The following is a 60948-nucleotide window of genomic DNA, read 5'->3' as shown; positions in this document are numbered from 1 at the left end:
GTTCTTTTTTCATTACTTATGCAGCAGGTCAACAAGACAAGTTAAAAGCCAGCTAAACAAGCGGTGAATACATGGACTTCAAGGGAGAAAATCCACAAACTCAACAAAGTCCAAACTGTAAACATGTTCTTGAAGTGTGAAACAGATGTTAAAAAAGAAATCACTTCAAATATTTATCACATCAACCACACAAGTAATAATTACTTTTTTATAATGCCTTATTAGTGAATTGTTTCAAGGAATATAGAACATCTCATTCTCTGTAACTTGGCGGGACAATCTTTTTTAAAGCATTCACTGGGATGTCAGCCTAATACACCGTCATTACCGTAACATGCCAAACCTTCTAGTTACCTTACTGCTCATTTTCCTTCTGTGTTTTACCCAACATGATGGGAAAGTGACGACTTCTGCAATGTTTCTACTTACAACTTCAAAGCACATCAGACACTGTATACAAGCAAAAATTTAAGATGAATCTTCTGAAAGGCAAAAATCTGTCAAACCACTGAGCAAACACACACATGGCTTTAATTCAGACCAATTACCCTGGCTCAGCTTTCACCACAGCACAACACCTCAAGTTTTATAAATCCAAAGAAGCTGAATTCCACAACACAGCTCAATTGAACAAAGTTAAAAAATATCAAAGGCCTGCCCTGAACTTCAGCACGCCGATTTCTAAAACACAAACACAAAGCAGTGATGTGACGGCCTCGAGATATGGCTGGTGTCAGAGGATAAGACCTTTCGCCAGGCTTAAGACTTGCAGTCCGTCTGAAGATGCATTAGATCACTCACACATGCTTCAGGTCTGTTAAATTTGTTCAGGTTTCTTCTTTAGATTAATTTAAGGAGGACAATGGTTAATTCTATATTACTTAAATAGATCAGTTTCCTAAAACATGAAAGGATAGCACAAGCCTATTTTGTAAATAGGGAAAAACTTAACATAGATGTTAATAGAATAACACTCATCAGTAACACTTACCGCCCAGCTAAGAAAATACACACCTGTGTATCTGTAAAAGAAATCTGAGAAACCCATGTAACTATTTACCATGACAAAACCTTGTTGTACAGAGAACTGTATTGGGGATCAAGTACTAGAAGGATCATCCACCAGGAATAATTATTTCCACATAATTAACAGGCATCTGAACTGTGACTGCTACAACGTGTACAGACAGTACATCTGAACTGTGACTTCTGTGCCCAGACAATCTAATCTGCACTAACAGAGATGTCCTACTTAATGCCCGCTGTGAAATTATCCCTGCCTTTGCCCTTGCCTTTTTTTTCCTTTTTTTTTTTAAATTTTATGGTATTAAAAGTGAGACTCTGCTAAGAATGTTCCCGAAAGACACATTTAAAGTCATCTAAAGAGTTGCTTCATAAAGCAAGCCTGCTATTTAGAAGTCCTAAGCAACTTAATTTTAAAATGCACTGCTTTCTCAACAGAGGGGTCAGCAAAAAAAATATGGCGAGATATATTTAAAAACAGACTGTAGGGGCTTCTGATCCGAATTCTTCAATACAGAGTGGTGAGGACAGTGTAATTCTCTCAAATTCTCTTGACAAAACATAAAATACTCAATATTTTATTGAAGTCTTTCCAGCTCTCTATGTTCCTGACACAGATTCTCAGCCAAAAGGCAGCACAGGAGAAGAGTTCTTCATGATTAACTGATGCTCCATGTATCACATCTTCTGCATATACATTTCCACCAAGTGGGAGAGCATTTCTTACACCCAAGGTGAGTGTTCTGTGCCATGCAGCACAGGATTTTGTGAGATGAGGCCTATCACTGCTCTCCACAAAGCTGTGTACGCCTAGAGACATCCCAGCCACCACCACAAGAGATGGATAAAAGCTGCCACTAGCTGGGCCCCCTGTTTACCAGGGTACCTGCTATTTATACGCTAAATGACACATATTCTTGCCATTACCAGGAAAACGTAAGGATTTCCCACCACTAAGTATTTCTGACAGGTGTCTGTATCCGGACTGCTCTGTGACCAGGGATTTCAAGATATAAACTACAATTGCTTTGTCAGCTCAGGAGCCTGCATCCTAAAGAGGAGGTACAGTATGAGAAGTAAGGACACAATTAAGATTTTAAGTATTTATTTATATTCAAAATTTTTTACCTAATAATACACAACTTTACCCAATAATATACTGTTTACTCTTTACCATAGGTATACAGCAAGCTCATAAAAAATGCAACTAGCAAAACTTTTGCAAATATAGTTACAATTTATTCTTGTTTCCAGTGATAATTAAAATAGGTTTCTTACAATTCCATTCAGCTGTTTCAGCTCTTGAATCAGCTGGTGCTCATTAGGCCACCTCTTCTGCTTTATTCAATTCTTCTTTAGCTTCCACATCTGCCTCCTCAGGGTGACTGCAAGCAGCATCCCTAGCTGAGAGCTTTTTCATTTTGATGTTTGGCAGTTTCCTCAGATCACCATCCCATTCTCTTAAATAAAAAAAAAAAAAAAAAATAATGAAAAACAATTACCAATAGAAATAGAAAGAAGGAATGGCAGAGTTAATTCAGTTTTCCTCAGAAGATGCTAACTCAAGTGAGGCTGCTTTTCTAAATTATACTATCAATCCCACTGGAGTATGAATAAGCACCAACATTTTCACCTGATCTTGTACACTACAGCAACTATAATTTTTCTGTGAAGAATTAAGTACTTTCAGATTTGACATTCTGAACAAAAAATATGTGATTCACTTTATTCCCACAGACTGTTTGTACCCTCGGTTACTACTTTAGGCCACCTGCTTTTAGGTTTGACACACTAAACTCCCAGTCTTGTAAGCAATGGAAAAGCAGTTTGGAAGATTTTTTTCATCTGGATGCTCAATTTGCAGAGCTGATGTACATAAAGTCCTTCATTATGATTTACGGTAACTGTTAACATCTTGTACGACTGACTTCAAGGGGACACAAAATGTTAGTAAACATTAATTCACATGATAAGTATATTATTTCAAAAGGCTCCATGAAGGAGGAAGGGTTCATTTAAATATCACAAGTCAAATCCAGTACTCAATTAATAGAATGCTTGCTTGATTATAGTAAGTGCACTTCATGGATAATTTTTTCTCAAGGGCAAAGACAGTATTTGCCAATTATAAGACAGATGTGTTTTTGGTCTACCAAGGTAATAAAACAACACTTCCATCAGATGTCCCAGTACAAGAAGTCAATTATGTATTTATAAACACAGCAGCCAGAGGCCTGTCTCTTCTCCGAGATTTCTGGCTTTACTCCAACATCCTATAACTACGACTTCTGGCTACACACCACCCCTAGGAGCTAGCGGTATATCATTCCTGGCAACATAAGCATTTTTAAGTCTTTTTTTTTTTTTTTTTTTCCTTTAAAGTATCTCATTTGATAGAGCTGTCAGCAAGAGCATTCATTCAATCCATTACCAAAGCATATGGCTTGCTGCCCCAGATGAGCTAGCAGCAAGTTTCACGGCTCCCAGATCTTTCAACTGCATGCAAGTCACCAATTCGCTTCAGATTTTCAACTAGTATTACACACAAACTCTGCGGCAGACTGTATTACGCCTAGAGTTGGATCTTAGAAAACATAACTAAAACTTAGTGTTGTTTTAGTTACTTAATGATAAGTTCTGACTATAAATAACTTAGGTCACTATGTTATACAACTGCAATTACCATCTGAAATCTCATTTCAGCTAAGAAAACAGTATAATTCCATTTATCAATAAATCTATGTCTTGATCCTTAAACACTAACAGTAAATGCTAATCCTTTTTGTGTAAATCAGTGAATAGCTGAGGTGAGAATTTTAGGTAAAGAGAAAATATTCTCCAAGAATATCAAAAAAAAGATACTTAAGTTACAGAAATGGAATTCTAACTGTTGAAGATTTCCAACTCTTCCAATGTTTTAATGATTAACTGTCACCTGCGTTTAGCTTGTAACAGCTAAGAAATGCCGAAATAGCAACACCATACCTAGTCTGCTTTTTCAAATGACAAATTCTTTGACAGTTTTGCATAAATTCTTCTTTAAGAAAAAAGACATACAACCTGTCAAATTCAGAAACGCTGTTTTGCATAAACAGATTAGTAGTGATAATAAAAAGAACTTACCTGAAAAATTTAAGATGCTTTCTGTTCATAATGTCTGGGATTTCTAATTAGAATGAAATTAAATTCTGTTAGATGTGTTACATTATTCAAGTGAGTCTCATTTCAAAGAAAGACGTGAGCTAAAGGGCTGAACATATTATTTCAGAGATTAAAAGACCAAGAAAATGAGAATGAGGATTCATTTTAGAAAGTTTCTAGAGCAATATATAAACAGGAAGATCTCTCACTGCTAAAGAAAAGGAAGTGACCTTACACCTATGAACTGTTCCAGAATTCAAATGTGCCAGTTACTTAAAATCTAATCCTGACAAATAATACAAAGAGGGTGCTTCATTTTCACTAAGCTGACACATCCGAGAAATAGCAAAATTTTAAGCACTTAAAGTTTCCCTTTAAAAAAAAACCCAGTGAAGAAACTAGGAAAATAATTTATTATTTGTTTTAAAAGCATAACTAACATCCTCAGCCAAGATCAAGATGCTAGTTTTTAACAGACATCCACTCACAATTCTGCTCTTGCAGAACTTACTATAAATATGCACAACAGATAAAAGGTAAAATAAGAAAACTTAGTTTCAAAGCTGGTGTAAATATACAAGCCTCACTCTAAATTAATGAGTACTAAGTGGTCCATAAGTATTTTGCAATGTTTTTGGAAAAAAGTTTCAAAGCACTTAAGTCACCACTGCAAGCAAGTCAGATCAGCAGTAGAGTTAGGAAAGTAACTCTGGTAATTCAAGTAAGAAAATGTAACAGTTAAATACACTTTGTAAAATTTACCATGCAGTACAAGAATATATACATGCATGTGTGTTTTTAAAATACAAACACCGGGAAGAGTACAGTAAGATGTCAGGTGTTTAAAGAGAACACATTCTTGGATTTTGGAATATAATGCTACTTCCTTCCACCTGCAATGAGACAGCCCCAGAGCAAAGAATGGCTATTTGATAACAATTAGTCTCACACCAATGCAAGTATAGTTTCCATTGTTAAATACCTGTTCTATAAACCACTCGATACTGGGAAACTAGCATTCCGTGGTTGCTGAAATGCCTGTTACATACTGCAGTAAATGCAACATGATATTTATATAGATTGTTGGCACCTGCCTCCTCTGATGAGCTGATGTTCCTCTCAGCTGAACAAACATCAATGGTTTTAAGGACTAAGTTTTCAGTCTTCCCCACTAACAGAAATAAGTGACATATACTCACTACAGATCTTTATTACTTTTGGTAGTAAAAAAGAAGACAAACATCTTGTAGAGACCTATGGGACAGACCTTTTCTTTTTTTTTTTTTTTTTTTTTCCTCCTCGAGTAGTCAAAACATTCCTAGGAACGTAGGAACTAGTTCGTAGGAACTAGTTCATAGGAACTAGATGCAGAATTTCACCTAGGATGCCTAAGCTGCTTTGCGTTGATTCAGTGTCATTCTTTTCTTAGTCAGTCCTGAAGTATTGCAAGTGACCTGTGTTTAACACCTTCACTAACTTGTAGAGGTTTATACCTTAGGAGCCTTGAATTTTTTGCACAGTATAAAATACCTTATTGCTGTCTATGAAGTGTACAGATTTCACAGCAACAGGTCACTCAACAAAGACGACTGGTTGCTACCTCTGTAATGTTAAATTCACTTTACTATTTCAGCTCTTAAAAACATGACACTTCAGGAACTTCTGATACTGTCCTTGAGCAAACTCTGAACATACAGTTCTGTCTTTGTTCATCTATCAATTTTCTTGACTCTTAAAGTAATAAATCAGATGATGCTATCAGTGCAGGATTATAGATGATTTTGCTGCTACAGAATGTAGGATGATGGTACCTGTCAGATAGTCTTTATTATTCAGAAATTATTTCTTTCCCTTGCATTGGGTTACAAAGTTACCAACTGAATAACAATAATACATGCAACAGTTTTTGATACCAATTACATTGATTTCTGCAGCCTGCTTCTTGGTAAATAGATACAGTGATACCGCTCGCAGTCCATCAAGGCAAGGCAAAGAAACATGTATCTCATCCTTTTTTTGTCTGCTGATTCCTGGGTTCCGATAAACACCAATGCCACATTAGGTCCATCCTTCCCAGCTAAGCACTGAAACAAAGCCATGGTCCCTCTTGCTTTCTTTGTAATCACTTGAATTGCACTCTTGGCAGCACAGTGCCAAATGCTGAACTGTCCCAGCCTCCACATGAGAGAGAGAAGTTCTCCCCTTCTCTCAGAGATTGTACAAGGAGCAATGCCTACTCAGTTGTCTCCTAGGACAGAGCTTCGTGATGTAAACAGTGAGCGTGGGGCAGAAGTGCTGCCATGCTAGTTTGGGCCCAGAAATGTGCTGCGATTTCTATTTGTTCCTTCTATCAAAGCACTGACCCAACATTCAGTTCAGTGTTATTCTCAGACAAACCAGGACTAAGTGACAAGACTTTCAAATTAAGCCCTTTCAATTGCTTTGTTTTGGCTAAAAAAAAAAAAAAAAAAAAAAAAAAAAAAAAAAAAAAACACCTTGGAAAGTATTTAATGGCTTTTATTAACTTACATAGGACATTTTCCAAACAGAATATTCTAATAGTTTTCTCTAGCTTGTCATCCAGGGCTCTCCCCAGCGCCACAAGAAAGCAGGGACTCTGAGGCAGGGAGATTCTGTGACAAAGCAATATTTGGAACTGAATTGATCTTTAGTGCTTTGGCAGTGGCAACATTTTTAAGTTCTGCTTACATGTGCTCGCAGTATGTTACACAATACAAACCCCAGGGGTGCCAGATTAGGAACAGAACTAGAAACTCTAGTCCTGTTCTATTTTGTGTGTAGAAATAAAGTAATTATATACCATGCAGTAACTGTTTTTTTAAATTATGGTGGAAAGCTGCAGTAGCGCTGTATTTTCAGATTAATAACACTTGTCTTACTGAGAAGTGTCTCTTTAGCATGCACCAGTGTCATGTTTTTTGCTACTACTTCTGAACTTCTTAGTTTGCTTTAAAAATGTTAAGTCACAGGAGATTGTTTTCTGAACTAAAGATGAAAAAATGGAAGATGGAGAAATATGGTACAGGGTTAGTGGAGAAGAAACGAAGACAGTATTTTGGGGAGCAGGTACTGTCTGGTATTTCTAGGATGAAGTATTCAGTAACCTATGCGTTATAATAAAACAGCAGTGAAAAATTTCAGTAAGCATTTTTTTTCATGTTTCTGACCCTTTCAGATAATGTTTTATTTTCCTATCTTTCTTCTGAGGAAGAACAAAGAGCATGTTAGCCCTCAAACTTTGTCATAAAGATGTTACTGCTTAACACCGTTTCATGACAAGGCAAAAGACAAAGTGACTGAGCTTAACTTGTAACACAGAACTTGCATAAAATACTGTAAAGTCAGCACGTCTCTAACTGTTTGGATGGAGAAACACTGGACCAGATTACTTCAAAGTTCTGATGGGCTTCAGAAGTAAAAAGCTTCTGTCAGCTGTAGGTCTAACCGATCCTGCCTCTGTGCACAGGCTTGGGCTGGAAGGCTTCTAAAGCATAACCAGAGAAAAAGGGGGTAGAGGAGCCCATCCCGGTGTCGGGGTGCCCTTCCAGAGCTGTGTTCCACAGCACTACTTTTTAACCAAGTGCTCTGTGACAGTCTGCTGAGATGTTTTATTTCCTTCCAGAAGTATGCTGTTATTAAGGACGAGAAGAAATGGGCTCAAGTTGTGCCAGGGGAGATTTAGATTAGATATTAGGAAAAATTTCTTCACGGAGAGAGTGGTTAGGCATTGGAACAGTCTGCCCAGGGAAGTGGTGCAATCACAGTCCCTGGAAGTATTCAAAAAAACGTGTGGATGTGGTGCTTAGGAACATGGCTTAGAGGTGGACCAGGCAGTTAGGTTAACGGTTGGACTTGACCTCAGAGGTCCTTTCCAACCTTAATGAGTCCGTGATTCTAAAGACATCATTGTTCTTCATAGCAGTAACCATTTATCACTCCCAAAGCAAAGATTTGTACAAGAGATTTACCTAAATCTCACAAGGACTGAAATGTGACTGCTCTGACAGTGCTCTGCACAGAATATAGGAAGCATATCTCTCTCTCTCTATATATATATCTCTCGCATCCATTAGAACTGTCATACAGAGAAACACCCAAGTCAGGTCAAAGGATGATATTGCAGCCTGAAGTTAAAAAAGGAAAAAGATGTTAGAAACTCTAGATGCTCTTTAGATAAAGAACCACTCAGTTACACAATAATGATCGTTACAGAAAACAGCAGCTAATAAACAGTACAGTAGTTACACTATCAGATACATGTAAATGACACAACTTTCATCTGAATTAAATCAATTTCCTTATATATCGAAGTTTCAAGAATTAACTAATAAAACTGGTGCGTTCAGCTTTAAAGGCCATTTTTCCCCAAGATTAACATTATGCTTCTGAGAGAACATGCAAGGTAATTAGAAGCAAATTATCAAAAATGTATGATGTTCAGATGAAATAATTATGATGCTTTTCAACTGAAAGCATGCCAACTCTGAGTTCCAAGGGCATATCCTGTAAGTATCTAGGATTCCCTTTCAATAGCTTTGCTATAAACGTGTAAGACAAGATTAAAAAAAACGAACACAAACACACACACGCACGCGCGACAATATCAGGAAGAAAACTGCATAAAAATTAATGTAGATATATTTCAGGAGTAAGGAAGTGACAAGTAGCTGCTAAAAAACTCAACAACCTCACAGATAGACTACATGTTCCCTGTATAGGTACTATTTAAAAAAAAAAAAAAAAAAAAAAAAAAGACTAACATTTACTATGCTTTTGTATATCTACCACTTTTGTAAACAGCCAGTAAAGAAGAACTATTTTTTTGTTTACATATATCTGATATATATACACACAGAGCATCAAATTTTAGGGGACCTTCCTAAATGTAAACAATTCATATCATGTAGTCTCTTCATAGCAAATGCACATGCATGCAAGACATAACTAAGTTCAAGAATGGGGGGGGGCGGACAACAACAAATACCAAGCCAGTTATAAAAACTCCCTTCACTACAGCTTCCAGAGATAATAATGAGCTAGAGTGTAAAAGCACAGTTTCCAGCTGATTTCCATTTATCCCCAATCTCTAATTACAGTATTTAGCAGCAACTGTTTTCTCTGAATGAATACTGTCCTAGACAGAGAGCAAAACCTGCAGCAGCTGTGGTAACAAATAATGAATGATTTGAGAGTGTATTTAATATGTGAAGTTGCACCATGCTCTCTGAATGCTTTACTTACTAATACTATAATAACCTCAAATTTTGCTTACAATATTTCTGGATTCTTCTTTATTTTTATGTTGTGCTTGTGCATTTGACATCTTTCTATCTAGTCTTACTGCTTTTTTCTGTCAGCTTTCCACAAAGCAGTAAGGAAAAAAGGAAGAACTAAAATTGAAAAGCAAAACCAAAAAGGAGATTTTCTACATCTGTGCTATTTGATGACATTCATAGTATCTATCTTGCTATGACTTCCCCTCCCTTTTAAGAAATCAAAGATTACACATGAAGTCACACAGCTATTCCTGAATTCCTCTGCCACTGCAGGATGTGGAAGTACTAAGCAACACTAGCAAAATCTTTAGAACCATTCATTTCCTTTACTGGTAAAAGACAAATTGGGGGTAAAGGGAATATGACACACAACCCAAACCTTGCTGTGCTTTGTATCCTAACCACAGAGCAATGTAGATTTTTCATGTCTTCCACGACATACTTTCACTGTTAGAAGGACTGACTGCCTTTGAATAATACGTTAGCACTAAAGCCAAGTTCTTCACTCAACTCCAACATGCTTATTTGCTAAAGAAAAATACATAAATTTCACTACTATTTTGTACTTGACTCTCCTCAAAACAACTCTTTGCTTTTTGCACTTTCATTATCCCTTTGTCTTTCTCCCTTATTTCACCAGATTACTGCTGCTTCCCTTCAGCTTAGTTCCAGCTATCAAATTTTCAGTCTTTTATTTCTTTCTCACATGTAGCTTGCATCTGTGTGCTACCTCCAAAACCAAAAAATACTTTCAAAAAGAGTTTAAGTGTTTCTTCTTAAAGAAGACTATGGAACTTAAGAGGAAATTTTCAGCTCTAATGCTTATGTTGTGGTTTTCACACATGATGCTCCTCAAAAGATTGTTAGATAACCTGCCGGCACAGATGGCTACCCCAAAGGTAGATAAATGGTAATAAAAAAGTCAACGAGAATATCTGGCATTATGATTTTATGATTTATTCAATAAATAATGCCCAAGGTAAATGTTTAAAAACTCAAAGTGCTTTCAACTAGGCTCTTACCTACAAAATTTTTAGTTTTACATCTTCGGAGTTTTTGTGGGGTTTTGATTATTAAGAGGTTAAGTGTTAGGGCCTTCACACACACAGAGCACTTTCACTCCCTCCACCACCATCTCCAGTAAGTCAAAGAAAGGAGCATACCTCCTCTGCCTGAGAAGAACAAGAGGAAAAATGTGGTTTTCTACTTCTGGGTTATCACCTATGCCTGTAGAATAGAGCCTGTAGAGCAGATGTGTCAAAACAGCCCAGGATTTCTTCCTGGACTACCTGAATTTTAATAGGAAAACTCCAGAAATATTCAACTTTTGGAAATACATCTGTACTACAATTTCTGCTGCAATCATTCTCCCACATGAAACACATCTCAACCTTAGTGGAATGAATGGTCTCTTTCTGAAGATGGTTTTAGGCCCACGAGTTCAGAGGCTTTGGTTCTCTGCAAGTTCATGAAACCTAAAGCCCACTCTCTCATGACACAAAACTTGCTGAAGTTCCTCATGCCACTGGTCCACCTCAGCAGAAAGGGCCAAGTCAGGCCACAGGTTTATCCCTAACAGTAAGTATATATATTATCAAAACAATGTTAGAGGAAGCTGTGTATAAAGACTTCATTAGCACAAAGCCAGATAACAAAGCCCACCTAAGAAAAGTACATAATTTGTAGAGAAAGTGATGTTGGTTGTTCTCCGCATGAGCAAATAAAGTCTTCATGCTAATGTGCGTTAAAACATGCACACCCACTGAAGTGCATTTTTAAGATAAAAAATACTTCATACATAATGAAGATCCAAGCAAGCTGCTGAACAGAATTTGTATTTGAGACAGGTGCATTAAATCTCACTTTAGTTTCAAAAATGTTACATATGCCTGCACTAAAGAGGCAGTACTAATAAAGATGCACAAAAGCAAAGCAGTAAAGCAGAAATGTATGAGCCAGATCTCCACCATCTTTTTTTCTTTTCCTTTTCTTCACCCTGCCCTTCCTCCCAAACTCATCTATGAGGCATGGATGCCCAGCAGTTAGTTAATTCCTTTAAAGAGAAATATAAAGATTATGCCTAGAAATTTCACTTCAATTCTAGCCTTGTGAGCAGGAGGAGGAGATGTGACCACAGGATTATTTCTAATGTTTTTACATACCTATTCCATAGCCTTCATAGAGTTGTCTTTCACGTTCTATGGTCTGCTTGATGACAGTTTCCCGTGAACCGTGCTGTCTTCCTTGTCTACCTTTAATACTGTTTTGTAATTCAATCTGCTCCAATTCAGCATTGAATCGACACATATAACTGAAAGAAATAAAATGCATTTATGCTAGATGCAATCATGCAAAACTTTTGCTAAACAGAATTACTTTGATAATCTAAGAAGTTATTTTACTAATTGTATTTATTTTCTACATTAGTCAGAGACATTTCTTAGATTTGAACTATTACTTTAATATTCAAAGTGGAAGCTCCACTTAGAACTTAATTTGAATCATCTGTGGCTTACAGAAGGACTTTTTTTTTTAGTTGTTTTTTTTTTAATCTATGTTTGCATAAAACAAACAAAACAAAAAACCCAAACATTATTATAATTCTCCCGCTCTGGAAGACCAGTGTTAAATTTAAGTATTCCTAACTTAATTGTTGAATTTCACCACCTCAGTAATAATTTTTGAAGTAAAGTTCTTTTTTGGCATGTGTTCTACATCACCTCGCAAACACCTAACCCAAATCCAAAAAGTAAGCCTTTATTGCCATTGCAGTATCACTAGCATTGATTAGCTGTTTACAGGTTTCATGAACAGTGTAGGAAATATGTCAGAGCTTCTGAAAGGAAACTGATATAGTACACCTGTGTAACAATACATATACAGTATGTTATTTAGCTAGCAGGTGAAAAATGGTGAGGAGCTACAGGGACATACATCCAGCAGCACAGAAACAACTGAGTTCCTTCTTAGCAAATTCAATTTTGATACTTCCTGCCCTAAAAACTGACCCGAGTAATGTTTAATCCCAGCAAAGAAACTTAAAGAATAAAGGAGTAAGTAGAATGAAGTCTGAGCATTTGTCACTGAATAACCTGACTAGCAAATTCATGCAATTGCTACTGTCCAAATCATTTAGAGTCCTCCACACACTACAAAAGCAGAGATATACTTAAATAATAAAAAAACCCCCAAACAACACGACTTACTTCACTAATTCTACTGTGAATATATACATCTTTCAGTATATAATTAACCTCAGTTGCAACAAAATCAACTTTGATATTATTAACAGTAATATATAAAAAGTCCTTTTCTGAGTCATCATCACTTTACAGATCTTATTTAAAAACTTTCTTTTAAAAGACAAATCAAACTTTTTAATCCTGTTTTTAACACCAGTCTTACTTTTCAATTAGTTCACCAGCTTCCTTCTTTGTGTACTCAATTTTATCGGGGTCAAGGTGACTTTGAAACCATTGCAATTTTTCTCCTGCAAGAATAAACTTAACATTAATGATCACATCATCACTGTAGCATCAACACTGATCTAAGTTCTTCAAAGTTTTTGAAATAACCACCCATTTTTCAACATTTTGAATGGCACCATAGACTCACTGATATTGTGTGTACCAGGTGTGAAAGTACCTGGAATAGAAACATTCTCACATCATTTCAGACGTATTTTATGTCTTCCTTACGGAAAAAAGAAGCTACACTTTGCTTTACTGGAAATTAGTGTTTAAAATATCGCTGGATCAGTTGCTTAAGATGGAAACTTAGGAAGATCTCAAGTGGGAAAAAAAACCCAACACAATCTCTGAGCAAGAGTTCTGGTCACCACAATTTTCGAACAAATTAAATTGATGAGGTGCAGTGTTAATCATATGAAAGAGAAAAATATTCCAGGTTGTGTCTCAAAGTTTTGAATTTACTTGCTAGCACAATGTGTCTGTTCACACACATATGTCATCCTCTTTTACAAGCGATTAAAAAAAGCATGGAAACAAGTACAATAAATACATATGCAGATGTAAAAAACAGACGTTTGGTCTATATTGCCCTGTTGTCATGTAGACTGACTAAAGATTAGGCTATACTCTGCCCCAAATTCAACCCTGTATATACTACTTGAATGAATATGTCAGGTATTTCAGCATTTCAACACAGTCTATTTTAAGATTAGAGAGTCAGATTATAGAGAAAGAAACTCTAATTGGACTGTCTATAAAGCTGGTAAAACTTAAAATCTATGCTAAAAAGTTGAGTACTGTATTCAGTAATAGAAGTTTCTGCTCACCAATGATACTCAAACGCAAAGCTTTGTCAGTCTTCAACCTAGCAAAGAAAAAACAGATACGTTAGCCAGGAATAAGCACCATACAAATAATTATCTTCCTTTTCTTTCTCAAAAAAAATCTTCCTTTTTGGAGTCACAATGCAAGTCAAGGTAAAATTTCAAGTAGAAATATTTGCCAAATTCAGAACAATGTAAAACTAATTCTGCTTCATCTAAAAATTCTGCTTTTTGGTAAAACTACTATCTGAAATTTGTCCAGTTTACCTATTAAGTTAAACAGTTTCTTGGAAGAAATTAAATGACAAAACCAGGATGAAAATAGGACACAACACTTTTCTTAGAGCACAGCAAAAGGAATTTCATGGATGACTTGCATTGTAATAATTTCATTAAGTATTTCTATATTCTGCTGGTATGTTTAATGAGTTTGGAGATCCAGAACAAAAGATTTCACTGCACTGCATCCTTGCAAATCAAGCATACAATGTGAAAAATACCATTCTAATATCTAATAAATTTGTAATCCTTAAGTTTGTGCTTAGTGTACAGTAAAAGTTAATATGTTAAGAAACCAAAATTAACAACTTCATAGAAAAATTTTTTTAAATCCATCTCAAAGTATTTTTCAGTCCAATCTCTGGCAAGATACTTGAAGCCTTCTGTACTCTACAGGATGTGTGTACACATCCAGTTTGGGATTAATTCCCGTCCTATTAAGCAGTTCCTAGAGAACACAAGTTTTCTAACAGGTAATACAGTGCCTCATGTGGTTTTGTCCTGAAGCTTTCAGATTCAGTCTGCAGCAATAAATGTTGCTGAATGTCACTTTATTTCCAGAAAGGAAAATAATACATTGTTGGGATAAGTATGAAATCTGTCACTGGAAAAAATATCTTAGCCGTGCATGGTCAGTGTACGTATCCAAGGACCTCTGATAAATTTGACTTTTTTTTCCCCTATTATTTAATAAGTAAATTTATAAAGGATAAAGAAAATCATAAAGCATATCATTGACAAAGAACAAATAATGCCAAAATTCAACAGTTCAAAGCTAATGCGCTCCTTCATTAAATTCCTTGTACTCTACAGAATTTAATGAGCATTTTAGACTTAACTGAAGTAACTCAGAGCACAGAAGTCTGTCACCCATCACAAAAATTCAGATCAAAAGAGACAGCCTACTTTCCAGAGACAAACATACTTGTGTCACTTGGCCACAAACCTACATTATTAAAATAAAAGATTAGCTTTTTCAAGAAGTATTTCATCCGCTGAAGACCATCTAAAAGCCGCATAAAAGCAAATGCACAGCATGTGTGGGCTGCTAAGAATTCCACTAACGCATTCAAGAAAAGCCTTTTTACTTCTGTAGATATCCCAGCATCTGGGATAAGCATTTTTAATGCAAAAGTCTATAGAGGTCAAGCATGAGGTTTGAGTTATCTCATACCTGCCAAAAAAAAACCAAAAACAAAAACAAAAAAACCCCAAACAAACCCAAAAACACAAGCTGGTTGGTTAATTAAAAGATTTTAATGTTTATACAAAAATTACTCTGTTCCTGTGGGTTAAAGGACAGACCTGGATGACACTATGTAAAACAGAAAGGAAAAATGAGTTAGATTAGAAGTCAGCTTTAAAACTCATATGTAGATGTTTTCAATAAAAACTGTGGTAGGTAGCCTACAGAAGGCTTACAGCAGGGAGTTTTGAAGGGTAATAGCAACCAAGAAAAGGACACATATTCCACACAGCGGAACTCCACACCAGCAGTCCCTGCTGTGAACCTTGCATGGCAACAAAGCCAGGCGAGCACACCTGCAAAGCGTTGCCATGGAGAAAACTACGATGCCATCTAGAAAAGCTGCCTGATTAGAATTGTAAATTACGTCATGTATCTCTGCTTTAAAACACTACAAACTACCATTTGCACTTGCAAGGGTCACTGGATCGTTTATTTATCTAGGCAATGAAGTATATAACCAGGATTTTCTTCCGGAAGAAAAACCTTCAGTACCTAGGTGTACACAGTTTATTTCGATATGAGACATAACAAATGATAGGATCAGATGTTGCCTTTTTGTAGCTTTCATAAAAGCCTCACCTCAATGACTGCTAGAAGACAGTATTAGTAGGGAGGCTAATCAAATAAGGTAAGTCAAAGAAAGTTCCTCTCATCTCCTTCCACACAGTAAATAACATCTTTTGCTCAATGGAAAGAGAGGACGAGGACAGGGATACAATCTTGTGGCAGGCTGTTGCTTCTTAATGATTTCTCCTCCACCTGCCTCCCAAAAATCATCTGCTTAGGCACTGATTATTGATAAGGAAGATTAGTCATTTTCTTGATGTTTACTAGGTACTTAAAAGGTTAAAGCCTTCATGCTCCATCAGCACCTCTATCTCAGGTATTGTATTCTACTGTTCTACTGTAAATACTAACAATGAATAAATATTTGCCAAATCAGTTTACCAATTCAGTATTTTTCTCTATAATATCCACACATACAAATGCCATCTATGTCTCTGAGAACTAAGACAGGCTCTTCCACTAAGAAAAGTGACTAAGAAAAGTGGTCAACGTGGTTGACAGGACATATTTCCTCATTTCAGGTTGCTAAATACCTTCCATATTTCTCCCTATACATATCCATTTTTGTTAGCTTATGCACCAATTAGTGGCTTGGTGAAGCATTTTAGGATACTTCCATATGAAAATCCCTCTATAAGAATTAAATTCTCATTTTTTTTGCAGTTCATTTTTTTATTTCTGTAAGCAAAACAAGTAATCTTAAGAACTAACATTTTTTCAGTTCCGCATAAGGAATCTGCAAGAGTACATCTCAAAGCATCACTGCTGCAAACAGCACAACTAGAAGCACGGTGGCTCAAGGGAGATTAAGAGGTTAGACAACAGAAAAGCTAAGGAGGAACAAACAAACAAAGAGCTCCACAAAGAGACATTTTAAGGTTACTGCTTACTCCTAAGTGGTCGCTTCATGACAGATCAAGAAATACTGTAAAAACTCCTTAGCTCTCATATCTCAGAGCATGACAGTATTAGACTAGTATAGTTGTAATGAAAATGCACAGACTCCTAGAAAAGTTACAATATACGCAGAATAGAAAGGGTATATTTTGACTCAGGAGGGAAAAAGACAGAAAAAAAAGAAATCCAGTGCTAGATCAGCTTTAGCTGCCAAAACCAGAGAGAGATTTCAGCAGTTGCAAACAAAACATGATTGGTGTTGGGACATCGCTACTAACAGAAGTTCCAGGAATATCCCATTAGGGTCTGGTTTCCTAAAGTGTAGAAAAAGCAGTGTTCTACTGGCACCAGTGAACTAGCTATTGCTGTCTCATAAAAACATCTTTGTAATTATTTAACAGAGCAAAGAAGTTGCCTATAGGGATAAAGATTCACATGTAGATTGAGAGAATAAATTGGCAGTAATACACTGGAATTTGTTGCTGCTCGTTAGACCTTGAGGAGAACAGAGAAGAGGGATGCAGGCAAGAAAAAGGTGTGATTCAAGTGAACAACATAACTTAAGATTGGAGTCAATTTTCTAAAACCAACTGGTCTGGCTCCTCTTATTATGGTCAAGATTGGTCTTTTGTAGTGCAGCCACAGTTTCTGGACAATAAGCTTATTATTAGTGTCATATTTCATTGAGAATGCTTGCATTGAAGAGTATCTGGACAACAGAGGTTTTAAAAGACTTCTGCAACTTAGAGCAGAATTTCTCCCTCCTTCTTCCCAGTGCTGCACTAAGTATTGAAATTCCTTGTGGGTAATGTCTTCCCTTTTTTATTATCTTGTTTGGGCAAAAGATAATTGAATATGCTTCTCATAACTAAATGCCATTATCTTTCCTGTTAAACATAAACAGGAATGTCCACAGTAGTTATTTCTCCTCTTCCATGATACAGAAAAGTTAGAAAGTAAATAGAAGCTTAAACTGCCTCTAGTCCTGAATCCTGTCTCCAGCCAAGCACCAAAGGAAAAAAAAAAACAAAAACAAAAGAAACAAACCACACAAAACCAAAGCAGACATTTACTGATCTTCTACAGAAGACATTCTCACCTTCCAGTAACATGCCATTCAAGTGCTTCCTACACCCAAAGTAACAGCTTTGTATTGAATACTAATCAACAGATAAAATGTACGTATATTCAAAAAGTATTATTGCACAAATTTAGCCAACCACAATTACAGCATCTTCTGGCAAGCAAATCCACAGCTTAATTAAAATAATGCAGATGAACTGTATGAACTTCCTAGGTTCATTGACTGTCTCTGATCCAGTTTTTCCATGCTGCAGAAGTGCATTAGCCTGTACAGAGAAATTATCCCCTTTACTCAGGGCTGGTGAGATCATACTGAGAATACTGCCTCCAGTTTTGGGCCCTCCCCACATTTAAGACGACTTATTTCTATATGACAAGAAGCACAGTCAAAAAAGTACCAGATTTGTACACAGGATTAAGGAAGAAAATACTGTAGAGATTATGAGGCAGCTTCTCCTATTTACCACCAAAGGACATAATAACCTTCCAACCAGAGAACAGGGCTGTCATTAAATAGGAGTAATTTGGAAAATTGTTTCTGCAAATATTTCAACTTCAATAAGTCATTTTCCAGTGAAAAAGTCTTCAGTAAACTTATTGCAGTTAAGTCACAAATTTGGAAGCAACAATGCCAGAGCATTTATTTAGTATTATCAGCTGCCACTAAAAAAAGACATTTAATAGACCTGCAAAAGCAATAAGGAAGAACAAAATTGGTGCGGGCTACTTCTTTTTCCTGAGCGCAGGAATGGAAAGCTTTCCTCCATCCACAGCATCAGAAATTTACCTTGTCTTTTCCAGAGCTCGGCAAAATGAACCCAAACTCCACCATTATATTAAAGAAACTGAAAGCTAAGTAGTAACACTAAAAAGACCGGTTAGTGGTTAAACTGACTGTTTTTAAACACATGCTTAACTTCCAATATTTAAAAAAAAAAAGATCTTAAGATCTAACAAGCTCATCATTAAGATAACAGAGATCCAAAAGAAACTGGAACTCTCAGCAAGACTTTTAAAGACACTAGGGAAGAAAAGAAATCAACATTATTCATGCCTTTCCAGTTAAATTGCTCTTCAAGCCAAGACAGTACAGAAAATAGAATATAGACAATTGGAGGATGTTTTTAATGCAAATTATTTCTAGAACACCACAACAAAAGAGATCTACAAAATGCAGATCTGTGAACAATGCTAGTTAATTGTTTAGGATCCAGAACTGGAAGATGTAGAAATCTTATTTATAGATAAATCATTTTGCTATCAAAATATGCTTTGGATGGTCCAGACTGACACACTACTTTTGGTGGAACAGTTTCCCTATGCAAAATGAAGGGTTACATCTTTTACCATCAGCCTAGAGGCCTCACACTTGAAATAGTAAGGGAGCTTGGAAAAGGCAGAAATCAAGAAACAGAACCTAAAGAAATGGATAGTAATCGACATCCTCTAATCTTAAACTGAGTTTCTCTCTGTTAAGCACTTTTGCCCTGTGAAGGCATTAGGCTTCTCTGATCCCCACAAGAATTCAGAATAAACCATCTGCTCTTTCATTGGCCTGCTTGAAGCTCACCTTTTATTAGTTTGCTTGGCTGCCAATATTTAATCGTTTTTCATAAAATGGTGCTTTTTCCTCAGGTAATCCATGACAAATACCAAAAGGTGGTCTGCTTGTTTCACTTGGAAGGATTCTGCTCTCATGACTAGCTCCTTTTGCCACATTTCAGAGGAAAGGAACAGGAGGGCTAACCACACTGCTGTAAAGACCACTGTCTCTTAAACAGGTAAAAAAACTCATTTATAAATAAGTTTGTTTCTTTTATTTAAAATTCCTTTTCAAAAAGCAAATAACTTTATAAAGAAAGGCTGAAATAACATGGTAGACTTAGATGTGTTAGCAAAAGCATCTGAACTAAACTTAAAGCCTCCAAAAAAAGGTTTCATAGAGGATTAACCTGTTATTGTGCACAGGAGAAACTACTGGAGCCCAAATGAAGGGCAAGGAGCATGTAGCTGTTTTTAACAGCCAGTGGCAATGGGTGCTAGCAGATAGAAGGAAGACGCTGTAGCAACTGTTCTACATGTACTGCTAGTCGAGATAAGGTGCTACTTGCAAGGCATAGTAAGTAAACTCCCTAAACATATACTCTCAATTCATCCTTGCATAACCTGGTTCTCCAGCACTGAGAAGCTAACTGCTGTTCAATCCAACAAATCCATTTTTTTAGTATTGCAATTATTGGTGCAGTATAAAAAAAAAAAAAAAAATATCAAAAATTAACATGGTTGTACTGAAGGCTACATTCCAGGATGTATTAACTGGAACATCTTCTGTAAAACTACAACCATGGGAGCCCGTGCAGTTAAAAGACTGGTATTGTCACGTGCTGAGCTATGAGACAATCTACTTTGGCAAGCACAGACAGAAATCTACACAGTAAAGACTAGGCACTAGAACCAACTCTCATATGAGCAAGTCTCGAAATTAATACATTTGGTGACCACTGCTGAAAGAAAGGAAACTTCCAATAAATTAAAAATTTTTTTTTTCTGTCATTGAGGGACCTAGAACTTTTTTTTAAACCAAACTTAAGGGTTAAGACCATCTAGATCATCATACGAGAAAGGATAAGGTGTGTTACAATTGCTTACTACAAGTGTATGTGTCTAGATCAGTTAGAAAGTCAGTAACATTTCCAGTTTACTGAACCCTTTGTGCTCAAAACTACTAAGTGGCCTTTAGCTCCTAAACCAATTTTGATTCTATAGTTTGCTCTGTTGACTTCATGTGGCAATGTTAGCAGTAGACTAAGAGTCTACTGCTGCAAATGTGGCTCCAGTAGCTCAAGACACCCTGACACTGCTCTGAATATCCTTAAAGCAGTAAACTTTTCAGCTGTTCAGCAGAAAAATCACCTGTGTTAGAATTAAGCCACACTACTTACATACTATGACTTGCCAAATCTAGCTGCCTCAGTAACAAAGCCAAGTCAGTACAAAGCCAGCCTCTTCTCATTACTTTTCATGGAAAGGATGACCTAACTGCTGCAATATTAATGCATTAAGCAGAGAAATGAATGATGCATTTGGTACTCTCTTACACGCAAGAAAATAGATCGCCCTGTGCAATCTCTAACACATACCTTAAAACTTTCTCCATGAAGAAAAGTAATTAAAAAGCAAGTTAAATGGGAGAATACTATTCCAGTGGGAGTTCTTTACTTCAACTTCTTGCTGTTGCAAGAGGAACCAAAAGTAGCGCTCTAACAAGAAACATCAGCACAGGTCTATCAGTATAATTCTACCCACAATCACTAAAAGATTTGATTGAGCGTGCCATGTCATAACGAATAATCAGTACATTATTCCTTCATTCAGTAAGTTTTCTTGTGTATGTTTTTCTTCAGAGCAAAGTCACAGATGTAAGCACTAAGACTCGAGTATGGTTCAGTTATATTTTGTGATCAAGTGCTCTGAGTGGCAGTTATGAGGCAAGATGAGAGTTAAGGGACGAAGTAGTCAATTTAGCACTAGGAAAATAATCTACAATAAAAACTTACTTACAGTCAGTAGTCAGAGTGCACAGACAAAACGTGAAGCAGCAGGTAAAACCTCTTGCACATTAGGAAACTGCCTGATCCTCAACATGTGCTACTTGTAAATTCCTGCAGCAGCTCTGCTTGAGGCTACATCACACAGCTATACTAGTAAAGGGCTCCTTTCTAGTTAGAGCAACCTTACAATTTTGCTGTGGGTAAGGTTGTACACCCATCCCCAACCATAAATTGCACAGTCTCTGAGGAACATTTCAACCATACCAGGAGTTCCCAATTTAACACCTTCACACATATGAGTATTTGGGCTCAGCTCACACGGTCCATCCATATACTAGTATACTTTGACAGAAAAAGCTTTAAGTTCGCTTTAAGAACCTTCTAAAGAAACAATCACAGCATATCAACTACCAAGCTGAGACAGAATGGAAACTAAAGGCCAGACTTTTCCAGCTATCTTCCCTCTGTGGAAGGGTGAAATAAAACTTAAAAGCAGAAAATCAAACTTGCCATGGAACAGCAGGAAGTCACCAAAGCGGAGTTAACTGTTCAGTTTTATTCAGAAGTCTCTTGCAGGACAATTTCTGGGCTTTCTTTTCTATGAACTCAAAACTTCAGCACAAGAAGCTAGACCCTAAGCAGGATTCATATTAAATCTTGGAGTAAAGTCAAACTAGGTGACTAGGCTTCATGCAAAATCACTAGCATCATGCCATTCAGATTATAAAAAGCAAAATGCTGCAATAAGAAGAAACCTAACTTGTAAGGACAATACCAAAACTCAAGTAGCAAAACTATATACTTTGTATAAGCTGATTTCATCAATGTAAACCTGTCAGTTCACATGGCTCAGCAGTACTAAGCTATATACGTCTTTCTTTTATCTTAACGTTATATCAGCGTAACAGTCCCCTTCCACCATCACCTTCCTCCCCGCAGACCAAAAATATCTACTGCAATGCTATCCTTTAAGTCTGTACACAGATTTTGCACAGTCAACTTACTTTTCTTTCTTTTCCTGTTTGTGTGCTTCCCTTGCAAGCTGCGCAGCTTTTCTGCTGTAAGGATGGATAACTTTTTTCTCTTGCTTCCCTCCTTGGGTTTTTCGTAACTTTGGCTGAAAAGACATCAAAGATACTATACACTACTAAAGTTATGTAAAACATTAAAGGGAAGATAGGAGCACTCACCATAGTAAAGACTTAAAAGGTCATGCATCAATGTATCAGAAAGCCCTTAACTTATAGTAGCAGCTTATCAGTTCCACAAGTTAGATTTTATCCTCCTCAGTAACAAACAAAATTGAACGTGGTACATGCTGTAACAAAACTACTAGAGCACAGAAAATGCTGTAAGAAATCTTTCATAGTGACTACTCTCAAAATACCTGTTTTGTAGAACCCTGCAGCTAGGAAACTAAGATTACCTCTCTGCACCTTTGCAGTAAATGTCCCCATTCAAGTTTCTATCCGATTGTTGCAGCTGGGTTTGTCACAAAGGCCATATATAATTTGTACAACATAACAAAAAGGATTTTCTTGTCCCTCCCCACAGACCATGAGAATGCCTTGCACCAGGGAGCAGACAGAGGCTTTCCTTCCCTAGCCCTTCGTGCAGCACAGAGAGGGAACACTGCTCACAAATTTAAAAAATACTGTAACACTAGTTTAAGTGATGTTACATTTTGGTGAAACAGTGTTTGAACAAAACTGAAAAGCTTTATCAAACAATACGCAATTTAAATTCTTTAAAGTCTTTAACTGTGTGCAAAAGAAACACCTGAAAGCAGGAAGGCTAAATGTGCAAATGTGATGCAAGAAACAGCAACCAATAAACGCAGACTTCAGTGCATCATATCTGCGTTAGCACCAGTGGTTAGGATTGTGAAAAAAACAAAAGTTGAAGTCAAAGATAAATTATCCCGAACACCTACAGAAATCTTAAGAGGCTCCTTGCACTAGTGTCACACGTGAACCCCGCTCCTCCCTCCCGTCACTCCGGAGGTGCTCGCTGGCGGGGACAGGCACAAAACCAGCCCCGCTGCCCTGGCCCACCGGCCACCCCGCCGGGAAGGCCTACAAGGACGCAAACCTCGCCGGGAGGCAGCGGGCAGGGTCGCTCGGGGCTCCCCACTCGCCCCGGGGCCACCGAGCGGGGGGGAGGGAGCAGCTTTTAAAGGCAAGGTCGGTTTACCGCCCCGAGCGGCCCACACGGCCGCCTGCCGCGGCTCAGGGGCCCCGCCGCAGACTCCCAAGGCCTCTTCAGGAACGCCGCTGGGGCCGCTCCCGGCGGGAAGGAAAGGGCTGGGAGCGCTGCGTGAGGAAGCCCCCGCTGCCCCCAGAAGCGGAGGCCGAGGCCGAGGCAGCCGCATCCCTATCCCTATCCCTACCCCTATCCCTGCCCCTACGCCCCATCGCCACCCCGCCTCACGCACCATGGCGAGTGCCCTCCTTCCGCCGCCGCGGTGCACCAGCCAAAGGGGTCCGGGCGCGCGGCGCGGGCTGCGCGGCGGGCGTTCCGCGGCGCGGCGGTGCCAGTTTCCCTGCCTCCAGCCGCTTCACTTGTCCTGAGCGTGGCTTTTTTTCCCCCCGAAAACACGGCGGGCAAGAGCACAAAGGTGCGGGTTGGCCCGGGCTGCAGAGCTGCTCCAGTGCCCTCCTAAAGCAGGCTTGTGTTAAGCAGTCACCACCCAGACCGTGGGCTTATGGAAAATCTGTTGTGACTATTAAGCTCCGAGCATCACGGACTCAATAGAGACACTGTCTTTAGGCCTTATTACATCTTGCTTTTCAATCACTGATAACTTTTTTTCTGTCAAGTGTTTTAATTCATTTCTATGGTATTAAATGAGAAGTGCTGGAGATCAGTCCTCCCTTGGTTTGGACTGTGTGACTTCTCACCAGGCTTTAGAAAGGACGTTGTGCCCCAAAACTTCCCTGTTCTTGCCAACTTCATCACTGAGGCTGACAGACTTTATCCCTCCCTGTAAACCTTACCTCTCTGGGATACTGTAGAAGCACAAGATGAAGATTTTATTGAAGGCAGGACCGGGCAGGCGGGGGCGGCCGCCCTCCCCAGCCGCCCGCGGTGAAGCGGTCCTGACGCGGGTCCGCGGGCCGCGTTTCTTCCAGCCCCGCGTCAGTAGGTCCCCTCCTTACACCTGCAAAAGGACAGTAAAAATTATTTTCCAAACTGAAGGTTTATATTAAGACAGGACGGTTTCTTTTACTGTGCTGACCTACCAAACCTCTACCTTTGGTACAAAAGATCTGCTTCTAAGTGATAATTAAAAATTCACTGGCACCTGCCTATGCCATTATTTTTGCATAGTAATGCTTAATACTGAGGTATTAAGTAGTAATTTCATACTACTTCTTTATTTCACTTTCCCTGTGAAGATCTGTGAATGCAGAAGTGCAGAATAAAAATCCTTTTTACAATATAGTAATGCCTCAAGATTATGATATTTCTTATTGAGATACAGCTTTCCATACACAAAATTCATAATTTCTCTAACATCTCAGTGGCACTTGTCAAAGACTCTCAGTGGACTAAGGTCACTGCTATTATGTTAAAACATACTCACTTTTTGAATTCATCGGTGAATTGTTCAGCTTAATGATGTTTTACTTTGATCTCTGATAGTATGACAGGTCAGAGAACATAGTTTGCAGCTCTGAGTATTGCCAGGTAATGTGCCACCGTTGGAGACCTGCTATTCTTCAAGCTACCAGAAGCAGTCAAACATAGTTGTAATATGAAAATGTGTAACAGCTCCAGTATTAGAAACCTAAAAAATCTAAATGGTGAGGTCTCAGCTAAAGCTTTCTTATTACTTACTTGCTTAATTGCTAAAAACTGCAGTCATGATCTCATAGCAGGGTGTGCTACTAATATTGTAAAGCCTGTTCCTGCACTAGAAGTGTTTTTTTGAAACATAGACCAAAGGTCTCCATAGACCTTTTCCAGGATGTCATTTCTCTTATGCTTAAACACTTTCTAATGTTCATCACAAATGTATCTGTCACTGATTTATGCCCACATGCATTGTGTGTTCCTGTGTCAGCATCATCCTTTTAGCTTAAATAGCACTTCTTTCATCTCTATCTGTGAAAGACAGTAGAAAAGACAGTCATTTTTTTGTAAAAACTAAAACTTCAAGTTCTTCCAGCTTCTTAACTGTCTTGGCAGAAAAAATGGTGGAATAGTAACTCACTGATAGAGAAGGTGTCTCACAGGAGCACACATGCTTTTTAGTGGAATATGTTCTGCTTTCAGGAGACAGGGTCCCATCAGACGTGGCTCCTACTAACATCTTCCTGCTGGTAGTTCTTCTTGCTATATATGACCAGTTCTCTTTCACTTGTCTAAAATTGGGAAGGCAGTACTTTGCTATCTTTTACTAATGCTATGTGAAAATTTGATTTGTTCCAAGTCGGGGACCAAATATTTAAAAACATATATTCATTGTAAAGATTGTCCCTAAACAGTATTGCCCCAAGTTTTTTACTAAAAAAAAAAAAGGGAAAGCATGATTAGCTAGAGCAAAGTCTTCATTCAGCTTGTATTGGAACACTACTTATTTGTGCACTTGCAATAAAACTGTTTCACAGATTTACAGAACTGCTACAGAGGGCAGTGATGGTGGCAATTTTTTTTTTAATGTAATAATTTAGGATGTAGCAGTCATAACAGGAAACTGAACACTGAATTTTAAATCCTCCATTCAAGTAAATAAATTTAGAGTTATACTGTCAAATAGCATGGGAATCATAGTAGCAATCTAGAGAATAGCTCTGTTTTAATGCTGTTCAAATCTACAGGGGACCAGCAACTCATATTTAACTGAGGGATGCAGAAGGAAGTATATTTTGAAAAGGAGTTAATGGTGAATCAAATATAAGTCAGCCAATACAGTAAAATGACAGTGAAAACATTTTGAATGTGGGATCCCACTCACAAATGCAAACCAAAGCTGAAAAAAGTAATTTTTAATTCTTTATTCGAATGAACAAAAATGTGGCTATTTTTTTGTCTGCTGAGAAAAAACAGTGATGAAGAAACAGCGTTGACTTCAGCTTTTGCTTTTAGACAAACAGTTTCCAAACTTGCATCATGACCATGTAGTGTCTGCAGTCGTTGCCTTCCTTCAGGCTCCCAAATGCAAACACAAGTACGAGCACCCGCTTTCCTGTTGGCCTGGTGGCTCCGCTCACAGCCATTACAGCCTCATGCAGATTAATGTCCTTAGCTTGGAGACTTTAGAGCACACATGTCTGGAAATGTCAATAGCTATGCTATTCCTGGCAGAATACCGCAGAAAAACTACTGTGGTCTCCATCTAGTTTTCATTTCACAGAGATATGCTGGGTGGGAAGCAGGGAGAGGCTTTACTTCTGAGCTGGAGGATGTGGTTGGGACACACGTTGGAGCTGAAAGGTACGCACAGTGCAGGATTACCAAGACTCATTATACCTACCCTTAAATTTTTAATTGGGACATTAAGAAAGAAACGTAGGCTCTGTAGATACTTGTACTTAATGGGCAGCTCCAAGAGGCTATTCAGCTAGTCTTTTGCCATTGACTATAATGAGACCCTTGGGTGATGATGCATCTAATTTGATGACCTAGTTACAAACCAAAAACTATTCACTATAAATGTGCACCAATTTCTAGTCCAATCTTGTTCCTTAAATAGTTTGTAATCTGGAAAAAAAAAATTGTTGCTTTTTCATACTTCACTCTCCCCATCTACAAAGGATCTTTGTAAAATGTCTTGACAGCTCTGTAGAATAATTGCTGTGTAAGTTCTCCTAAGTCATATCTTTTCCTAGGGGGCCGAAAACACAAGAATCCAAATTTGGCATGTTGATATCTGGATCTTAATTTGCATTTTTTGCATTAATTTTACCAATACTATTGCAAATGCATAAACTAAAATAAAGGAATACCTGGCTGTGATAGTCTTTCCTACAGTGTTCCGTATCAATGAGGCAAGATAAAATACGTTAAGTAAGTATAGATTAAATATTCTTATATCCAAAACCAGATTTGATACTAAATTCTAGTTACTATGGAATATCATGTTAAATAATATAAAGCGGTAACTACAATATGGTACTTCGGAGATGGTAGCCATGCAATTCTGAGAAGGAGACCCCATTATAATGACAATACCATGTACCTGATTTTCAGAAATTCTGACATGTAAGAATTAGACCAATTTACATGTAAGAGTTAGACCGATTTCTGAATATTCTTGAAAATCTCATTTACAGTGTTATAACTGCATTAATTAGAATGGAGGTTAAAATTGTGGTTAGCTTAGTTTTAATAAAATGCAAATTTCCTGAGTTCAAGGGAATCAACTAAAGGTTAAAGCAATTAACAGCTGGGTTTAGAAACGAGAAAAAAAGTAATGAGCAGGGGAAACTACATCAGTGAGGGAACAGCGAGCAGTCAGACATAGCTTTGGCAGGGTCTGCCTTAGTCTGAAATGCATCTGTAGTAGAGCTTTAGTGAAAAGACACATGTAGAGTTTCTTGATTATATTCCACATTATCAATAAGGTCAAGCAATACAACAGAAGCAGAAAATTGCAAAGTTATGCTTACAGTTATTTTGTGGGTTTTTTTAAGCTAATCTGTCTTATATTTGTGATTTCCGTATGTGCTGTTACCTTAATGAATGAAAGGTATAGCCACATGATGGTAGACATAATAGAAAATATACCACTAGCTTAAAATTGTGCTGGGTCTTTTTTTTTGTTTCACTTAATGTAAATTAATTGCAAAGTTCCTGCTGAATGATATGCTCTTAGGAATGCCAGTTTCTTTCTACATATGCGGAGTTCGGATCTGCTCACAGCAGTGAGGGTATGAATGAAACTAGTATGGTAGTGTTCCTGGGATTGTTTAAATATAAATAAATCAGGTAAGACTGATGAAGTTATCTTTACATCAATAAATCAGGTAACACTGAGCTCAGCATTGTCACAGTTAGTTCACTGACTGAGCTTTAGCCAATCTGAAGATGCATTCACTGGGTTAAAGACATACCCTACTATTTGCTGTATCCTGATTTCATAAATACAGGGCCATTTGCTTTTAATTTAGCCAGGTTTGTGCTTTGAAATTAAATTCCTCTCAATTCCATGCCATTTTTTAAGTCTACAGTTTACAGATTGGAAACATGTTTATCTGTGTAGCTGAGGCAGTATTTCTAGAAATTTGACTTTAATGACTAAACAGAGCTTTAAATGAAGGCAAGACGGCCTTGTTTTGAAACTTGTGTTTTTCATGTGGATTATAGCAGATTTTCCAGCATTTGTCTGAAATTTTCTTTAAATTGCTCATATTCAGCAAATTTGGTTTTACTTCTGTCATTGATTCTGGTGTATTTTGCACTGATATCTTAATTTCTCTGCTAATAAACTGAGAAAAGGTAAGAGAGGAGTACCTATTTATATAATTTACTCTTTTCTTCCTGGTTTACAGCTATTTCTAAACTATACCGCACAAGAAACTACTAAGAACACCTAATATGCGCCTTTGATTATGTTTCATGCTACCTATTTCTGCATTTCCTGATTTTTCTAAATGCTAGGGGTTTTTTTTGTTGTTTTTAATCTCTCCTTTCTAATTACACTCAAGCTCTTCTTAATGGATTCCTGTCACTAATCAGAGCAGCAGAAGACCATTTATTCCTTTTGACAGAGCCTCCTGGGCTAATGCAATTACCTGGCATAGCCAAGCATTTTATCAATCCCTTTAACCTTTTAAAATTAGTGCTCTTGCCACTTTATTTGTTTAGATTTTTAAGAGGCTCTCTGGTGCACTATATGCTTACAGATATTTTAAAATTTTAAATAGGATTTAGTGTATTAAAAATACTAAAAATTATGTAGCAAAAATCATCATCTATGCAAATAACCTACAGTGTCTTGGAAAATCACCCTCTTCTATCCCATCTGTTTCCTCTTTTCCTTTCCCATCCCCTGTACTTCCACCACAGTCCAAATTAATTCACACATGGTAAAATAGAAATGTTTCAAATAAACCAATTCTTCTACATATTTTGAAAGTCCCTGGTAACACAGCAGCCATGTAGCATATGCTGAAAGTTCCCCGTTTCAAGATACTGGACATAGAATTGAAAGTTTAAAACTTTCCTAGAAGAAAGAACCTGAAATGAGACTACAGAGTAGTAGTATAACATGCTGCCACCGTATAGCATTGCAGCTTCAGCAAAGAAAATAATATATTATATATTAGATCCTTTAGATACTCTGTTTTGCAGGCTCTCTTCAGGACCAAACTCCAGTCAGGGTGCAAGTGAGTGTGTAAATATGCACAGATTCAACTCTCTGGAACCCACAGTTTTCTTTGGGCCCTAGGTGTGCCCAGTGGCTTAAAGCTCGGCTAAAATGATCGGCAGTTCAGTATGTGTGCAGATATATCTGGGCAACATGCCTGTAGCTTAGAGAATGAACTGCTTCTGCCTCTGCTTAAACTTCCGTCCCTGCTTAAACTTCCGTCCCTGCTTAAACTTCTGTCCCTGCTTAAACTTCTGTCCAGCCTATCTGGGCACCCATCTGAAGAATTCCTGCTTATCCCCATTAAAATGTACCAATTTGTGAAGTTGCAACCGGAAATGACTTTATTTTATTCTTGTGAGACTTAGGCTATTGTAACTTTTTTCTTTGATAGCGAATTGAATCTACTGCCCAATAAATTTATCAGACCTGTCCTAGATATATCATGGTATTTTCACTATACATACACTAGGAATGGAAACATAAGGAAAAAAAATCTTTGACAATATAGAGGATGGTTACTGAGTTAGCCTAAAAAATTCATATTTCTGTGGGACACAGAAAAACCTGAAATGATTGAAATCTCAATGTTTTGTGTACCATTAAAGTTTGAGTGACAGTAGATAATTTCTTAGTCCTATCTGTTGTCTCGTTTGAGTGGTCTCTTTCTTCTTGTCCTTTTCAATCTCCTTCACTCCAGGTCCTGTAGCTGCAGAGTTGAGGCTATTATATGAACATATTGTATAATATTTTAGATGAGGTGACTCTGGAAATTCAATTTTGTCTGAGATTCATGGAAACAAGTGTCATCCATCAGGTCTCAGGAGGTTTTCACCAGCTCCTCTAGCACACTTATTGGGGGTGTCAGGGGACTGTGAGGCTAAATAATTTCTGATTTTGTTGTTCATACTGATTTTTTTCCTCTTTTTTTAAACTTGGAATAGACTTTCTCATTACTGCAGTCAAAGGACATTACAGTACTATGCACAGCTAAAATATACAGGTATACGACCCTCTGATATTTTCAGTTTAAAATCATGTAATCCCCGTAACTTCTGTAGCGTTATACCACGATACAGTAAGCGAGTACCTCTTCTACAATGGTTATTTTTCATTAGATAATCCGCATACTGTTGAGTTTCAAACTGGGTCTGCAAGAGTGATTTGGGGATAGTCTAGATAAACATGTTCAGGCTCATTGCTATATACCTGTAGCACAAACTACATCCTTTTAAATTTTATTTGACTGCTTTACCTGATTGCCTAGCTTTCCTCATTAGACATAACTTCTCCTTGTAAACCTCCCACCATCCTAATAATTCTTCTGGTTATCTCTGCAGTCCCTTTAATGTTTTCTGTATTTTCCATGGTTTCATTAGTGTCTGTTTAAAGGAATTAACTTTTTAAAAGAAGAGGAAGATAATGATGGGCTTGGATTGTTTTCAGCTTTTGAAGTGTGTAATTTCTAGACACTGGATCATTTCATCCTCTGCAAAGTGTAAAAAAATAGTCTCTAAAATCTCTTCGACTGAGCAGTACCATGACCCATATCCAACAGGGTCATTTTTTTTTTTTTTAAATATCTTACCCTGCTTAATAGTAATACTTGTTTTGACAGAGGATCTTCAACCAAGAAAATGGCTAATTAGTTTTATAGGTCCTTATTAATTATATAAATCTAGAAAAAGTAATTAAAATGTGACATGGTTCATCAAGCATAATTTTGCTGGACTCATCTTTGTGCATATGTTCAGCATCAGGACCATGCTATGTGCATAACATTGTACAGAAGAAAATATAGATGGGGTTTCCGATGGATAGGATGTCATTTGCTGAACTACACAAGATAAATTTAGAAATTGAGGTATTAGAGGAGGCAAGTTGTGTTTCATTTCAGATTATAGTAACTGGATTGGTCATCATGAAAAATTTGCTAATTTTACCCTGGGTAAATATATAGAGAGATATACCAGTCTGTGAATTAAATGCACTTCTGCACCTATTGTAGGAAACACTGGGAGCGCAGACTTAATGGTTACTGTGATCTAAATGATTATTGCATGCAATTAGTGTAGGAGTGATCATTGTATAACATAGTGACTGCTGTGTAATGCACTTCTGTTGTATGAAACTAAAATTGCCTAAAGGCAAAGATCTTCAGTGAGCTCTATGTAGGTTAACGGCACTGAATGAAGGTAATGAAACCCTGGAAAACTCTGCCTCCATATTCAGAGCTCTTGAAACGTAGCTCTGCAGTGGTATAACTGCACCCATCCACCAAAGGCAATTATCCCGCCAGCTATGACCTGGCACATAGAGCAAATTTGATGACATTCTCTGTGCTGTGGCTACCGTACTCTTTGTTAAGAATGTCTTTGGAGAAGGAAACTCACTGGAGTTAAACTTGTTGTGTAGCTGCTGGTGTTTAAAACAGGGTAAAAATAAATTATATTTAGAGTATAAACATTTTCACAATATTACAAGACAGCTGTACTAGCTGATATTCCTGATAAGCTGTGGCTCTGATCCATGGCGTTGTTATTTATCATTAGTTCCCTGCCCTGTGAAATTCTGAATTCCAAACCAAAACAAAAACGTCTGGATTAAGAAGTAGAAAAAATACTTCTTTCCCAAATAAAAGACATTCTTTGTAAAAATTCTTTTGAAAAAAATTTTAGCCACTTTCCGTAGAAGATCTTTACATTAAATAACATTAAATTCTAGAAAAGCAGGCTCTGGTGCTTATCACTCAACTCAGGACTCTTGAGTCTTGAAAAAGTGTGTCCCCTGCCCCAGACTCTCTGTTAAAGGGTTCGAGAGCAATCTTGCCTGCAGCATTCATTTACTGCCATGCTAAGGTAAAGGTTGCATATTGTATGTTTTCTGGCTAAATGGCCCTCAAAGTTACAATCTATCTCAGGCAAACACCTTCACATCAGTATTGACTTCTGCTTCTTCTGATTGTAATCTGCATGACTAAGCAAGGAACCTGAAAGTTCTTGGTTTGACATTGGTGACAAAAAGGCAAAACAGAAAGTCCCTGTCTCTATAAACTCCCCAGCCAGCCCCTCAGCTTTTATAAACTGGCACTGCTGTGAAGCTGAAATATGATTTAACATTACTTTTCTTTCTTTAGGGACAATAGTCATTGAAGCCAGTATTTCAAGTAACAGCTCCTGAGGATTCAGGTCTTTATTACTTATCTTGTAATATGGCATGCATAGGAAACATAATTCTACTGCTTTGGTTAAAGCAAAGTGAAAAAGCCCTATTATTTTTAAAATTCAGTACCGCTACATAAAACTGTACAGAAATAACCAAATAACGTCTGCATTTTCTAGTAGTTCAAAATGGCTTGAGATCTAAACAACCTAAAAGATAGCTACCAGCAACAGTATTTCCTGAGGGAATATAATTACAGTTTCATGTTGCTAGTTCCTCTACCTTGTCTTTTGTTCTTGGATGGCAGGAGAGGGAAAGATAATTAAAACCAAGGAGAAGAAACAACTAAATCCACAGTGACATTAACTGAAATAGCACAATAGGCACTTACATGTCTAGAAATACAAACCCATTTTTGCATGTCATTGTTTCCAGCTGTAAATGTGAATTTGTAGAACTAAATGGTGTCTTTTGGGGCTGTGTAAAATGCTACTAACAATTGCTGCATTATAGCAGCGAGTATATCAAGGTGTGATACAATTGGAGGTTACAAGCCCTTATGTAGCACTGAATCTTGAGCCACCATTCAGCAAAATTCTTATACCTCCCCGTACAAGCATCACACTCCCCTCCATATTTACCTCGTATCATTTAAGACCTGCTCACACATAGTAGCTTCTGAGCGATTGGATCACAGAGAGTTCGTTAGTATGGCTAACAAAATGCTGTCCAGTAGCAACATAGGTGGAAATAGAGGGCTATGGAGAACTGAAAGGGTTAAGTTCATCCCATTAGGAAATCTTAACGTCCTATAAGGTGATAACTTGTAATCTGTTTTAAATACAACCATGTGTCTTCATGAAGTTGAAATGTATCCCACAAGAAAGGATCCATAGGCACCATCCCTTGTTCTCCGTAGGCCTCCTTACATCTGGAAGCTGTGGGAGACTCTACTAGATCCAGAGGTGCCAGCAGTTTACCCGAGGTTTCAAGGGTCTGCTGCTAGCAGGTACAAACAATCCACCGAAAAGCCCTATGGTAATTTTGCCATGAGATTTGCAAAGACATAGACTAGTAATTCCCTGCAAATAAGGTTTGAGCCTTGCAGTTACATTCATGCCTAGAAACTTGTAACTGAAATTTGTTATTTGTTTACAGTAAACACTTATTTGAAACCACATTGTCTATATGCTTCCTGATGTGTCAAGAGCACTGAAAACCACAGAACTCCGAACAACACTTACTTTCGTATCAGCTTTATTAAATAATAAACAAATTGGTAGCATATTTTTGCTGTATCAGGAAGAAATACAGCCCTGACTCCCATAAATCTAGCTGAACTATTATGCATCAAAATTACCTAAGTTCAAGACGTAGCACAAGTCTGGCTTGAAACTTTGTCACCTTTAAAATTCAGCACGAAGTTGTGAACAACGTACCCATTTTGGGGTGTCCACCATTCAATGATTGAGTTGTATAGTCACTTAGCTCTCCTGTTGTCCTCCAGAAATCCTGAAGTACTTCATGATGTTGGGCATCATTTTCTCTGCTTTACTAAGAACTGAACAGACACAGAAGTCTTCGATGAAGTATTCATGCAATCAGTTTATACTATCTTCAGAATAAAATTCAGAGCTCCTGAGAAAGAGAAGCATTTATTGTGAAATCTGCCTTGTGTGTCTGAATGTCTCCCAGACATGAAGTTTGTCATGAAACATGTTAATTGTACAGGTCTTGGTGGTTTTTCATGAAAACAACCAGATCTAGTAGCTTGACAGTACAATCAGCATTCCATGTCTACGTAGGTACATGAAGTGTACAATCTGCTCAGTTCACACTAATTGTTAAGTGTTGTTATTAAATTGTGAATTGTGTGGACAAGTGTGGATCTACATAGATGAAATTGAATTTCACACTTTTTTTTCCTGCTGGGTAAGGCTAGTCACCTTGGCTGACTCTTCCCTCCTTTGGTTTATAGGCAGCTGCTATTCCTCCTAACGAGCTTCTGGAAACAACTTCATTTAGAATCATAGAATCATAGAATCTTTAAGGCTGGAAAAGACCCTTAAGATCATCGAGTCCAACCATCAACCTAGCACTGCCAAGTCCACCACTAAACCATGTCCTCAAGCACCACATCTACCACCTGTCTTTTAAATACCTCGAGGGATGGATACTCAACCACTTCCCTGGGCAGCCTGGTCCAGTGCCTGACTACCCTTTCAGTAAAGAAGTTTTTCCTAATATCCAACCTAAACTTCCCCTGGCACAGCTTGAGGCCGTTTCCTCTCGTCCTATCACTTGTTACTAGGGAGAAGAGACCAAACCCCACCTCGCTACAACCTCCTTTCAGGTAGTTGTAGAGAGCAATAAGGTCTCCCCTCAGCCTCCTCTTCTCCAGACTAAACAACCCCAGCTCCCTCAGCCGCTCCTCATAAGACTTGTGCTCTAGACCCTTCACCAACTTCCTTGCCCTTCTTTGGACACGCTCCAGCACCTCGATGTCCTTCTTGTAGTGAGGGGCCCAAAACTGAACACAGTACTTGAGGTGCGGCCTCACCAGTGCCGAGTACAGGGGCACCATCACCTCCCTGGTCCTGCTGGCCACACTATTCTTGATACAAGCCAGGATGCCATTGGCCTTCTTGGCCCCCTGAGCACACTGCTGGCTCATATTCAGGCGGCTGTCAACCAACATCCCCAGGTCGTTTTCCAGACTGAGGTCCTTTTGTATAAGCAGAGAAGCAAAACAGATCAATTAGTGAGACTGTAAGTTTGGATCTGCAAAAATGAGAAGAAAAAGCAGTTCATCTCCTTCTGATTTTCTTTTAAAATTTTTTTTTTTTAATTTCCCAGAGGAAATTGGAAGTATTTCAAGATGACATGTGCCATAGTGCAGTCTCAATTAGTTTATAGTGAAACAGTGCCAGAGCAGGGAGATACAGCTTTACTGCATGGCATCACATGGAATCTAGGAGCTAAATTACCCTGCCATTCTTGTCTCTAATGATATTTTTTAAAAGTTTACAACACCATAGAATTTAAGTGTGTTCAAAAGGAATGTTCCTTTGCTTACTTATGCTTCAGTGTTACGTCCTGCTGCATGCATTTAGAATTTAATCTCCTTTCCTTTTCAGTTACAACAAATGGCTTAATAAGACAACTGCCTTAATAAGACGGAATAAGAAAAGGAATATAGATAGTGAGTAAATCTTAAGTCCCTTCAGATGCTTGGCACCCCACATTCGTGCAGCATCGGACAGAGCCCAGATGGATTTTCTCATGGCACGCTGCGCAGAGCAGGTCCTGCCCATGGAGAGAAGCTCTCCCCTTTGGTCATTCAAGCTAACATACAATTTCCTTACAAGAAAACAACTCTATTCCTAAAGGATGCTCACATGAGAACTTTTTGCTGCAATTTTAGATAAAGGCAAGGCCGTGCAGGTGGCATAACCACCGCTATGGAGGGGGAGCTGCCTGCAGGCTCTTCTATTGCAATGAGCTGGCTCAGTTTATCCTGCGGCCAAAGGCTTTGTGCGACACCGGCCTGCGCCTACTCAGGCTGTCAGGTTGACCACCTTGATGTACAGTGGTCTCCCCGTCAGGATGTTTATTAACACACAACCTTTCTTGGTTCTTCAGTGTAGGTACGTTTATTACATAGTCAATCAGCTGATGTCCGGGTTCACCATGGCTCGCTACTGGAAAGAACCAGAGCAATTGTTTATTGGCCATGGGCTGGAGATGCTTCTTAAGTGAAAAGAAAGTGCAGACAAGAGGTATCTGAATTTATTTTACTGCTACCAGGAAATTCTGAACAATAGTGGAGAACTATTAATTAACCACAGATTTCGTACAACTAGTTTTATTTGTCAGGCATTCCACTCGATCCTATTTTCATCTTCAGTCAGCTACTCCTAACTTAGCACTTACTAAATATAAATAATAGTGGTCATTGTGTTTATCCCATAACTAATCAATACAGTAGACACATGGTTGAGTGCGTGGATTATTACTGTTTGTTGTACACGTGTACGCAGAATGACTTGTGGACTTTGTGACTTTGCGGTGGCTCCTGGATTTTGAAGAGTCACAACAGCACATGGAAAGTGGAAAGTCAGCAGAGAAGCTGACTCTTTGCGTTTTGCTCCCATGGTTGTAGTAATTGTCACCTTTTGCACCTATTACAGAAAGAAGTATGTATACCCTGAGGGGAATATCTTCTAGAAGATGGTTGTGAGGACTTTTTTAGGAAACAGGGTGGTGACATCTCTCTCTGCAGGCAGGCCGTCAGAAAGAGATGGACACAGACAAGCTTTTTTTATGATGGAGGAGTACTCTTTAAAAACCTCAGGCTAATTAATGCCTGACTTGAAAGAGAAGGGGGTTGCACTATTTTTTGGAGGGGTGGAGGGAGAAGTTGGTCAGATTTTGTTTTGTTTGTTAAATAAAATCCTGTTGAGAAAACTTATCAGCGTGATTTCAGGAGTTCCTGCTGGTAGTAAAATCAGCATAAAGGCATTGCAGGTGTTTTACTCCAAATAGAGAGAAAACAGAAAATTATCTTCTTACAGAGTATTTTCCATTATGTTTCACACAATGTCATGCAGGTTTTATAATTGCCTAGTCATTTATTGGTTTTGCATCTTTTGCCGCCTTTTTAAATTTTATAGTGCAAAAATAGGAATATTTGGGAAAGTTTTGCTTTTACCATCCTTGGCAGATCATGATGTTTTCTTTTGCTGACTTTCCATAGAAATACTGTTCCTAAATGTGATAATTTCTATTGAGAGGAATTGGTTTACTTTATAAAAGTCTAATGTCTTGAAAAGCAGCTTTCTACTTGGTGGGCATTTGCTGCTTTCACTATAAAATTGTTCTTTCAGTTCATCTGACGCTTCAAATAGTAACTAACTAACTCATTTATCAACAGCTAATACCATTCACTATTGCAACAGAAGAATTTAAGAAGTGCTACCAAAGAACATGTCAAGAGCAGGCACTTTAAAAGAAAAGCTTTAATGAATACTATGAGCAGAATATCACCTTTAGGGATGCAATTTTTATGAACTAATAGCTAACAGATTGTAAGCAACTTTAGAATTTGGCAAAAGTTATTTTCAGAGTTGGTACAGGGGAAGGCTACAACTCCAAAATAAAGTGGATATGTAAAATGGGTGCTAGCGTAACTAAGAACATGAGAGAGAGGTAGCATTGCCATATGCAACCTGAATGCTCATGGAGATGAAAGGAGAGAGTGGGCTGGGCAGCTGGGCCAAGGTTAGCATTGCAGCATGCTGATCAGAGAATCAGAGAATCAGAGAATCATTACGGTTGGAAAAGACCCTTTAGATCATCGAGTCCAACCATTAACCTAGCACTGCCAAGTCCACCACTAAACTGTGTCCTCAAGCACCACGTCTACCCATCTTTTAAATACCTCCAGGGATTGAGACTCAGCCACTTCCCTCGGCAGCCTGTTCCAGTGCCTGACCACCCTTTCGGTGAAGAAGTGATGAGTGCAAGGAGGCAGGAGAGCTTTACAGCTTCCTTGCATCACCAAGAAATAACTGTCACAATAACTTCTTAAAGTAAAAGTCATTTCTATGCCCAGTGTGACTTGCCTCAGCTCGGTCCTTGGTGCTCTGTTGAGCAATTCAGTTACAGAGAGGTGTTGCTAACCAGGTGGACACATTTCAGTGAGGGGAATGGGAAGACAAGCTGAAACTCTCTCTGAAATTGCTTGATGCTTTTCGCTGAGGTACTATAATTGGAAGAAGCAATCTGAGATGTCTGTCGACTAAGGAGGGAAAGTCTTGATATGAAGAAAAATGTTATCTACTGCGTGAGGCTCACTCTTTGGGAAAGTGTTTTCTTTTTGTTTGTGCTATTGTTCTTCTGTAATGAAGCAATTTTTGTAGGAAAATTGAGCTGTCTTTTCTCATATACACTTGATTGCTGTTCTGTGAACTCACAAATATGTTTTTAGCTGGATCTTTGGTAAGGTTGTTTTTTTTTTCCTTTCTGCTATCTTTAAGGTATTTATCTTTTCCTATCTGCTAGGTATTTATCTTTAAGGTATTTATCTTTTCCTATCTGCTAGCTTTAAGGTATTTAAGATTTTTAGTGGTAGTGACAGATCGAGAAATTCTTGAAAAATATCCAAGGGATGTATTCATGTTATCCCTATTTGAAAGTCTGGATTACAATGCCTAATTCTCACTAGAATAGAATTATTGGACATCAAACTTCAAATGTTTTTTATTAGCAGGACAATATCTCAATTTAATTCAGTACTACCTTGATGATAAATATGAGAATCTTTTACTGAATTTCTTTTAGCCAGTTGTTGCGCTGGCATCCAGTTATACTGGTTTCTACAAGACAAAGAAACTGTTAATGATGTACCTTTGTGACCTGTTTTACTCTAGAACTAGAGTTATTTTAGTTCTAGTGTGTTAAATTTTAAATCTCTGGCTAAACTAGGAGGTCTTATTAAGCAGGTATGGTGAGCAGCATAGCTGGTTTTTTATGGCAGTATCTGCATAATTGTTATCTTAAGTTAATTGGTTCAGAGAAACTGAACTGGTAAATGCATGCGGAAATCATTTATTATCATCATTACAGTTTTTCTTTTGATCATTTGTTGTTAGCTTTCTGTAAGCATTATATCAGAAAGAATTAGAGGGAAGGGGTTTACCGTGTTAACTTAAAACTTCAACTTTTGGGATGGAATTTTGTAGGCATTTCTAGATACACCAGACCAGGGACTGGTGTGGCTCAGAGCCTCACAAGTGGCAGTCAGAGAGTCATTTTATCTATTATTTTATCTATTTTTTCTATTTTATCTATGTTATCTATTTTATCACAAGTGGCAGTCAGAGAATATTTTATCTATTTTATCTATTTTTTTAAAATTAGTTTACAGATGAGGCTGTGGCTCATGATTAAGTTCTTTTATCACTTAGCAGGTGTAAAAAGGTGTTTCTGTAAAAGTGCTGGTTTTGTTGTCATCAATCAATACGGTTTGCCCAGCCTTTGACCTTTGCAATACCTTTGACAACAAATTTGAAGATTAATTATGCATTGCATTAATAATGTCCTTTTACAATCTGCAGTTTCAGTTCATCTGAGAGCCCATTTCTGCAGGTATCATTCAGAGGGATTAATAGGGGTTTCTATTACCTTTTCATTAAAACTGTCTTTTTGTGACGTTCACCAGCTTACCTTTTGCTAGTAATGTATTTATCAGCTGGAAATCATCTGATTCTTTGATTGTCTTCTGTTCTGCTCTATTTAAATACATGTGGTTGGAATGATACATGCAATTGTAGATGAAAGCATACCATCAATTTAGAGGACTGCATGACACTTACATTATTTTATTTGCCACACCCTAACTGATTAAAAATAATAATCTTGTATAATGCCTTCTAAAATGACACACCTCAGCTGTCATTAGTTTACTGAATTAGAGGAGGAATTGAGTCAAATTTTTGTTTGTTTTTTAAACCTGCTGCCTAGGTAAGCTGGTGCTTCCACTGACCTACCCAAAAGAATGTCTTTTACTAGAGAAGATAAACTGGACTGGAACTAGCTTTCTTGGCTGTACTTAGAAATGGCACAGCAGGTATCTAATATGTGTATCAAGACACATATTTTGTGTCTTGTCTCCTGTTATTCTGAATTACCTTGTGTGCCTGGGTCTTGCTCCAGTCTGGAATGGGGATGTGACAAGAAGGCGTGCACAGACCTGGGAAGTGCTCCCAGGTATTTCAGATTAGATGTAGTACAACAACAGAGAGAAACAGGGAGAAGAGGAAACTTCTACAGCTATATTTCTTTTCTTCAGGTCCTCCAGGTAAAAGTGGAAGCTAGGATGTGCACCCTGCTTTACCTGCCTCTGAAATGTGTGAGTCAAAATTGGAAGCATAGTTCCAAAAAGCAAGTGGCAGCCAGCAGAGCCCTCCTCAGGATGAGATCCAGCAGCTTTCTTCACAACTCCTGAATGGAGGTGAGCAAGAAACACATTCTCCTTTTGAGGCTTTTCTATGTTTTGTTTTGCCCCTGATTATACTGGTGTCTGCAGAGTATTCACCACTTCTGAAAACTTGCCCTAATTTGCATGTGTTAATTCGGCATCCTTAGGGCTCCTGGGATAATTAATGAATTATTCAATATTATCTGTGGTCTGTCTGTTAGCACTTTTTTGACGCAGCAATGCTGGCCAATGGCTGCCAGAAAATTCTCCTTGAATTCTCTGACCTAGTGATACAAGTCCTCAGACCAATCCTTTTAGCTTTTCAGGATATAGTTCCCAGTTTACAAACTCAACTTAGAACACAAATGCTCTGAGTTGGTTTGCTTTTTATATCATTCCACTATAATTAGTCATTTCCAGACAAGCAATGAGCCCTCTACTTACTGGTGTCATTTGAACTTACCTTCCATACCATCTGACTTCAATGACAAAAACTTATTTGTTTACTTTATTTAAGCAAAAGACTAGGGTAAAAAAAAAAAGAAAAAAGGCAGTGAGGAATGAAACAAAAAAATGGAATCTTGAAGTCTGTCTCATACGGAAGTGTTTTCTTAGCTGTCACTTTGAATCTTTACGGCACATTTCAGCCATAGCAGCCTAGGGATCGACTTGGCTAGCACTACTCTGCCTCCAACTATTAATTCTCCCAGTTCATCCCTGTGTCTCCTTGGTATACTGGATTTGAGCCGGTGTAACTGAAGCTAGAAATAGCGTTGTTGATGTGCTTTGCTGCTGTAAAGGAAGCAGAGGAGGTAAGATCTTGCATTAGATCATTTGAGATGAGGTCTAAGATACATATTTACATAAAAACATTTCCTTTTTAACAAGGAGGCCTTATTGTATTTCAGCTTTTTTGAGCTCAAGAGCTAGCAGGGCTAGTGCAAGCTGAACTGGGAATGCTTGTCTCTGAACTCACGAGAGGTTCTTCAGCGTGTCAGTTCTCGGCTCGTGTTTTCCTTCTTGCTGAGGAAAACAATTGTATTCCAGCTGCAAATTAGACCTTCCCTTTTCAGGCAGAAAATTTTACATTGTGAAACACTTGTTTTTCTAACTCATTGCAAATTGTGTATCATAAAATTTATCCACTGTGTAATAGTTTCAGTTGTATATAGCTTTTCTGACTCGCTAAAGTGACTACACACCACACCTTAATCAACCATGTGTCAACATTAAGAGCGAAGTACATATACTGAACTCCTTGTTTTCTGAACATTTTTTCCCCTGGCAGTTGTTGCACAGCCAGCCTCTGCCACCTCCACGCAGACCCTTCAGATAAGCCAATACAGTTTAAGCTGCTGCGCAGGAAAAACAGACCCATAAACCTCCCTGGGTTAAAAAGAACTATCTTAAAAGTGGTGGTGCTTTTAACCTGGATAAAGTTCAGTTTTCAGCTGAGATGAATTTGATGTGAATGAACAGTGATGGAAGGGCAAAAGTAAGGAAACTCATGGGTTGAGATAAGAACAGTTCCATAATTGAAATAATAATAATAAATAAATTGTAGTGAAAAGGAAAACAACAACAACAACGAGAGGAACAAAACCCAGGAAAAACAAGTGATGCAACTACTCACCACCCACTGACTGACACCAAGCCAGCCCCCAAGCAGCAATCACTGCCCCCTGGCCAACTCCCCCAGTTTATATACTGGGCATGACGCCATACGGTATGGCACAGCCCTTTGGCCAGTCTGGGCCAGCTGTCCTGGCTGTGCCCCCTCCCAGCTCCCTGTGCACCTGGCAGGGCATGGGAAGCTGAAAAGTCCTTGACTGGTGTAAGCACTACTTAGCAATAACTAACACATCAGTGTGTTATCAACATTATTCTCATCCTAAATCCAAAACACAGCACTATACCAGCTACTAGAAAGACAATTAACTCTATCCCAGACAAAACCAGGGCAGTAGGAAAGCTGGATGACAGGAAAAAAATTGTGTTTAAAGTACTCTCTTTTTCCCCGCTTTGTGAATAACATGGGCAGTCTGCCTCGTACGTGCACTAGGGGTGAAGGGGAATGTGTAGAAAAAGATACAGTTTTGTTAGCATGAAAGAATAACTTGTACACCCAGCCCATGCCATCCTGTGTTGGTTACAGAGGAAAAAAACATGCTCCCGCGGAAAGCCTTCCTCTTCGCTGCCCTTCTTAGAGGATCCCAGGGCATCCTTTAGATGCGATGGGATTTTTCAGACTGCGCTTGCTCATTCGTTCCCTGCCTAGGCAATGTCTGTGTGCGTACAACCTTCTCAACACCTACCACTAAATGAACAAATCTTTAAAGTGAAACAAATCTTATTTAAAACACTGCAATATTTCCAGAAGGATGTCAATTTTAACCGTGCAAAATTTGCACTGGTGTAAGAGTATTTTGAAGCTTGTATTTATTAGCAGATACCAGTGTTTTGAGAAGTATTTTCCTTGACTTTCTGCTTCACTTGGAAAATAGAGCCTCTGGTTTGGGGCTTTCTTAACTTAAAAAAAGTATTAATAAATTTTAAAAAACCTTGAGAGTACATTTATGCGGGAAATAACATTAAAAGCTCTAAACACTATCCTCTCTTACAGCAGGAGTGCCTGTATCGTAATCTCTGGTCGGGAAGCAGCAGGTGGAGGGAGATAAATGGTGTTCACCAGGAGAGGGCTCCCGCAGTCTGCTGATACTACTGAACTTGGGAGCTGGAGGACCCAAAGGTGTAGCTACAGAAAAATTCATGCGAGAACTGCTGAAATCGGATTATGTTCACCAGTGTGCCATAGATACCATAAATGTAAAACTTAAATAAATAAGTCTGATTTTGCTTGAATGTTTTGGGGTATTTTTTAGAAAAAAGTGAAAACCAAGGATGCCATTGCAACTCAGCTTGATTTTTTTTTCCCATTATAAGGCTGTTGTTAAACAGCATTTAAATGCTGTTATGGAAATCAGTTTTGTAAACAGCACCACCACCAACGTGCAGATTAACAGTACTGTGCTTGGTTTTGCCAAGAAAATTCCAGAGACTTATGAAGTCCCGTCCTTTTGGGGTGCTTAATATAGTTTCATCACTATTAGGGGAATACAGATTCATGTTTCAGATAGGAAACAGCTATTTTTTTTACATATTGATTATAATTTTTTGCTGTCCTTCAAATAAGCTTATGTATCATGAAGGATAAATTTGTATCGTGATACAAACACAGAATCAGCCAGGCTGTACCACTTCTTATTACCCCTCTTATTTCTTAAAGATAAATGCAGTAAAATCTTTATATGAATGCTATTGCACAACTAGTGTAACAGATGCTGTCTTCATTTCTTCTTTAAACAAAAGAAAGCAAGGTTATTTGTGTTTCTGACAATGATTCAATGAACTCTGCTTTTTAGTTCTTGTTTATCATTGTAAATTACAGGTTTAGTTCTGCTTACAGTCTACTCTAAGCATTATCCCATGAAATTCATGCATGGAAAGTAGAAATCAGTTTATTAAAGTGCATACAGTCAGTAATATAAATGAAGAAAATAAACCATTATTAATTTATGGTGTGTTCTTTAAATAAAAGATTTTTCTAGCCTGTTTTCTTGGTTGTTGCTCATGAAATTCTTAGTATAGTCATGTCTTTTATAGACGTTCGTAATTAAAGGGACAGGTTGGAAGTTCTATTTCAGAAAAAAAACCTGCCAAACTGTGAAAAAGAAACATTTACTTTTCATGTATTTGAACAAGTGTCAATGAAATATGCTGCAGTGTTCCCATAGCTTTTTAGGGATAGCTTGATCTATTCAACTTCTCATTTTTACATATGTGCTCCTTTTTTTCTAGTGCTACTCTCTCTAATAATTTTCATGGTAGTAATTCAACAAAATCTTTTATCAGGATCAGACCTATTGTGCCATGTAATGGATCAATAAAAATGGAGGGAATACCTTCATAGCAAAGGGTAGTTTGGTGTTGGAGCTGTATTACAACTCGAAGTTGCTTGGGTCGGAGCACATACTGGAGTCTACCTTCAATGAGTTAAAATAAATTTATCTTAATAGAAGAAAATAAACAAAATTGCATATCCAACTATCTACGTTTTTTTGCCATACTGTTAGTGAGTCCCTAGGATCCTGGATGTGTTGAATTAATCAGCTAGTCCTGTGGTGAGAGATTTCTTCATTCCACCTCATCTCTGGGAGGTGATTCCTCATTCCCTCTCCAAAAAGTCTCACACAGGTGTCTTCCACAACTTTCTGGACGGTCTCCAATATTAGACTGTTTCAGATCAAGAGGGAGAACAAGTACCATAGAGTTTCCAGGCTCATTCACTGCTTTTTTCAGCCATCTCCTCTTTTCTGGGAAAGGAATAGCACTTGTGGGTCCCTGCTGACCGCAGGTGTGATGGTGTGCAAGGGGGAGATTGGTGTTATGTGCCCCTGCGAGAGCTCCTGGGAACTAACTGTAATTTGTCTGACATAAATGCCCTTGGAGCAGCTCTTCTGAAGAATGGGCTCCCACAAAACCAGTAAGAGATCAGCTGTGCCCTGAATGAGCTTCAGTCCCCGAATGATCTTAAGAAGCAATCTCAACTAGAGCATATTGCAATTTGGTTCTGCAGTAGGAATGAAGATCTGACCTTTGCCCGTCATGATTTGCAGTGAGGATCAGATGAGGCTATGCTATCTGAAATGTGCTCTCATACTCTAGGATATTAATTGAGAGAATGCATCATTGAGGCTTCAGACAATTACCTTTATGAGATGTGTGTTGGAACTGATGGAGTCTTAAAAAACACGTAATTGTTTCGCCTGTATTGGGTCCCAGTAGTTCCATAAAAATGAGTTTAATTTTCCTGCAGTAAACAGCTTGCACTTTTTCCAGTTGTGCTAACACAACAAAAAATCAAAACCAGCAGGAAGTAAAGATTTAGATTGTATTCTGACCTCTTGCGCACCTCCTTAATCCTTAGGCCAAGAGGCCAAAATCCTTATGAATACTAAATGAACCCTAATTTGGTGGAGAGCCTCATAAAGCCAAGGGAATTACTAGGAGACAAAACAGAGTAAGACTGGAGAAGTGGGCCTGTGTGAACCTCATGAGGTTCAACAAGGACAAGTGCGAGGTCCTGCACCTCAGTCGGGGCAATCCCCGGTATCAGTACAGGCTGGGGGATGAAGGGATTGAGAGCAGCCCTGAGGAGAAGGAACTGGGGGTACTGATAGATGAAAAGCTGGACATGACCCAGCAATGTGCTCTCACAGCCCAGAAAGCCAACCCTATCCTGGGCCGCATCAAAAGCAGCGTGGCCAGCAGGTCGAGGGAGGTGATTCTGCCCCTCTACTCTGCTCTGGTGAGACCCCACCTGGAGCACTGCCTCCAGCTCTGGGGTCCTCAGCACAGGACGGGCATGGACCTGTTGGAGAGGGTCCAGAGGAGGGCCACAAAAATGATCAGAGGGATGGAGCACCTCTCTTATGAGGACAGGCTGAGAGAGCTGGGGTTGTTCAGCCTGGAGAAGAGAAGGCTGCGGGGAGACCTTATTGCAGCCTTTCAATACTTAAAAGGGGCTTGTAAGAAAGATGGGGACAGACTTTTTAGCAAGGCCTGTTGTGATAGGACAAGGGGTAATGGTTTTAAACTAAAAGAGATCCAGACTAGATATAAGGAAGACATTTTTTACAATGAGGGTGGTGAAATACGGGAATGGGTTGCCCAGAGAGGTGGTAGATGGCCCATGCCTGGAAACATTCAAGGCCAGGCTGGATGGGGCTCTGAGCAACCTGGTCTAGTTGTAGATGTCCCTGCCAATTGCAGGGGGGATGGACTAGATGACCTTTAAAGGTCCCTTCCATCCCAAAGCATTCTGTGATTCTATGATTCTATCATCTTGTTCAACATAAGTAAATTTGGATGTAAGGTACAAAGAGGCGCTAAGGTTACTTGTAGTAAGGATGGTTTTATTTATCTCCTTGCTTAGCCATTTTTTCTATCCATTAAAAAAACAACAAAGCAGACTTATAGTTAAAATTATAATTAATGGTCTTGTGGTCTGTCATTAAATGGGCTTTGTTTCTTTGTGGTTCCTACTGAGTCTGAAGAGATTAACTGTTTGCTTACCACCAAGTTACTCCTCTGGAGAAATTTTGCACCAGAAGTGCCTTTAAAATCCTTTTGTACATTATTTTGTTCACAGGGACAGTAATAAATGTTTCCTGCTCAAAAGTGTCCAATTAATGTGGCATTCAAGTGATATAGACATGAGCCTTCTCCTGCTAAGACAAAGCAAACATTTGTTTAACTGGATGTAAGAGCAGGGCCAACCTACTCTAGTCTTGAATGTCAAATCCCTATTCTGATAATTTCCCAGAGGAGTATTTTTAAGCCTTATTAAAAGGATCATCTTAATGTGACTACAAGGGCATAATGAAGCATTCTTATTTGTTCAAAAGAACTGAATTTGGATTGTGACACTATTTCCTAATATTAGTATGTAATGAAGTACTTTCATAACTTTCAAATATTTTGCAGTATTTTCTTTTCAAAACCAAACAAGATTAATAAAAATCTGACTTGTATAGTTATACTATATTTATAACAATCATGCTAGTTGTACCCTTAATGCACAGCTCAGCTTTTTGAAATACACTGTGACCACATCTTCCTGTCTGTAGTGATATTCTTTCTGGGGAAATCAGGTTTTCGACAGTTTGTGTCAGAATCAGTAAGACTATTTTTACCAATGACATGCTGTACTATGCTTTTTTTTATTATATATAATGAAACAAAGTTTAATAAGGAGTCCAGGAGATCATGGGAACCTTTGGAGTAGAGCAGATGTCGCTAGTATCTCTGAGCTTGCAGAGATTTAAAAACAGGTGCTGTGGTAAGACTCACTGGCATGTGAATAGCATCATACCACAGTATGATGACACAGATTGACTTAATGGCACAGAGTGATGCATTATGAGTGATCACAGGCAAAAATGTTGTTAGCAAATGGTTGGAAAGAAATTGCTTTTTCTTTAAAGAAACATTTTGAGAGGGGCAAGGGCATGTGTATCGATACTCATTTATTAGCTCTTACTTCCTAAGATTCAAAAATTTGCCATAGGCTTCCTGGCCACCCGTGGGATTGGCAAAGTTCAATGGTGTTGCCGCAAGCTCGTTGTCCCTGGCAGATGCTTGAGAAGGGTCTGGCTCTGATGGGTTCCCTTGTCACTGGCACAATGTGGCTAGCCAGTGTTACTGTGGGTATGCTTTTATTTCTCTGTCTGTCTTCTGTTTCTCTTTCTGTCAAATTCACTTTCACCGAATATGAACTATAACAGCAGCTCTACCTACCTTCGGTGGAAAGGCAACTTTCAGCCAATTAAATAAACTTCCAATAAAAATATAAACTGTTGGATCAAACCGAAGAAACTTCAGGAGTCTTCATTACCTGTAACATGCCTTAGAAAAAAAGGGTTTTTTGGGTTCAGCAGTATATAAAAAGACATGAAATAGAAGAATAAGAAACTTGACCTCAGAGATTATAAACTATATGTCATGGTCAAAAAGTGTTCAAAAATTTACCTAATAGTCTTTATAAAGGTCCTCCATGAGGATCAGGACGTTATACCATTATTTCAGTCATGTGCGGGGAAAAAAGAAGAGACTTGTCTAGGACCAGAGTCCTGTCACTGCCCTAAGACAGTTCTCAGGCTTAAAAATTCTGGACTTTCAGACTGTACCAGTATATTTTCTGGCGAGGACTTTTTATTGTAAATAGTATAGGCATAATTTGGCTTTCATCAAAATCAAAGGCTAAATTCCTGGAGCCAACAGTATTTATGAAGGACATCTTTCAGGAGACTATGATGTTTAATACTGTTTATCTTGTATGCTGCACAGACAGATATTGGGACTACTGTGAGAAAACTATTGATTTTTTTTTCAAAAGTGCAATGATAGTTGACAGACCCCTATGGATCACAGAAGGGTTTTTTAATCTGTTAATAATCTTTAGGTAGGGAAGTTTTCCATGCCACCTGTCCTCTCAAAAGGAGAGCTGGAGCCTGTCTCAGCATGATTGGGAGCAGGCACTTTTCTTCCTGACTGTGCTCCTCTTCTTGGTTTTTACACATCTTCAGATTGGTGGATGGTGGTTTTTTTTTCCTTTCCTTATGTGTTCTTACTGCTGAGAAGGAAATGTTTTGTCATGAGAGCTTCCAGGCTCCAGGAACAGGGCTGTGTACCTGGAAAGGCTGCAACCACCAGCAAATAACGGCGGCAATGTGTTTTCTCTCTCCTGTTGTGTCCCTGCTGCCTGCTCTCCCGTGCCCGCAGCCCTGCCCACGGCTGTCTCTCCCCCACCAGGCACCTGCCTGCGACGTGGTGCCCCTGGCTGCCCCACCACAGGCAGGGACTCTGCACTGCCTGCTCTGATTACAGCTGCTCTAGACCCGTGGGAGCCATACGCATCTGTCTCAGCCACTGCTGCCACAGCACCATAGAGAACCACAGAGGCTCCAACTTCTTCACCACAACCTAAATAAATATACTCTAGTGTCAGCCCATACTGAGCTCCTGGCATCCTCGGCCCCGCTGGCCTGGCTGGCTCAGGAGTGACCTGGCCACACCAGCACTACTTAATGGGCATCTGTTTCTTCTCTGCTGAAAGAGGAGGGACAAAGGCCAGCTATTAACAACATTTAATCTTTTGACAGTTACAAAAAGTCAACTTTTTCAATGATATTATTGTGTAGAATTGAAAAAAACATTTATTTTCCTCATATGAGTCAAGTCAGAAGAGTTGTAACATTCATCACACACAGAGACCAGCTGTCTGCGAGGGTTTTTTCCAATCTTTTATTTTATTGATAGGGAGGGATCACCGTACCATTACAATCCTTCATTCTTCTAATTCCAGTGGCTCTGCAGCTGGCATTTCCTGATTGCATTTAGCAGATGCTATCAAAACAAAACTTCTACCTTCTTCATTATTTAGATTTTTAGTTACAGCAGGAATTGGCTTATAGTAGTCCAGCTGACCTAAGGACTTGATTAAATGTGCTATTTGAAAATCCATTTTAATGTGCTTTGTTTTCTAGGAAGTATACATATCTATATCTGTACCTGTACATATACCTGTGTACATATGAGAATGGTATAATGTCATTGGATATTGTGGTGAGATGCATCTTCCCCAGACATATTGACATATGTAATGGAGACAAAATCACACTGCTAGTCACTATTGTACGTAAAGCCTGTAGGAGCATCTACTGTAGCTCAAACTAGATGAGGCCTACTCAACAAGCATGGGCGGATCCTTGCGTTTTGAATTTTTGTTTTCTTTTAATGTTCCAGACTGGGAAAACATTAAATGGATGGTTCAGTTGTTTCCTCTTCCACTTGTAGAAGTTACTCTTTTGGGCATTGGCTTCTGCCTGATTTCACTTGCTATGGCTCCTGTCTGCTTCTTATGTATTCCTTGCTGATACTGGAACTAAGTTATACTGGCTGTTGAAGGAAGGTGGAAGGTGGAAAAGTTATTTTATTTTTATTTAACATTTCAGAGGAAAGACTGACATTTTGGAGATGTCAAATTATAACAATGATAATTGCTCTAGAAATAAAAATAAAATACACGGTCTCCCACCATTGATCATCTTAAAAAAGAGAAGACAGATTTAGATGGCACAGGAGTAAAGAAGTTCAGTAGCTGTCTTGATTTAATTCTCTATTGCTGCATTGCAATTTGTTGTACTTTGATCAGTGTAAAGAGTAGGGAGCCTGGCTACTGACTCCATCCAGGATAACAGATAGGGCTCATATAAAATCACCAGTGTACAGACTAAACTTTGTGCATCTCAGAAACTAGAGGAAGGCCTTATTCAAGTCCTAGCATGATTCTGTGTGTCATATGCAGTGAAACTGAGTACAATTTGATCTGAAAACAGTAATTAGTGAATAAACAGTTATTTTATTTTTAAGTAACAATCCTAAGTGTAGGAGTTAAAAATGGTTGAAATTCTGAAAGTATACAAAGAAAGGAAGGAATAGAAAATAAACAGCAAGTAGGAAGGAAGATAACAGTACAATGAAAAAAAAAGCTGGAAGGAATATTTCAAGCTGAAACACTGTGACGGCTTTCTTATCCTCTTATACTATTTGGTTACATCACATGGTATAAACAAGGTTAAATGATACATTACAATGACATGAAAATGTGTAGATATAGATAGGGCATAAACTGCTGTAACTTCTGTAGAGCTATATCATTGTGTTCTGGCTGTGGATTTAGTTAACTTTTTCCTAAGTTTATCTACCAAGATTAGCCACAAATATTTTTAAATTTAACTGTTTAAAACTTTTTAAAAGCTATTTTAAAATCTATTGTTCCAATATTCTGTATTCTGTACCATTTGTACTCTGTAAAATGACATACTGTAGGTTTTTAGGAGATAATAATCTGCAAAATGCAATAGTCAGTGTCCAGGAAGAAACTATTAAAGTATATCACCAGCGAAAACAAAGAACAATGGGTTGCTGGGAACTAGACTTCAGGGAAATACCTTAATGACAGAAGCAAAGATATTACCAACTGGTATGTAATAAACTCCCTAGCAGATGATGGCTCGGGGAGAAAAGGTCTCGGAATTGTAACATTGTGATAAAAATAATTTGACAATTCTTCAAAATAAAAGAACTGCTTTCACTTTTAAAGACTAACCGGAAGGGAAGTCCTTCAAGGCAAAAAATGCACAATGACCCTCCCCATCCACCCATTTATAAAAACAATAACTTTATTTCTCAGCCTGGAAAGGCTATGCAAAAAAGCCTATTGGATTAGAAGTCTTAGTGGAGAAAAGGAAATAATCACCAGCTAGACCTGGGGGTAGGTTTTACAGCTTCAAACTCAGGGCAGAGGCTTTGTACATTTACTGAATCCTGAAGGTGGAGGTGGGTTATTAAGTTAGAGTAATCCGGGGGGGGGGGGGGGGGGGGAGAATATCTATCTATCTATCTATCTATCTAGATATATTTATATATACCCTTTGCATTTGTGCTATGAAATGTAATATGACTTCCTTAGGGAAGATGCATGTGATTTAAATTTGGAAGAAAAAGTACGGGTCTGGTTAAAAAGGAGAAGAGGGAGGAAGATGCGGAAAGCATGTGTGTGCGTGCACGCATGCACAGACACGTGCGCGTCTTTATTTGATAGCTGTTGCAGCTCTCCAAAGCAAGTGGGTCACCTATAATGAAGTGCAGTGAGCTTTTACTTTTTGGTAAAGAAAAAGAAAAAATCCTGCTGCCTTTTCATTTTCTTTTTCTTTCCACTCTCACTTAGGTAATGAAGGCTTACTCTGATCAGAAGCATATTGTATATTCAGGGGAGTCATCACTGCAAGAACAAAGGCATAACTATAGATAAGTTCAGGCCTGGTTGGAAACTGCATAAAATGACAAGTCAGAGTCAAAACTGGCTAAGGAAATCAGAGATAGGTTGTACTGGGTAAACACAGCGAGATGGAAACAATCTAGACAAGAACAACTCCCCACAAACCCGTTCCAGGGATAAGGCAATCTGGGAAGCAGCAGCAAAGCATCTTGCAAAGATATTGCAAAGTATGAGTCAAAGAGCTGCGGAAAAATATTTTTCTAATCGCATCCAGAAACAGATGTTTAATTATCTCAGAAAACAGTCAAAGTTGGCACTGAAATAATCTCAACAATAATTATTTAGTAAACGGTATGTATTTTATTATAGTTTTATGACAGTTAATACTGATATGTCTAAGTAGTCTTACATTTATTACTCATAACATATTATGTTTAATTCCAAAGTACAGATTGCCAATATTTCAGGTAATGAAAATGCTATTCTGGTTTTGTACACTGGGCATGATTTCCTATGTGTAACAGGTAGAAGAATATTATAGTATATGTATACATTTCTACCCAATGCAAGAAATACATGCAGGCGTAGAACTATCCATTCGCACGAAACACTACTAATCACAACCAAGTTAGACTAGCTAAACTAAACTAATTTAGCTTTTACAGCTATACACGTCAGTAGACTTGAAAGCCACACTTGTTTATTTTATCTTGGGGCACATAAAATCATGGTATTTGGCAGCATGGCATAAGAGACATTAAATCGGCTTTTATGCTGTTGTTAAGGAACCCGTAGAGGATGGGATTCAAGCAGCAGGACATCATACCCAGTAAATGGCATATGCAATATACTAATTTAAAATGTCTGTTAGAAATGAGAGTGTCATTAAAATCCGTCACAATGTGAAAAAGGTGAAGAGGCATCCAACTGAAACCAAAAACTAGGATTAGCACTGTCAGTCTGCAAAAAACTCTCCTAGATCTTGTCTTAATTCTGATGATGGATCGGGATACCGTAATCATGTCCTGGATCTCTGTATTTTCTTCTGGTTTCATCTCAAAACAGATAGGTATCCCAGGGATGAATTTACTGGAGGAAGAGAGCTGGCTTTTTTCTGTGCCAGAGGTTTCTGGGAGGTCTCTGGAATGAGCACCCTGATGATGCCTTGAAATGGCTGGCATCACACTTGAAGTCTTTTTACTGTATCTTCTGTGGTGCTTTCTGGCAAACGCGCAGCTCCATCTGGAATGGCTGGAGGGTTGCACCTGCATGCCAGTACTCTTAGAGGGATGAAGAGTTAGGTTTATCATCTCCTTTTCTTCAAACTTGTTTTCCTTGTTTGACAGTCTGGAACCTATGCTCCTGCAGACGCTGGTGTGACTAGCGGTTAAACACACCAGTGGCAATATGTACTGCATGAACAGTAAGGCTATTGTAAAGGCGATTCTGTAGGAATCAGAAGGCCATGACTCAATACACAAGAGCCTGTTCTCCAGTGCCTCTAAATTCAGAGTTTTGCTGAGGTCCACAATTTTGTGGAAAACTGGCAGAGGGGAGCAAATGGCAAAGCCAAGGGCCCAAATGGTCACTATTAAGAAATAGCCTTGGTTTACTGTTAAATTGCTAGAAAGGGGATATTTTATCACGCGGTACCTGACTGCAGCAATAGATACTAACATCAAAGTTGAAACTAGAACTGATGTGCACTGGAGGAAGGGCATTACATGGCACATGATAGTGCCAAACATCCATTGGTCAAGCAGGACGGATGTCAGTGTGAAAGGTGAACAAAACAGCACAACTAAGATGTCAGAAAAGGCCAAGTTACCGATAAGAATGTTTATTATTGTCTTCTGCTTGCGCTTTAGTAGAGCCGTTAGTATAAGCAGATTTCCCATAAAGCCGGCCAGACTTATAAGTGTGTACAGCCCAATAAGAAAGTACTGTATGTCGTCAACACTACTCTTATAGTCTTCCCAGGCAGAAAAATTCTTTGTAGCAGCAGAGGTGTTCTTGGTAGGTGTCCTGTTGTTATGGTTTTTGAATCCTACATCCATTTTACAGTCCTCCTTAGAACAAGAAAGGCATTAATTAGCATCTGAAGGAATGATGATACTGCTGTTCATCAGAATGTAAAGGAACATAAATTTACCTTGTATCACCTTAATAAATTAATAGTGATGCTATGCTACTGTGAGGTGGATCCTGCATAACTTCAGGTCAACACAAATTAGTTTCGTAGGTTTTATCATGTGGTGTTCAGGACACCTAGGCCTCCTACCTGGCGGCTTACATGGGATGATGAAAATTTAAGGTTCTGCATTATGAAGCTGGCTTTTAACTATGCTTTGCTATAGACCACACTGTCAGCCTTTCCATGAGGGAGCAGGTAGCTACAAAAGCAACCCATTTAGAGTCGGTGAGATTACTCATGTGAATAACAGCTCATTGATATGAGTAAGGAAATTACAATCACCATCTGGGCATGTGCCTAATCATTACATGACAGCAAATTATAATGAGAGCACCTGAAAATATATGATGTTTTGACATATGCTAACAACTGCAGTAGTATTTCTTACCTTGCTAGTAGAAAACTGACACAAAATAGATGCGAGCTTTCAAAAAGGATCAGTTTATAAGGAGATCCACTGTCAGTGATCCAAAGTGGAATTCCTAATGTGGTGCATATACAAACCATCTTCTATTAAGTGTTGAACATATTTTAGCTGTTGCTCAAGCAGAAAGGAAAACTGCCTACAAAACATCCAAAGTAATTGGATGTAATACAGAGAGGGCAGTGTTAACTGGAAGCAAACCCCACACAGCCATTTGAAAATTCAGGGAACTGCTAATCATTCAGCACAGATACATCTAACATTAAAACCTAGCTCAGCACAAAGTTATTCTGCCTACAGAATCTTCATGTATCAGTCTTTGTTTTAGAAGAAACAGAAAGCAAGAGAATTCAGTTTAAACTCCAGTTTACCTTAAATACCTGCATGTACTAAAGTTTCAAAGTCAAAATCCCCCAAAGTGCCAATATCCTGTACAAAATTGCTTCATGTTTAGAAATCTCAGGCAAGACTAAACAAACCCAGAACATACACAAGTTGAGCAGAAGGCTAAACCTGTCAACTGAAAAAGGCAGGGCTCTTCAAGAACGCAGCTATTCTCAGTGGGCTGCATCATGCTGACTTCTTCGAAGTGCAAGAATATTATTATCAGTTTCCTCTACATGTGCAGATGGGCTCCTTCCTTCACATCATGACATGTTTGTTCCTACTGTCGGGTGCCATAGGGAAACTTAAACCAAAAAACACCCTCAGAATATTCACCGAGAGTGTGTTGTGATGTGAAGGTCCCTCATGTAAGATTAGAAATACTTATTTTAAAAAATTAGTAGAGACACTGCAAGTTTTTGTTTCTTCACTAATGCGTTGGGGAGAGGTGAAAAGAACCAAGCCTTGCCAGCTTCTCACAATGTTCAGTTAAAGTGCTTTTTAAGAATAGCTGAAATAGAAATAAGAATTGGATACTTTAATTTAGATAATCTAAATATTATAATTGTGTGTGTATGAGCAGCGCGGCATTAATGCAAATTATTTCTGTTTAATTTTTCCCAGTCTCTTGTGAAATGGTGAAAAAACATATAATAGACAAACAACACTATCTGAAACTACCTTTGCCTCTAGACCAACTTTAAAGGAGAAGACTAGAGATTCTTTAAGTGAGCCAATCTCTATATTTCTATATTGATATTATCAGAAGTTTTCATTTTGGTGGGCTTCTCCTTACACAACTGTTAGCTAAAGAAGTAAATAGTTTTTTACTTAATTTGTCTGAGCTAATTTCTCTGAGTTGCTAGCAATCATCTGAAAACAGCATGATCTGCAGACCACAGTGACTTCCAAAATCAGCTGAAATTTCTTTCTATTCTCTAAATGTGACTCAACATAATTTTTGTCTGAGAAAACAACAGCAGGGCTCTGTCCTGGATAAAATACATTCCCCTACTTCAGGCCTATGCAGTTATGTCCCTGTTATGTCATACCTGTACCATTTTTTTTCCCCTTTCTTCAGCATGGAGGAATGATGGGTTTTGCTATGACTGATGCTTTTGCAGATTTCAGTGTGTGCATGCATCTGTAATCTGCAGACTCTCTTTTGATTCATGAAAGCTATTTCAACTGTACATTGCATTTCAATATGAAATATTATCTGCCTAATATTTTCAGGGTGAACTTTATCTTTGCACTACCACATTCATCTTAGCTGAGAAGTGTGTAGGAAAAGCCTTTGCATATAACTGAGGAGTTAATAATGAAAAAGCCATTAGTGTAATTCTGGACAATTTTCTTTTTGCTTGGATACCTTCCTTTTCCAGTTTATATCTTGCACAGATTAAGAGAGCATTATGAGTTGAGCATCCCATTGCCTGATAGCAGGCTTGAAACCAATCAGGAGTTATTTGAGAAATGGAAATGAAACTTTATTCAAGAGGTAGATCTGTCCAAATCTTGGTTACTAACCAACCAGTCATTGGCTGAGAATAGGAAGACTAATAAAAAAGAGGGAAAGAAATCCAGTAACATGTTGAGATTCAAAAAAACTCAGAAACTCTTACAATGCTCTCAAAGTGATGATGACTGAAGGAATGAGCTTTTCATTTATTATGTGTATGTACATAAGTAACTCTGTGCTAAGAGGCATCATTCTGTGTAGTCTTCTATTTTAACTGATATTAGGTTGAAGGACTAATCTGTAAAGGATAAACAAACTGCAGATGTTGTTTCTCTCTCAGAAACCTCAAAATTAGGATTGCTTTTAGAGTATCTACAGATATTTTCAGAAATAGTCAAATTCCCACACATCGTCATATCTGTCCGAAGGTCATACTGAGTACTAACAATGCACACTGATGCTTAATTTATGATAGCAGCTATGTATGTGTGAAAGTTTTGCTGGTCCATGTACCAAAACTGCAGCTTCCTCCCTAGATTTTTTGGTGATACTGGCTGTCATTGAAAAGGTTGATCATAGGCCATAGGTTCATCAGTGCGTGGAGAAAAAGCAGGCATCCCTACTGGTAGGAGAGGCTCTCTATCTACTTAGTCCATTCCATTTCAATTATGTGCTATGGTCTGAAGAGAAATCTGTATATTTTCATTCAGTTTTGCTTAGTTTTAATCAATGGATTCTATGAAGAGAATTGAAAAAAATCTGGTGGTGTCACTGTTATGTCCTGCTGCCACTTTCAGCTTTGGGTGACTAAAAGTGAAAAGGAAGAGACTTTCAAGTCAGATGCACCATAATTATTTTCTCTTCTAGAAATTTATGTTCAGTACACGTAATGCTAAGACTAGGGCCAAAGAACAATATTGTATGTGTTGTTATAGTGGAACATGTTTATTAAATGAATGTTTACTGAATGTAATTGAAAGATTGTTGCCAGGTTCTGTGGATTTCTACACCTTCATGTAAAGTTCCTGCAGTACAGCTTTAGCAGAATTGTTCATCGTGTTTTTAATAAAATTAAAAAAAAAAAAAAAAAGCAAATATGCTGGGTTTGCTGAAGTAGACATATTTTGTTGAGACACATCAATATTGAGGAAGCTTAGCAGGAGTGCCTCTGAAGCCCCGCGTGGGCTCTCCAGCTCCATCCCCCCTGTGCTGTGGCTGCCTTCTGCCTGGGGTGAGAGCCCAGCAGGCGCCATCTCCCCTACCACAGGTCCTGATTTCCATGAGGAAGGAGCACAGGCAGAAGCCACAGCATGCTCTGGTCAGGCCCTGGCTGGACACTTGGGGCACCACAGGAGTCCGAGGTGCAGTGCAGCCACTTCTGCACCATCTCCCAATAGTCACAGTTTCAGAGTAACAGAAAGAGAGAGAGAGAGGGAATAAAACTCTGGTCTGCTGGTTTCAACAGAGAACTGCTGTGCTGACAGAAGTTCCCTTTGCAATATGCCCAAAGAGATTTTATTTTCATTTTGGATGTGTGAAATGAAAGCAGACTTTTCCCCCAAGCTTTCAAAAATTGCCAAATGGATCTCTTGCTCTCCAAGCTTCCTCTCCTGCTCAAAAGGAACCAGTTGCTCCCTCAGCTCGAGTGCCACTCGCAGTAAAGATGCAAACAAAAGTGTTCCTCCGATATCATTGATCTTCAGTCCCCAAACTCATATTAGCATGCCACTGGTTTCACATGGCTGTGTGCACTTATTGCCATTTATCTTGTGCTTTGTTTTAACAGCTGCTTCTATTTTTGGGGATTTGTTCACCCTCCCTCTGTCGGTTCGTCAATCCCAGTGCGGCATGGGGCCGTAGCTTTCAGGGAAATGAAGATTCCTGAAAATCCCACTGTGGGGAATAGAATTAAATAATATAGCCTCTTTTGAAAACATTGTCCTCATATTGGAAGTGTATTTCTAAACTGAATGCACCACAGTGCCAGGGTGCTCTTGCACCTATTTTCAAGATCAAATTTAATCAGTCTGAAGGTACCTGATGGAGATTTTCTAGCTGTCAGCTCCAAAAGTTGGATCACTTTCATCTCCTACATCAATCAGTCAAGCAAATGAAGTCCCCTTTCTGTATTCCTCGTCTGCGTACATTCCCTGAGACTGCGCTCAGCTACACCTGTGTGGGCTCACACCCTGGGAGCTTTTAAGTCGGTTTGCTTAGGTTCATTTAGTTTCCCATTTAGTTGATTTAGTTCCCATTTAGTTTCAGTGGGATGCTTGAGACAGGAGGCTAGGCTACACAAGGCAGGCAGGCCTACAGCTTCACGGCAGGACCCAGGGTGGATATGAATATTTACTGTAAGAATCAAATGAATGCTGTTATTAAATACAAGGAGTATTTGTGGTTACCTTTTACCATAAAATGGATTTTATAGCAGTTGATGTACCATGATCTTGAAAGGTTTCAAGTAACGCCTCCTTAAATCACATTCATGTGTGATATACCTCAATGTGACTCTGAATACTGTGACTTATTTTCACCAAAATCATGCTTCAGAGGAGTTTTCAGTTGCAGTTGATCTAAGGCCTGAGAGTGACAAGGAGAACTTCAACCATTATTCAGGTTTAGCTGAGTTAGAGGTACCACACAACCTAAAATATCTTAGTTTAATATGTTTAAAATCTTATCATTCATCTCACTATTCCACTTAAAGCTATCATTTAAAATACAAAATCCATAAATGATAATTTAGGAGAATGAGTAGGCTAGATATTTCTCTTTCTCTACATATTTAAAGGGAAATTTTGAAGAACACAAAAGTTAGGCAGGCAACCATCCCCCTCTGAAGGCATTTGTTCTTTCAGAAAATCTTCCTTGTATTAGATGAGATACTTATATTAAGGTTTATTCATGGATAAGAGCTTATATCATACAATATTAATATCTGTTAAGTTGACGCTGACTGGCTGGTGCCTGTATAATCTAGTCAGTTCAGTCTGTGTAACAGTGTCTATAGAGGAGAGTTAATCTTTACAGCTGTGAACAATTTACGATCTTAGGAGACCTTTTTCTATCTTAAAAACAAGCAAAAAGACAAACACATACAGGGAGAAAGCAAAATGTGAAAACTCCCTAAGAAATACAACGTTCTGCCCCCATAATACTGGAGTATTCCGGTATATATCAGGAATATCAGGGCTGTATAGAAAATAAAGTCAGAGAATGTCTTGAACTTCTACACAGTTGTAAAGAGTAAATATGACAGGCTGTAACTGCCTGACACCCTAAGCTTAAGGAGCACTGAGCTATGTTGTTACTAGTTGAGAAATGATGCCCTCACATCATTAAAGACTGAGATAACGTCCGAGCCAAAAATTGAAACCACTGAAGAGTCGCTTTCACAACACAAGCTAAAGATGAAATGCTGCTGCTTCAAATGTTCTTGTTCATTACATGCAACAGCAAAAACTAGTCTGAGAACCTGGGAGAATTCAAAAGATTGAGATTACTTCACATGTCCAGAAAAATGGATTTTCATGCAAGTTAATGCTATGCCTCTTTATGTGCCTAACTACAAGAAAAATTGCAACGTTATCCCAGAAAACAAGAATACAGCTTTCCGAAATAAGCCAAAGCCAACTAATGAGATTATTTCTCCAGCTCCAAGGAAATGTTATGCAATGTAATGGGGTATTTGCTGGTCAGAACAGAAAACTTGAAACGCGCTACTACATTTTACTCCAAGGAGCACAGCAGCTCCCGGCTGGCAATGAAGAAAAAAAAAAAACCAAAAAAACCACACCAACAACAAAACCAACCCAAAACCAACCCAAACACAACCCCCGTTATTTTTGCCCTTCTACGCCTCGCTAGGGAATCACTTTGCGTTGCGCGCCCCGCACCGCCCTGCGCCCGAAACCAGCGCCTGTCCGCAGCCGGGAGCCGCGGGCGGAGGGCGGCGGGGCCGGGCCGGGCCGGGCCGGGGCAGCCGGAACCCCCCCGCGGCTGAAGCGAAACCCCACGATTTCCGCGCGTTCGCCGGCAGGGCGCTGCCCCGCGCAAACTTGCGCAGCCGCCCCGCGAGGGGAGCGGAGCTCCGCCGCGGCCGCGCGGCTCCCTGCGCGGCGGCTCCGCGCCCCGCGCAGCGTTACCTGCGCGCCTCCGCCGGCTCCCGCGGGCGCGCCTCGGGGTTTCGCGGCGGTGGCAGGCGGAAGGGGCCGCGGTGCCTAGCGCGGGTGCGCAGCG

General features: G+C 38.7%; 2 protein-coding genes across 2 annotated transcripts in view; both read right to left on the bottom strand.

Annotated features, from left to right (window-relative positions):
• Window positions 1-704: 704 nt before the first annotated feature.
• On the bottom strand, window positions 705-23887 carry TMA16 (translation machinery associated 16 homolog). The gene is given in 8 exon segments (XM_082316091.1): window positions 705-2350; window positions 2352-2483; window positions 4147-4189; window positions 11624-11772; window positions 12867-12951; window positions 13759-13796; window positions 22386-22498; window positions 23816-23887. Coding segments are annotated over 8 exon segments (630 nt in total). The 5' UTR covers window positions 23819-23887; the 3' UTR covers window positions 705-2283.
• Window positions 23888-52967: 29080 nt separating this feature from the next.
• The window catches only part of NPY5R (neuropeptide Y receptor Y5), a gene marked incomplete at its 3' end in the record, with an annotated part of 8015 nt that continues 34 nt past the window's right edge, over window positions 52968-60948 (bottom strand). Inside the window, exons 1-2 of the mRNA XM_082315595.1 lie at window positions 60855-60948; window positions 52968-54311 (exon numbers count right to left, since the gene is read on the bottom strand). The exon at window positions 60855-60948 is cut by the window's right edge and continues 34 nt beyond it. Coding sequence (XP_082171721.1) covers window positions 52968-54299 — 1332 coding nt within the window. The 5' untranslated portion in view covers window positions 54300-54311; window positions 60855-60948. The remainder of the gene's footprint in view (window positions 54312-60854) is intronic.

Source organism: Platalea leucorodia (assembly GCF_965183815.1).
Source record: "Platalea leucorodia genome assembly, chromosome: 6".
In the NCBI taxonomy this organism is placed as follows: domain Eukaryota; kingdom Metazoa; phylum Chordata; class Aves; order Pelecaniformes; family Threskiornithidae; genus Platalea; species Platalea leucorodia.
Note: the sequence above shows the minus strand (reverse complement) of the source record. Positions and strands in the feature narration are given on the sequence as shown.